General features: G+C 36.4%; 5 protein-coding genes and 1 long non-coding RNA gene across 6 annotated transcripts; 5 read left to right on the top strand and 1 right to left on the bottom strand.

Annotated features, from left to right (window-relative positions):
• Nucleotides 1-15,742: 15,742 nt before the first annotated feature.
• Nucleotides 15,743-18,082, top strand: LOC146137826 (uncharacterized). Its single transcript, XM_083394320.1, has 5 exons — nt 15,743-15,828; nt 16,155-16,203; nt 16,419-16,526; nt 16,838-16,941; nt 17,790-18,082. Exons 1-5 carry the CDS (start codon nt 15,760-15,762, stop codon nt 17,976-17,978), a joined length of 519 nt encoding a protein of 172 aa, XP_083250446.1. The 5' UTR covers nt 15,743-15,759; the 3' UTR covers nt 17,979-18,082.
• Nucleotides 18,083-19,766: 1,684 nt separating this feature from the next.
• On the top strand, nt 19,767-24,327 carry LOC146137825 (uncharacterized). The gene is made up of 5 exons (XM_083394299.1): nt 19,767-19,897; nt 20,647-20,695; nt 20,965-21,081; nt 21,476-21,588; nt 23,888-24,327. The coding sequence occupies exons 1-5, from the start codon at nt 19,829-19,831 to the stop codon at nt 24,092-24,094; spliced, it is 555 nt and encodes a 184-aa protein (XP_083250425.1). The 5' UTR covers nt 19,767-19,828; the 3' UTR covers nt 24,095-24,327.
• An 8,415-nt stretch (nt 24,328-32,742) lies between these two features.
• LOC146137824 (uncharacterized) lies at nt 32,743-42,444 on the top strand. Its single transcript, XM_083394447.1, has 7 exons — nt 32,743-32,884; nt 34,181-34,229; nt 35,368-35,487; nt 35,877-35,992; nt 36,553-36,787; nt 41,143-41,282; nt 41,818-42,444. The coding sequence occupies exons 1-7, from the start codon at nt 32,807-32,809 to the stop codon at nt 42,052-42,054; spliced, it is 975 nt and encodes a 324-aa protein (XP_083250573.1). The 5' UTR covers nt 32,743-32,806; the 3' UTR covers nt 42,055-42,444.
• Nucleotides 42,445-48,192: 5,748 nt separating this feature from the next.
• Nucleotides 48,193-53,321, bottom strand: LOC146137823 (uncharacterized). Its single transcript, XM_083394019.1, has 7 exons — nt 53,144-53,321; nt 52,049-52,210; nt 51,883-51,975; nt 50,942-51,100; nt 49,406-49,584; nt 48,856-49,072; nt 48,193-48,526 (listed from the first exon to the last, which is right to left on the bottom strand). Exons 1-7 carry the CDS (start codon nt 53,255-53,257, stop codon nt 48,431-48,433), a joined length of 1,020 nt encoding a protein of 339 aa, XP_083250145.1. The 5' UTR covers nt 53,258-53,321; the 3' UTR covers nt 48,193-48,430.
• Nucleotides 53,322-56,407: 3,086 nt separating this feature from the next.
• LOC146137822 (uncharacterized) lies at nt 56,408-58,079 on the top strand. The gene is made up of 3 exons (XM_083394264.1): nt 56,408-56,732; nt 57,134-57,318; nt 57,763-58,079. Exons 2-3 carry the CDS (start codon nt 57,160-57,162, stop codon nt 57,895-57,897), a joined length of 294 nt encoding a protein of 97 aa, XP_083250390.1. The 5' UTR covers nt 56,408-56,732; nt 57,134-57,159; the 3' UTR covers nt 57,898-58,079.
• Nucleotides 58,080-65,297: 7,218 nt separating this feature from the next.
• On the top strand, nt 65,298-67,588 carry LOC146137821 (uncharacterized). Its single transcript, XR_014501452.1, has 4 exons — nt 65,298-65,422; nt 66,341-66,377; nt 66,528-66,602; nt 67,260-67,588. It is a non-coding gene; the product is annotated as an uncharacterized LOC146137821 (long non-coding RNA).
• The last annotated feature ends 4,285 nt before the right edge of the window (nt 67,589-71,873 follow it).

Here is a 71,873-nt window from a genome sequence, read left to right as displayed (position 1 = left end):
TGGCGTATCGTAAATCAAACAGGCACGTTTTGCAAAAATGTGATTTAGAAACCAATTTTAGAATGGTTTAGTTTAATACATCTTAACAAACGCCATAAAAGTTACTACAAGCGACATGAGACGGGAAATGATAATGTGTCGTAATTCGGTAATATAAAGGTTTTCAAACAGTGTTTCGCGATCACTGGAGTGCCGTATAAACTTTTCAAGGGCGTATATATACATAATCACTGACACGTGCATTCGAAATCAGTATTATTAAACAAAGTATTATGATGTATTGATACAAACAAATTAATAAACGAAAAAATATGGCAACATTTCTTTTGCTGGGTTCGTCTCAAGTCCAAGAAAACTTTTTTGGGCATCGCAAAAAAAATATGACAACCACTGGACTATTTGGACCATTTTCATAGTGTAGGCCTACTATTTTACTAAACAAATTGCAAGCCAAGTCATATACAAAAAAAACTTGCGTTCAAGTCAAGTCTTTGTCAAAAAATAGCAGGTCAAGTCATTTGCGTCGAAACAAAATAATGTAAAATTATTTAATTTTGTCTATCTGTATCGATATTTTAGCAAACAGCAAAATCATGACAACTATAGCGAGCAAACTGTTTTAAAGGAAATGTTGGGGAATGGGGTAAATGCAAGTAATTATTTAAAAAAATATCTAATAATATCATTGACTGAAGAAAGAGCCACACAGGTCTTCCTAATTTGGCCTTAAATTTTGCGACATAAATTAAGATTTTTATAAAAACGTCGTTAGGCAGTTGCAAACAAGCAGTACAACGCTTCTATTCTCAGGAAACATTCACTAAGATTTAAATAAACTGCTTGCAAAATGATGTCAATTCGAAAGGCGTTGTCTGCCTTGTTGGTTTTCTTTTTTCAACAAGTTGCCGTAAGTAAAATTTACAAATTACTAAATACAATTTTATAACATAATAATCCAAGTTGCTTTTTAAAACGCCAGAACGCATTTTTAAGCACTTTTATTGGTTAACTTATGCCAGTGTTTCTAATCATTTTATATCTAGCGGCACCCCTCAGAAGTAATAAATAGATTGTAGCACCCTACAAGATTTTTTCGTAGGTAATTCACTAAAATGTTACAATAAACGAAACTGGAACAATACACGTCAACTATACACAACGTAGGAAGCTGTAATTGGGTTTTTTTCACTCTAACCTTACACAAAAAGTGTTAAGGGTTAAACAAAATTCAGACTTATAAACATTTTTTTATCTCTCGGCAACCTTGAGCATTAGAAATGGTACCCCAGGGTGCCGCGGAACCCCGCTGAAGAACCACTGATTTATGCTTTGTTCAAATTTACCTTTTAGGCATACGAAGAATGTGACGACAAACTCATACCTTGCTATGGTGAGTGATAGATTAACGAGAGAAACCAGGTTACTTTTTAAATATGCTTTGAATAGGCATCTTTTTAACATAGCTTATAGCAAGGATTGTCATAACGCTCTATTTTGTTTGTGCAGTGTGAACTGTTTTTACATTTCTTAACATCAAATTATATAACGGTTTGATCCTTATATCTAAATGTTTAAAAATCGATGAATGGTAATGCTAACCTCACTTTCAAATAAAGTCTAAATGTAAATTTTAAGGTGAATCAGATCTAATCGAGAATTTTGTTTGGTACAGACAGCGGATCTTCGATCGGATATTGCTGTCAATATGGATGTTGCTGGTATACGGCTTGGTGGGGTGTTTGGTGTAAGTAAAATATTCTTTAAGCGTGATTTAATTTGGTTATAGACTACAACAGGGTAGGCGAGCCACTGATCTGCGGGTCACGAAGTGTCACGAAGTGACCCACCACAGATTTTTCATTACCCACTTGTCTCTCTAAAAATACCGAAATGCTATAAACAATTTTCAGGAAAGGATAAATGTGAAAAAAAAAACAATTCTTCGTCAGAAAGCACTATACTGTGTAAATTAGGGCTGCCCAACCTGTGGGCCATGCAAAAGTGTTTTAGGGTTGACGAGTAGGCCTACATTAACCGGACTTTAACAAATGCGTGCAGAAAGGCAGACAACTTAAAGCATTTTGTTTATCGTTGTGAAACGTAAAGGGTGGCGATCCAAGGGGGGTATTTGGTTCTATACTAAATAACAAAAACAAAAGGCCTGCCGCCTAAAAAAGGGCTGCATTTAGTTAAAAAAACATTTTTAGGCCCTTTTTTTTTTAGAATTCTATAGTGACGTCAGGATGTGTCATCAGATATAAGGCGTTATAAAATCAATAAAAAAGAAGCGTGCTACGTTTATTTGAAAAAAAAACCTTTAAACTCGCGAAGTTTATCGGTACACTACAAAAACAAATATTAAGTTTGTCGCGTAAAACTGATTTATTCAAATTAATTGTCAACTATATTTTTAAGCTATAATTTCGTCTTATAAGGCGCTACATCTGGACCGTAAAGAGGTTATGCAAGATTCGCGTTTTGAAACATTCGGTCGTTAAGATTTTATAGTGCACAACCCGTAAAGAGCTATTTCGAGCAAGGTATGTGGTCTCCACAGCGCTGTTAGCATACTTTAAAATATAAAAAGCTCTTTAAGTCTGCATTGTCGTAGATTAATGAGTCGTAACTTTCTTTTAAGAGGACCATAATCCCCGGGGCGAAGTAATCAGACATTTTGCGCAAATATTAACAAAAACGCATATACAATAAGATGTGTGTAAAGACGTATAAAACATTGCATTTGAAAAGTTTAAAAACAACAGCTAAAAATCAGTAACCTGGCGCTAATAGCCAATAATTTAAACCAGGGGCAAAACTAGACTAATTTTTTTAGCAGAACGCGTGAATATTTTCAGAGATAATGTCGCAAGGTTACGTCATAACGAACAAAACAAGTTATAACTTAGGAAACCTAAGGTCATCGCCCGATGTAATGCACGAATATGCAATTAAAAACCTACTTAAACTACATTTAATAAGCTGGCGGGTAAGTCAATTAAAAAAAGACATGAACCGGTAAAGATAAAACATTTTTCTACCAAAATAATTAAACAAGTTTTTTTTCGAAACACCATTCCGGGCGGTTCCGGCTTAGTTTCCTACTGGTTTAAACACAGCAGATTTGCAAAATTACCAACAATGCGCTGTATCTAATTATATGGCTGTTAATTGTTTATTTTTCTATAAGGCAGGTGTTTTTTCGGCCCGTAGCGACCAAACGTTTTTATATTCTCCAGATTTTTGGTTCGGGGTCATCGTTTTTCTTATGTTCTTCATATCCTGTATTACTCTCTGCTGCAAGAAGGCAAACTTCGAAGCCCAGCCTGCTCCTACGTCACGTGCACGCTGTGCGCATCCAACCGTGACCACGGTTTCGGCTCCAGATTACCGGGTGGGTAAAGCGCACCAACTATATACATACAGCTGTTTGGTCTGCTCGTAGCACTTACGAAGTTCATGATTATTAGAAAATAAATTACGGACAGGGTATAGGTCAGTGGTTCTCAAAGTATGGGTCGCGACCCAAACATGGGTCGCGCAGGGTCAAAAAATGGGTTGCTCTATGGTGATTCAATCCTGCGCAAACGAACTTTTTTCATTTCATTTTTCAAGTATTTTCTATTCAATCATAACTGAATTATTGCACGATAAGCTTTTCACGTGGCTTCAAATCTGTAACCTGGTTTATTGCGTCATAAGTGGTTTTATGAACGTTTTGATGGCAGCCAGCTACTGTTAGCCATAGCCAACTACAGTAGCTGCTAAGAAAGCTTTTAGTCACCAGAACAAACCACGCTGATATTATAAAGGAAAAAATTCAGTTTCACCAATCACACTAAAATAAATTAATCATTTGTTTGTAATCAATCATTGTTTCATAGAACTGTGTAGGCAGTTAGGCTACTATATCTAGTTGTCGTGTCTTTTTTTATTTCATGCATCAGAAAAAATACATTTTTTGATATTTGAGGCTTGGGTCGTGAGATGCTCGTAAAACTCAGATTTGGGTCGCGCTCAAAAAAGTTTGAGAACCACTGGTATATGCTATAGGCAAACAAATTTCTAACAGCAATACGTCTAGGTTTTTATTTATTTGTGCAACAAAAAATAGGTATTTTTTTGCGTTCTAATCGTATGCGTTACATTAGTTTTATACGTGATTCCCTATGATGTTGTTGCCCATTCCACGTATTGCACCGCAAGTTTAAAATAAGAAGCTTTAGGTAATTATGGCTTGATAACAAAATTTGCGCGATGAATAAGTGGCGGACTCCAGCCATAAGACTGAATTAAAAACCACACCAACGTCAGAATAAAACACAGTTCGGAATAAGACCAAAATAGGACTAATACCTACTAGTCGTAGTACCGTTTAATTCGGAATAAGTCCTAAATCAGTCGGAATAAGACCTGAAAGGTCAGAATCAGGCCTAAATAACACTTTAACTAACCCCAAACCCCACCCTTTACATCAATAACTCCCTTAATAATTTCAACACTAACCCATTTTCTAACCCCACCCATTACCCACCAATAACAAACAGGACCAAAAATCAGGTGCCAAAACAGCGGCGCCCTGATGGCGCCGGTCAGACTAGGGCGTCCAAACGTAGTCACCAAAACGGCCGATGCCAGACCGATGGCCCCCGATCGTCTCACACCCTCTACCCACAGGTTCTGGCTTTATTTTGGCCAGTCAGGCCTTCTTTCGATGAATTCAGGCCTTATTACGATGAATTTAGGCCTTATTTCGAGTAGGTCTTATTCAGACGATTTTGATCTTATGCTATACTCTACTCACTACTGGATACTAGCCTACTACATAATTGGTTGTATTATGTCGTTGGTCTTAATACTATGGTTTTATAGATTTTTTTTGCTTTAGGTATTGTTACTTTTTAGGTCTTATTGTGTGTTCCCTTAGTGGCCTATCGCTTACAAAAGGCGCCATACCTGTACCTGAATAGCGAAATCATTTTTTTCAACATTTAAACAATTGTAAATGATTCATTTGGGTGTATTTTGAGTATAAGGTTAAATAGTATCCATATAGTCCCAGGTTTCCCATCGGTGGTGTTCACTCAGGTGCAAAATGGGATCTGTGAAGGGTTGCAGAGGGAAGCAAGTGCACTGGAAATTGACATTTCTTTCTATACGTAGGGCAGCAGCTCTTTCATGTAACTTTAGGTACTTTGATTATAATTTGACTTACAGCTTGCATTGTTAGCATTCGACGAATAGCTTGTATTGTTTCGTAACTGTCACCCTCAATTTTGACAAAAATTATGACCAAAGGAGCTCTAACCTTTAAGTTTTATGTTATTGATGCAAATCTATTGCGCACAACCTGGCAAATGTCAATTTAAAGGCAAGTCGTACCCTTTTTAGTCACGTTTAGTTGGCGAGTTTGCAGTTCGATTTAATCGGTGTCCTCCTTTGGTAGTGTAATTAAAATATGCTAAATATTGCCCACGCACATTAAATTATTTCGATTTGGTTGTTTAGATGCCCGCTGCCCAGGTTGAGACTGTTTACGTATGCGAGTTACCCACTTATGCAGACATTGAGAAGCAGGGAATACCGGAGCAGTTCGTGGAATTCTCGGAAAAAGGAGCTTCTAATTCAGCGTTTCAGTAAAATAGCCTTGTCGCTTTTTTTTGGACCGTTCGTACAAGTTTTACAATTTTTGTAAGTTTTACAAAACTACCTTAATCCTATAAGCTATTAAATCTACATGTTTTTTGTGCCTTTTACTATACATATTAATATCTCTTCTCTGTTTGTCCCACTGGTGTAATTTTATTCATGTTGTGTGTAGGGTTGTAGGCCTATTCAATTTTACCAGAAATACAACAAAATTAATGATGATTCCACAGTAAAATCATTCTTTACACTAGCTTTCAGCGCGATTTTTGCATGTTCAATTACACTTTTTCATAATTTTTCACTGTGTCGTTCACTAATTAGGTATTTTCACTTTTGTGTCGAATTTGTTTTTGTGCTTCTTGTCGCTCTTTACTCGAATGACCATTGATTCTTTACTGACGTACCAATTGGCCTGTATTTCTTTTTTTGGTACATATGAGGTAGATAACAGTTGCTGTCTAGACATTATATGCAGTTGGACATCCCTCTCCGAACATGTTAAAATTAGGTATATTTTTGTTTTTCTTTACACCGATAGGTTGCTCAAAACTGTGCCTTAATTTTACCGACACAGCAGAGCATCGATAATAATAAATACGTTTGTTTGCTTGCCTATCTTTGTATTGGTTAAATGCTTTACAGATAGGTAAACTAATGGCTATTGAGCTTAAGGTTATTGTGGTATTATAAAGAACATTGAGGAGTAATTAATTATTAGTTATATGCCAGTTATTGCAATCACCTATATGTATACTAATTGCAGTCCCGAATTTTTCACACCTGACAGCGTCTCATGTCACACCGGTTTCAGAGCACCGGTTAGAGCAGTGTTTCTTAAACTGAAAAATGGTTTGCCCCAGGATGAATTAAATTTTTGCAAGGGTGAACCAACGATAGGGGTGAATGAAGTATATCAATTTGTTGTTTGTATACATTACCTATATGCACAATCTAAAAGTATACAATTAATCCCATCAACGGTTACTATAGTATTCTGATTGTGACAAGCTAAATAACTGTTTCTAATGCTTAAACTGCTTATCAAAATAGATTTTTTAGTTTAATTGAGCGAAAAACTAATAACACGGAAAGCACTGCGATCTGTCGACTATTTTCATTTGGCGTGGAAAATAAAGATAATAGTTTAATCTGTATGTGAAAAACTATGCCTGATTTCGGAATATAGGCCTATGCAACTTTAATTATCTCTTCTTTAGTAATATGTTGCTTGTTGTTAAGCAAAGCCTATGATTTCGATTATTTATTATTAGTTATACTTAATTTCTGTTCAACCTAGTTTTTATTATACTAGCTAAAGATATAGAGGGGATGTTTTTGCAACATATTCATTTCACCGCAACAAAAATATAAGTTAGGCAATAAGAGTGGATCGAGGCCATGACCTCGTCCTTAAAAGTATATTTTTTTACTATTTTTGTTTTTCATTATCTCGCTTCGCAAATATTGTATTCCTTTTTTTAGTAGGCTATATTGTAGAAGTTTGGAGAAATCTTTTGATGTTATAACAACATTGCAAGTCTACGACTATATTCAAATTATATTGAAAAAACTACAGAACTATAAACTTGGGCACTTTTCGAAAGTAGTTTTAATAATTTGTTTCAATTTTATAACGTTTTTTTTTTCAATTTGAACAAAATGATCCCAACCTTTTTATGAATCGAGCAAACGCTTGAATGAATTTTGACCAAGTTTCAATTGCACATTAGCGCACGTGGATCGAAATCAAGTATTTGAAGCAGACCTGGGCAACATACGGCCCGCCAAGCATTTTAATCCGGCCCGCGGCTTATTTTCCTTAAAATACATAGGCTAAGCGAAAATATGGACGGGTTTCTACATGTTTGTTTGTGTCGTAAACACTCTTTCCAAGGTCGGATATAGTCATGACTCATGACCCCGCCAAATTCGATTTTTAGCCTGTTTGAAATACTAAAACGGAAATTGTTTTCGCGCTTTGCACGAATCTCTTCTGTCTTTCTCGTATATTTTCGGCAACTTTACAGACAAACTGCGTCCTCTGCACTGTGAATGTTGAACAACCTTAGCATAAATAATATATGTTTTTAGCACATCAAAAGTATTCCGTCTTTGAAGTATGAGCGAAATACCGACCGTTTTCTAAACTCTGAAATATACCGATTCACATTTTGTTAACCTAATTTAGTTAATACCATGTTGTGTTTTAGTTAATGCCATATCCGATTTATATTGTACCGCAAGTAACACATCAGTAACTTAAAGCTTTAAAAAGCCAAAAAAAACATTGTAAGTTTTTTTGTATTAAATTTTTTCGTATTATAATCTTAACTTTTGGGTCAACGCGCCCAACAACTTGATAAACGCCAATATATTAAGCAATGTACTATTTTTGTCTGTTCTTAATGCTTCACGTCCCCCTCTAAATCTGAATTAAACTTTGCACTTCAAAACACACATAGTCAAGAATGTTTCGCGCTTCGCGAGACATCTTGTGGCCTTCTTTAGATTCAGTTCAGATTGCACAATTTCACATTACTTCAAACGTAATAACAAATCGTTACCTTAGTCGTTTTATACCATCAGAGTTTCTGACGTCATATTGCGTGTATTTCAGATACTATTTTTGACCCGGCCCGCCACAACATTTTAAGTTTCTTATGCGGCTCGCGGCTAAAAATAATTGCCCACCCCTGATTTAAAGGGTTAATTTTATCATGACGTCACGTTATGATGTACATTTGTTGCGTATCTCTGAAAATGCTCTTGTCCCCTACCCAGACAAAAAGTGTTAAACATCTTTATACTCTAAGTCTATTACGTTTATATTTTTTTTTATGGGGAAAACAGAATGCAGAGTTCTAGCTGTAATAGGGGTGAACAAAACGGGAAAAAAGTTGTGGAAACACTGCTGTAGAGTATTGTTATTTATTGGTCCTTGACTGAAACTAGGTTGGAAACTACTGGGTTAAACGCATAAAACCGACCTTACCAAGGAGTTATGCACAACGCCCAATAATTATACTTAGCTAATTAGATATACAATATTGTAGTTGAATTATACCCAAAAAATAACCAAACATGATGCGCTACGTTTAAAACAACTATTCAAAAATAATCTGTCGAATTTTAGCCTCCTCGACTACCGCTTGTACTCTTTTGTTGTTTGTTAACATGTGTACGGCCGGCAATCAAAACGTTTGGCCACTCTGATCTACACTGTATATGTCAATCACATTAGCATCTTACTCGTCTATGATATGTAGCAAGCGCTTTTTGCGTCAATAACACTTAATCAAACGAGCGCTTCCGAATGACAACGTACAGTGGTTCCACTAGCATTTATCCAACAGACAGCCACGCCAAACGTTGTGACTGATCGTTTGCCATTCGAGTGGCGCGCACGTGACTGTCCCGCGTCACACGATTGCTATTTTTATTAGGGAATCGCATTTCGCGTGGCGAATAAGAATCAAAACACACAGGTGAAGTTTTTCGACAGCTCGGCTAATGCGGTTCGACGAACTTAGCGTTCAGCGCATTTGTGGTTTGCGTCGGAATGCCTTGCAGCGAAAGAAGGTGCCCATGTGCTCTCCGGCCGTACACAGCGCGCTTATAAAATCGCACGTCTGCTCGGTTTAGCGCGACGCATTTCGACTATTGATTTAAAAAATGTTACCTAACTTGTGCTAATTTTGCTTAATCTGCTATTAAAAACAAGTCTCTAGGTTGTCAAAATCAAATTGGATCAAGCACTTTCATGGCGGCTATATGTTGACATTTTAAGTTAAAAACGTCGATTAAATAAAGGTTTTGTATTTCAAATGCATCCATTTGTCTGGTTATATAAAAATCGTGTTTTTACGGGAAATACAGCGCTGGCTGCCTATTTAGTTTAAAGAATTAATTGCCTTAGGAAGTATAGTTTGGGGAAGTGTGCGACACGCTTCGTCGCTGCATGTCGATGCCTATAAACAGTAACACTCGACGTTTATTATCAGCTTGTTTCACAGTTAGCTAATGCTATTTTTCGCACGTAGTTTTTAGGTCAATAACGACTGAAATGCTCTGCGTGCTTGCGTTCTGTATTTATGTAATAAGCACTTAACAACAACAAGTGAGAAAGTTTTACGGCAACCTTATATATGTTGTTAGTTTTTTAACAGATATATCTTCCTTGATTTGTAAAGTGAAAGGGTACTTTTATAGTTCAGTATTTCATTGCCAATCTAAGTGGATTAACTAAACACTGCTGTAAGCGACAGAAAAAGCAAAGAAAGAAGTCGAAACTAATGCAAAGCAGGACCTTATGTTTGCCGTTCGTCGCAGCAATTTTATCTTCCGCAAAGGTAAATCCTTTTTTAACAACAAGAGCTGCGTAAAATTACATTGATGATCGAAAAGCTGTTTTTGTATGTGAATTAAAAAAAAACGAATGTGGCAGGTTTCGTGTAACGCCCATTATAAGGACTGTAAATATTTTTCCTAGAAATATTGCGTGTGTAATTATGAAACAGGCAACGCCAACTATAATCTACAAGTATACTCTACATATTAACTGATTGCCGATAGTACTGATTTGAATGTTACACAAATTATCGTGCTGTGATTTTTTTACTTTGTTCGACGTTGATGGGTTGTTCATTAATTCAAGTCACCAAACGGGTCCGCCAGGTGAATAAAATGGATAACTACTTGAAGTGCGTTGCGCATTGCTGTTTTGTAGAAAATCATTTGGACGATCTGAACACGACAATAATATAAATACACGGAAGAAAAAGTCCTGGGAAAGTCCCTATGAGAACGGGTTTTTAAAAACACTCGGCCACTGGGTGTAGAAATAATTTGCTTAATCATTATTAATATTAATTCCATATCACAGGCCTACGAAGTCTGCTCGTTTGACCCGGGTCATGTGTTCACATGCTACGGTAAGTTTTCATTCCTTTAATAACACTTTATTATTATTTGCTTTTGGTTAGTTTTTGATCCAAACCAAACCAAGGAGACGAACTAAACCCGAACCGGAGTTTTATGAATCTGTTTCGGGCTGATTTTAACACTATTTCTCTTTAAGTTACCAAAACATATTTTAAGGGGTTCGTAAAGTTTAAGCAAGTTTAAACTTGCAATCACACGTTAAACTTGATTATAATTATATCAGCGATCATTATCAAAATGAATATAATACTGCTGATGCTCTTAGTCAAAATACCAGCAGAAGAAATCGCCGTTTAAGGTTAAAAATGTTTTTTTTAAATCAACAAGCCAAAGTTTGCCTTTGGCAACAAAGCAAACACGTTTCGTTGGATTGCAGACCTAGCCTGAAATGTGGAAATAGATTTGATTTCGTATCAGCAGCGATACCATCCTAATAACGTACTTGTACAATACTACCATTTGGCTTTTGACTACAAACTGATATCACCGGCCATCGCTAATATGGACATAAAGTCTACAACGGTTTATACATTGAACCCGTAAACCTGAGAAATATAGGGCCTACTACACGGTGTCTAAATTCACCCTCCGTGTGATAATTTACGTAATGCCTGTGTTTGTGCAGACAATGCAACGGACGAGGGATATTGCTGCTACATACCGGGCACTTACATTCAGAAATGTTGCTACAGAGGGACTCCGACACACGGCGACGGTGGCATTTCGGGCTACTGGTGTAAGTTCGCCGTACAAAAAACGGTTACGTATGCAAACCAGCGCGAAAACTAGATTACCGATTAGGCGGAAACGTTAATACGGTCGGTATACCAGAAACCGTTAAGCGGCTGATACGTGGAAATGCACTGCAGTTGACCTATGGACAGTATTTCTGATGCCCAGTGTGGACGAAAAGCACAATATATTTATAACATATATTGCTGGCCTTATTGCTGGAGCCCTCTTAAAGTTCCTGTAAATGTTAAAAAACTGCTTCGAATAATCAAATAATAAAGTGCCACTTAACTCACATTTAATATGACAAACTGCAATTTTAATTGTCATCATTCCACGAAGTTTGAAGTTAGTATTGTTACAATAACACACGTGCAGTAAAAAATGGTCCTGTAGCAAATAGTGCAAAACAAGCAAAGTCAAATTCTGCAGCATTCTTTTATGCGATAAACATATATTATGCATTCAGGTAATTAGAAGCATTTAATGAAAGCTTTGATTAAAATTTTGCACAATTTTGAAAATAGGCTTTGAAGTTCGAAAACATTTCGCTGATTATAAAACGCCGTGTTTCCCGTTGCATCTCCCAATCTCCGTTTCGATCAGAGAGTATACAAAAAGTGGGCAGAACGTAACGCGTCTCTTGAAAACCAAACTAATTCAGTAGCCTACAACCTTTCGCTGAGCGTAACCAAAGTCAGATAAACAAAGCGCACTGGTTATCGGTGTAATGCGATCGGATAGGATGCCAGAAGTTAACGTGGATGTACTGTACATGCGTGTTTGTTTAAGGCAGTGGTTCTCAACCAGGGTGCCGCGGCACTCTGGGGTGCCATTTTTTAACTCTTAAGGGTGCCGAGAGATATTTGAATTTCTTTAGGATTACAATTTTTGCTCTATTGGCAAGCTTTTTGATACAATTTTCTGTCGACGATAACAGTGCAAAAAATTAAAAATGTTTTTTCAACCTTGTTCCACAGTTACGGTGCTGTTTTAATCTTGTTTATTGTAACGTCACAGTTAACCAATCAGCAAAAATAGGAGCAAGAGCGCCACGCTCTATTTTTAATTTATGCAGGTTGCCGCAAGCCCAAAATGGTTGCGAAACACTGGTTTAAAGGGTACCTTTGACTGTACAGGGATCACAAAGGCTTCGGAGGCTAAATGTTTTGCAAGCGCAAGTTGTTGCTACTTAAACCATATCTTCTTGCGTTTTCTCGAATATTTATATTCCCTAGTACAATTAAAAAAAAAACCTAAGGCTTATAAAGAATGATTCGAATAAAACTATAGACCAAACCTAAAATTAATCTTTAAACTCATTTAATCCTGTACCTTTTATATAAAAAAGAGCCTATAACGATTCAGTCTTTTTCAGATTACGTGCTGATTACCGTGATGTTCGTTATTTTTCTGGCCGCCCTGGCCCGTTGCGTATCCTGGAACCGGGACCGCGCCCGAACAACAGAGGAGAGAGCCCGACTGGCCCAGGCACCCGAAGCGGTCTTTGTTCCGCCCTCATACCCACATACCCCTCCATCGGTAAGAGTATTTGACTCTCCTTTATGCGCGTAATTAGAGGTAACTTTGGAAACGCAAATTGAAACAACTGCTCAAGCAATCTGATGCTGAGATTGCCACATTTATATCAAAGGTATATTTTGTGGTGTAACTATGTGGAGGAAATTATTTATCCGCATGCCAACTGAGAAACCAATCATCAATAAAAAAGAATGTAGCATTTTTTGTTCCACTTTAAAATCGACTATGTATTTCAAAACCGGTTTCTGATTACCAACTTTTTCACGGTTCCAACAGTGTTTACATTTATTCAATGAATTAACGAGAACTGCACAAAACGTGAAGTCACCCTTAGCTGCGGTCAGGACCTTTGCAAGTTGGTTAACTGAACTACTAAATTTAATGGTTTACATAAAAGTGTTTTGCTCCATACCGAATAAAAAAATGTAACGGCAATCTTAAATAACAAAATAATGGCTCTTAGCCTTACCAGGTTATACTAACTTTTGGAGGCTCGGATACATCAGGACTAACGATCGCAGACCGGAAATACAATATTGTGTCAAATATTTTACCTTGACTATTGTTAAACAAAGGAAATAAAAAATATCTAATTTACAAAATCTATAATTAGCTTTGCGAAATTTTTGGTCAGTTTGAAATTTGATTAAAATTTTGTTAAAAATAGCACCCAGCAACATTTTTAACTGTATTTTATCCTAATTCAAGCAATATACCCCTCACTGGCAAAATTACCGCGGTCGTAGTTTACTGACCACTAAAATAAATATATGCGGCAAAGAGACCTAAGCGAACTTGGCGCGCCTGATTTTGGGCAATATCTTCGAAAGTTGTGAGGATGCAGGGTTCAAACTTCCTTGTACTGCCTACACCTTTCTAGCAAACACGCTTTTAGAGTACAAATAAAAAAAAAGAATAAAAAATTATGAATATTAATAGATTAAAAATTATGAATACCGGTATTAATATTCAGAGATATTAACCCTTAACTGTTAAGCCAACAAGTTCAAACTTCAACCATATAAACTGTAGGAGGCACCGTCTTCAAAATGAGCCATATATCATGTTCAAATTCATTCGGAGTGGGGTGTTTTACGAGTGGGGTGTTTACTACTCGAAAATTCAAGCTACTAGTGGAAACTGTATAAATGGCCGAGTAAACGCACCGCAATCATGATATTACTTCGCAGTCCCCGCCTCTGCAGCCGCCGCGGACGTCGCTACCACCGCTGGACTCGCCCAGGACGCCGCCTCGGTCGCCACGGTTGGCGGGAAGAACTTACAGCGACGACCCACCCAGTTACAGTCAGGTGGCAACCGACACACGATCGGACGAGTACCGCCAGCTGCTTAACAACTACCTGTACGAACGGCCGCCCGACTACCAGGCCAGCGAAGAGGCGGCGGAAAGCCTAGAGGCCGCATCGCAGCACTAATTTGCAAAGGCTGCTGCTATATCTTGTTTTGCTTTGTTGATGGCGCTGGGACTCATCGCAGGTCGAGCCCTATGTTTTTTTTCTAGTAGGGTTTAACACGTGGGGCGCGTCTATATACGGACGTGGGGCGTGGCGCGGGTGCACTGAGATTGATTAGGTTGGGCAATTGTCGTTTTTTAAGATTTATATAACGTATTACGATAAAACAGCCATTACTTGCGTGACACACCCGAAAGAAGTAAATGGTTTGTTAGGTAATATTTCATCCATCCAGAGAATCTGTCCTTTTGGTCGTCTTGTAGGCCATATCGTTATATTGTTTATTAGGTATACATTGTCGCTAAATAAAATATGTTTATTTTTAAATGAAGACTGATATATATAATTTCTTTGTCGTTTGGTTGTTTAAAGATGTGACCCAATAATAATTATTGCCTTGTAACTCGTATTTGATATAAGTTTCGTGACGTATCAAAAAACAGGCAGTTCATTATTTAAATATATGAAAAATGAAAAATTAACGTTTTATTTAACAAACATAAAAGAAGTTGACTCTAGCATAAGTTGACTCTGTAAAATAGAGAGTGAACCTCTTTCTTTACAGATTCGGGTTTGGTTAAGGTTCTTTCAAAATATTTGTTTCCGTTGTGGCATTCTTGTAAAAAAATGACTAATTTAACGAACTCATTAGACACTACAGAATTGTTCAAAACTCATGTTGGTTATTTGCTAAAATTAAAATAAAGGCTGTTCAGATCGTTTACTGAAATGAGTAGTATGAAGCTGTACCTACCAAACCCCTGGCAAGTAATCAGAATTTGACCAGTAAAATGCCTGTTGCAAATGGTAAAGTTCGCCTGGCTTTTTAGTTGAAGTAGGCTATCACATTGTGTCAATATATGTCATTTGAAAACAAATGATATAGAAAGGGGTTAACAATTGTTCTATGTCGCTTTAATGGTATCCAAAGGTCCCCTGATTGACCTCAGCCTTTTATAGGCCTAACGAACCATTAATTAAACATCAACATTTGCAGCCTATATGGGCGCATTGTTTGTGCTTGCAGTATCAAGCCACATTTCCATTAATAATTGCCTACAAAACTCTCTTGCCTAAATTCCCAGCAGTCAAGCGGTATAGATTAATTAATATCTGTGAGGCAACCGGCTTTAAAAAGTATTAGGCAAAGATATGATAATATTTAGGGCAGATTAGATAGTTTGGGTATCACGAATGCTTTCCAAACCAACAAGTTAACTGATCACTTGACCAGTAGTTGTAAGATTTGTGAGCATTCGGTTCATCACGTGACGCAATGACGTATGTCACAAGACACAAACACAAACTGCGACCTGCATTGTAAGCTCAAATATGGATGATTGTTCCGGTGAAAACTTACCAAAACTTAGTTCTGCGCAATTTTCTAAAGCCTTTATATTTGAGAACCTGCCCAACGGAGAAAATGGAAGGTTTTTGTAAAAACGGATTACTTGTAACGATAACTATGTCGTTCTTGTTAGTTCTGACAGAGGTTAGTATTATTGTATTTGAAAACTGAAGGCCAGGGGTGGCCAATCTCTCTTATATAAAAGTTTTATTAATATTATTCACCAAGGTAATAACAATCCAGTTTGGCTTAGTATAAAAGTAGGGTTGTACTTTTTATAAACTATCGTTAGTAAAAACTATTTTAAAACATTTTTGGCAACCTCCCTGTCGTCCATTTCAAAAACAAAATAAGGCACACGAAAAACAAATAATTATACTTTTCTAGCGCTAAATAAACTGTTTGCAAGGTCGGTTGTTTTATTGCGTTGGTTACATAACATAAAAAATAACGACCGTGCTCCTATTTAGGCATTTGAAAACTGCAACGTCGGATATTGGAATTTTTTCATTTGTTTTGGTATGTATATTATATTCACAACATAGCAACAATTACAAATCTTTTAGGAGAGATTTATATAAAAAACAAACAGAATAGAAGATTTATTTGATAGATTTGTTTTAGAAATAGGTGCTTTTATGAACTACACTTTTGACTAAAGTGAATAAAATTTTTGATGGCTGCTGTTTTTGTTTTTTTATAAAAAAACAACGCATTTGTTTAATATATTACAGACGACGTTGGAATGCAAGGATACTGTTGCGACTTGCAAAGCGACAACACATATAAAAAGTGTTGCTACAGAGATGTACCGTACCAGCCACCAGACAACAATGATTGGGGTAAGTTGTTTTCGAAAGATTGGTCCTATATTAATCGTAGGATGACAATCATGACATAACAGGCTTGAAAAAGTCTTTGTACAGTTTACAACGGGTTATTCATATATGACATATATAAGTAAAATATATCACACTAGGCTAAAATCCACGGTAAGATGCTAACAACAGGATAATATCTGGACCACACAGTAGATTTTCAACCTGTTAAAAATAGCGATAAACGGACTGAATTCTTATAAAATTTATAGTCGACTATTTCTCTAATATATTTTTTTTATTTCTTAGGTCTAATTCTATACTGTTATTTTTAGTTAGCGCACTGGTGGCCTTGATTATTCTCGTGGTGCTGGCAATTATCTGGTGGTGCATACGCTGCTATAGAACAAGAGCTGAAGACAGAAACATAGAAGCAGTGGTAAGATACTAATAGAGCATAGGTAATAGACATAAATACGTGCCGAAAAAAAAGTCATGATTCATTTCGAGTAGTATAACTGCATAAGTATAGGCCTATTGTGCGAACGACAAAAGTATTTTTTTCTTTATTGTTTGCTACTTGTAAAAAGTTTTAACGAGCCGAATATTAGTGAATGAGTACACTACAGAAAGTGAAACCTTACATTTTCAGCGAAATGTTACATTTAAAGTTAAAAACGTATTTTATGTGTTCCTATGGTTTGTTGGTTGTTGGTTATTTTCCAGTGACGTGATTGGTTGAGTCAACGACTAATTCAAGCTAGAGTAAGTCACTGTTTTCAAATGATTTTGACTTCACAATTGTTTCGGTAAAATGACGTGACTTAACTCAACTTTTGGACAAGTAACTTGACTTGGACTTAAGTCATGGAATCAAAGGGATTGAGTTGGACATTTTTTTAGAAAATTAGATTTTATTGTTTGTTCCGCTTGAAGCAATTAGCTTGTTATATGTGTTTTGTTGTTGTTTTGTTTGGGCAGAGGGGGGTGGTGAGTTTTTACTTATATAATCGGACAAGTTTAACAATTTAACAATATGGAAACATTTTATTTTTTATCAATGAATCGTTTTGCAAATGACTTAACCTAGTCATTTCAACATGCATGTTTATGCTTACAACACTGTCATTTTCAGAACGGGTTTCAGTTAAACAAGTGGTTTTTATTCGTGTACCGGTATATTCTTTCACAGAATGAAAGTCGTAATACAGTAAAAGTAGCCATAAACCAAATCATAAGATAATAAGGTCAATCTGCTTTTTTAGCTTTTCGGTTTTGTTATCCTAGGTGCAGCGTTCCACAACGCGACAGGCACAATTGCGCCCGAGGCAGGGCCAAGTTCGGTCCAACAACCTAGAGACAGCTCCTCCGTCTTACGACCAAGTGACAGGAGAGGGGACGTCTGAAGAGTACAAGGAGCTGCTCGGCGACTATTTGTACGCAATGCCCCCGAATTACCAAGCAATTGGTGAATAGCACATGGGTTTTCGTGCATCTCAAAACAATATTTTCGAATTCGATTACTTTCTATTACTTCCGTAACGTCTAGAAACCCTGTTGAACATTGCAATTTCACGAATTGTAAAGAGTATAGACCGATACTGATTGGGGTTTTCTCGTTTGAAAGATTTACGTTTGGAATTATGTCGAAATTCCTTATTGCTTTCAACAACAAAATCTCAGACCTTAAGTCAATAGTAGAGCAAACGCTGTGTTATGTAATCACGAGAATAACCAGGAATGGCCAGTTAATTGCTTCCATAAGAATTGTTGTGCGCCGTAAAACTTCACGTTATTTTAACCAAGTTTTAGTTTTGCCACAGTTTTGATTTTGCAGGTTTTCAATTTTGCATAAGCTTTGCGTTACCACTAGGAAAATAAACATAAATTTCTGGCCACATTATACGATAAAACAGGCATTGCTTGGTGCTACATGGTATGGGACCCTATTTGAAAAAAGTAAAAAAAAAATGTCCGGCAATATTTCATCCATCCAGGTAATCTGTCCATTTGGTGATAGTTTTATAGTGAATGGCGGTGGTCACGCAATTAAACTATTTTACTTCTTAACTGAAGTTTTACAAGCTTATATTTAGTTATTGGTGCAAACGAAATCTTACCTGGTATACTTTACATTTCATTTCGGGAACCTTAATTGTTGGAATGGAGTATATTTGCTATTTAAGTTCCAATTTTTCTCGTACGTCATATCGTTAAATTGTTTATTAGGCATATTATCGTTAAATAAAATATGTTTATTTTCAAATGAAGACTGGTTGTTTAGATTTTTCAACTTAATGTGAACGAAAAAGATGGCAGAGCGTCTCTCGGTTAGGGAAATTTGTTTATTTGCGTATAAATTTTTAAGAACCAGTGAAAGTTTGTTTTTGATTGAATGAAGTTTAACTATTCACAACCAGTTGCGTATACGAACTTTCACAGCAAAAACTTTTTTACTGTAAAACTCTTAACCGCCATAAGCTATTTATTTGCCAAATTCTTAATTTGAATACAAAAAACAATTTCTATACACGAAATTTAGTAAAAATGAAATTTTTTTCATTAATTTAGTGTAAATTAGTTGTCATGCCGCAAAAATATTTCACTATTTATTTGGATTACTTTGTAAAAGTAAATGGTTACTAAAGCCAAAAGTATGCTCGTATTCTGTAAACGGAACTTGAATCGTCAAGACGTATGTTGTGAATGGTAACATTCGCCAGACTTTCCGGCTTTAGTTGAATTACTGAATTATGTCAATATATGTCATTTTGATAACGAATTAGGTACGAATTCGTGAACAGTCATCTACTGTTCTCAAATGGTATCACAAAAATCCCCCGGTTTCCTTGAGCCTTACATGGCACACTATTATAATTCAACGCATTTTGCCGCCATGAGGCACATTGTTTGCGCTTGCAGAACCAATGCCACAAGTCCATTAATAATTAGCCTATACCTACAAAACTCTCTTGCCCAAATTCACAGCAGTCAAGCGGGATAGTTTAATAAACATCTGTGAACAACTGACTTACAAACGACGTAGGTAAAGAAACGACAATACTTAGGCCAAACTAGATATGTGTGGTGTCATGATTGCTTTCCAAACCAACAATTTGACTAATCACTTGACCAATATATGCGAATTCGCGAGCATTGCGGTTGTTCACGTGATACAAATGACGTGAGTCACAAGACACAAGCACGAACTACTACTTGGTGTTGTAGGCTTATATATGCCTGATTTTAACGAGAGATGTTAGCTAAAAGTTATATTGCCTAGGTTTGTAAAGCCTTTATTTTTAAGAAGCTGGTCAAAAGAGGAAATGGAAGGTTCTTGTCGAAGAGGATTTCTTGTTACGATAACTATGTCGTTCTTGATAGCTTTGGCTGAGGTTAGTACTATTGCATTAGAAAACTGTTAGGGGATTGTCAACCATTTTCGAGTTGGGGATTTGTCAAACCATTTTCGAGTTAATTTTTACAAACAGTATTATTAACAACAAAGTCAGTTAGGCTTAATTTAATTGGAGATAAATTATCTTTAAATTATTGTTAAAATAATTTCATAAATATTAGTTGAAATATATCGTTAAAAACATTCTTTCGAACAGCCCCAGTCGTCCACTTCGGAAACAAAATTAGTGATTTTCCTAAATAAGATTGTAAATAGTTTGTATAGGCGATTAACTTTAAACAGTACTGATTGTAAGTTAACTAACGACTTTTTACATATAGATCAGCGCTAGGCAAACTTTTTGTCGCGCCTCAAAATACACTTCAAAAGCTATTGAATGCCTACTACGTAAAACCATTATGAAAACAGGACCTGATTTAGGATTTTTGTTTGGGTGGTATATAGAAAAACTATGTAATGACGTAACGTTAATTGTTGAAAACTTTAATTAAAAGGATGCAGGCACACAAAGCAGATTTCAATAAATAGCGCCATTTGTAGTCTAATTTAACACATAATAAGTTATACGGTTTATTAGTCCACAACTAGATAGGGCTAACAAAAATGCTGAAACGTCAACATTTGGGGCCGCGGCCCACAGTTTGCTGAACACTGACATAGATTAATCATTTTATTGCGTTGGTTACATAACTTTAAATATCGTACTCAACAAAATGTTTTGTGTAGGCGTATGAAAGCTGCAACATCGGCTATTTGAATTTTTTCATTTGTTTCGGTATGTATAGGCCTATTATATATTTTATAAACACAAAACTACATTGACTACATCAGCAAAGTGCTAACCATTTTTAAAACTTCATATGAAAACAATCAGAAATAGAATGTTTAAGTAATACTTTTTTTCTACAAGTTGGTGCTTTTTATAAATTTCTAAACTTTTTATAAAAAAAATTTTTGTCCTTTAAAAAATAAAACAAAAATTAACAGCTATTTTTGCCTAAAAACTAGCGAATCAGTGTATTTGCTTACTTATAAATATTACAGACGACGGTGAAATGCAAGGATACTGTTGTGACTTACAAAGCAACCATACATATGCAAAGTGTTGCTACAAGTATGAACCGACGCCACCGTACCATCCCTCGGACGACAATGCTTGGCGTACGTTGTTTTTGAATATTTTGTTACAAAACTCCAAAGAGTACCAAAAATAGCACACGGATAGGGAAAATACCTTATGGTCAAGCTGCCAATCAAACATAAATAAACTTGGTGGCAATGTTAAAAGTTAGACATTAAAATCTAAAAACAGACAAATGGCAAAACTAGCTTGAAAAAATCCACAGCACATCTCAGTTAACAATTGCTACTTAATTTTAAATGTTTAAGCAAAATCGAAAGACACTTGGTGTGTTAAAACTTCAGACTGTACGATTTTATTCTGATAAAACAATGGGTTGGAAAGTAATGCTTGTAAAGAGCAATCAGCAACATAGTCGACCATTTTCTCTTTTGCTTTCATTTTTTTTGTATAATCTCAAAGATTTACTTTTAGTTATCGTCCTTGTGCCATTGATTGCTCTCGTGGTGCTGGCAATTATCTTGTGGTGCATACGATGTTACAGAACAAGACGTCAAGATGCTGAAGACAGAAACATAGAAGCAGTGGTACGATACTAACCTGAGAATAACTGTGACCAATATAGACCCAAATACATTTTGAGGAATACTTAAACTCGGTAATTTTCACTGAGGTTTATGACCAAAAATTATGGCTTTCTTAGCAGCGTATGCCACAACACAGTTAGCAGTGTTTCCTAAAACAACGTTTTTCGCACTGCGCCACAGAAAAATGTTAAATTCCTCATAAAATTTGGCATTATTATTTTTTTTCGCAAGCAAACGTCATCTGCAAAAATAAATTTTCGCATTCACCAATGTTTTATTCCAGACTATACGCGTATACCTAATATTGCATTTAAAAACACGAAGGTGATGTGGTAAGAGCGCCACGCGTGAAAAGGCGTTCTTTGGTTTAAAGTTTGAGTTCGAAGGGTGTCATCTGTAATCACAACAAAAGGTTGTAATACAAAACTTTTGATAAAAACTCTTAAAGTTGTACGTTCATATTTAAAAGAAGCAATTCGTGCGAAGCGCGCTAAAAATAAATTCTGTTGGCAAAACTTTCATTGATAAAAGTTCCGTTAGCCACAGCGCCTTTAGCCTGAAATATCCCTTAATAAAGGTAAGAAAGCTAGTGGATATTTTTACATTTGTAAAAATACTTGAAAATCAAGTGAAGGTTCCTCCTGCGCAGTTTGTTAAAGAGGAGGCTGTAGGGACGGTTCAAATTGGCGGGCGGTAGATTTCCGACCCCATGCTTTAACCCGTCTTTATTTTTCGGAATGCATGCGTAATTCTTATTTGTACTGACATGTTTGGGCCAGGGCTGCGGAGTCGGAGTCGAACTCGGGACCCGGGACTCGGGACTCGGGACTCGACGGAGTCGGTTTGTTTTGCCGGAGTCGAACTCGGACTCGGGTAAGACCACGTAAAACTACCCGAGTCCCGAGTCCGACGTGCGCATGCGCAGTATCAACTTTTAAAACTGTTAGGGCGGCAAAATGTAAGTTGTAAAAGTGTAATAGCAAATGGTGAAATATTTTTTAACCATGTAATGCGGGTGGATCAATTATGACATCAATATGAGTGGATTGCAAAAAATCCACCTTAATTTAGTTACGTAAATATGTAAAATACAGGCTGTGGAGTAGGGCTACCATATTTTCAGCACCTTAAAAGAGGACATTTTCTTGCCTGCAAGTAAAACGAAAGTAGGATTGTTACGTTTGAGAAAAACGTGACATATCCAAGTATTGCAATCAGCTTCGAAATTAACACGTCCTTTTTTGAAACACGGATACTTCTGGCGTAGCTCATCAGTAAACAGAGTTTTCTTTTCAGCATTATAATGTATAGCTTATATTTTGCTTTATTGTTGTCTAAATTTAAAGAAAGCGTCTTCTGAGAACCACCTGATGCCATAGACAAGTGGTTCTTAATCTTTTTCAGCCGTGTCCCCCTTGGTAATTTTCCCATGCCTTGCACCCCCCTCTCTACGAAAAGCACTTCGGCATTTTTAATTAAATATCACTGAGACAACTTGAAAAAAAAAGCGCGATCGCGAAAAAAATTTGGTTCAATTGGCGATAAACTGTAAATTCAGGAGGCTTTTAGCATTGGACACACAATAAATTGCTCGTGCACGAGATGATTTTGACCAACGTGTCGTGAGGGCATTCACTCCACAGTTCTAAGGCTGCGATGTCAGCGCAAATAAAAATGTAAGCGCAAAAATTAAAGTTTGAGTCCCCTGTTGCTAGCCTGTTTATCTATAAGTTAGCAAAAATTTATCGTTTATCTATAAGTTAGCAAAATTTTAAATAGGGCCGTTATACCTTCAATGATATGGAAACATGCTATGGCACTCAAAGAGATTTTGTGCTAAAAAAAGTTAACATCTAAGTAGAAGAGATTCGCGCAGGGCGCGAAAATGTTTTGCCGTTTTAATGTTAAAGTTGGCAAAAACAGAGTTTGTACAGCGCTGTAGGAGTGGTGTACAACACAGCGAAACCATTGGAATCATTGCAAAAATTAAATATTAACTTAGAGCTAGAGCAAAAAAAAAGTATGAGCAACTAACTCAAAATGCGAAAAAAACGGACATTTGGACATTTTTGAGCGTCCTCGAAGGATCATTTAGTTTTCTTGAGAAAAGAGGACAAATCCTCCTAAAAGAGGACATATGGTAGGCCTACTGTAGAGTCAGAGCTGGACTCGGGATCTTTACATTTGGCCGGAGTCGGACTCGGGACTCGGGCTCGGGTTTATTTTTTTGGCCAGAGTCGGACTCGGGTTTTTTAACCGACTCCGCAGCCCTGCTTTTAAGTACTATTATATACAACAGGTTGAGCGTTCCACAGCGCGCCAAAGACATGGCCAAGTTCGGCCGAACAACGGCGAGCCAACTCCTCCGTCCTATGACCAAGTAACAAAAGGGGGAACGTCTGACGAAAACAAGGAGCTGCTCAGCGGCCTTTTGTACGCCATGCCACAAAACTACCAAGCAACTGGTGGAGCGACGAACGCACCAACGATTTATGTGCCCTTGTGAGGAGATGTTTAACACGTTACATTTTTTCCACTGAAAAATAAATTATAATTTTGAAATAAAAAATATGTTTGTTCGCATAATATTTCACTGTGTTTAGTGCAATTTGTACAGTACCAAATCCCAACTTTTCAGATCTTATATCGTACATATTTTTGCCATGACGTCATTCATGGTACCAGGTGACTTTGTGGTAAAAAAATAATATTTGTGAGGTTTACTATAGACTGGTGTTTTAGAAGAAGGGTGCTTTTAGCGCTTGTATTTATTTTGCTCATCGTTAACGTAACGACGGCTAAATGCAATGTGTGATATTTTAATTTCGTTATCAAAACATTTACCTCTTACGTTTTAGCATACCTTCCAATTTTTTAGTTATACTCATTAACAGCAACTATATTGTGCTATATTCTGTAGTGTACTTTTGGTAACACCACGAAACAGCGAAAATTCTAACATTTTGGTGCTTACCGGAATGATATTTTTATACAGTACAGTTTTGTAGCTTTCAGATAAGTAGCGTATGTAATTATTTATTGGGTTAGATCAGCGGTTCTTAACCTATGGGTAATTTCAGGATAGCAGGTAGGTAATCAGCTGAACCAGAACATTTAGAATTGTACGTAACAAACTATATGTCACAGCTGTAAGTGGTAAGGTGCTTTATTACTTCACAAGCGCAGGGACTTTGATCTGGATAGAAATGGGTAATAAGGGAAAAAAGGTTAAGAACCCCTGGGTAAGATTGTTGCTACAAAACATATTTCCATAACACAAAAGCCAAATTGTATAAGCTACCTTCCTTTCTTTATTTCACACATTGTATCGTCGGTCAGGTGTGACCTTCTAAAGTCAAGAGTGACCTTTTAAGTCAGGGGTGACCTTTTAAGTCAGGGGTGACCTTTTAGCTGTTGACGGCCACATTGACAGTCTTATTTTTCTTACGGCCGCCAGTTGATTTTTTTATTGATGCTTCAGAAAGTGGTCGTCATAAAATAATTAAATTTAAAAAGATGGGTTGTTATCTATTGTGGGAATATATGGAACTGAAATGAGGTCTAATCGCGCGAAGCGTTTTTAGGTTTCAATTCGGAAAAACGTTTTTAATTCAATCGAAAATGGGCTTATAGGCACATAAAAGGGTCGCATATTGTTAAAAACACAAGCATTTATGTTTCAATTAATCTAATTAAAACAAAACACTGAATTTTATTAGTAAGGGGCATGGCCAGGTGCCCCCTCTGGGTCCACCCGCTTACAATGCTCTTAGCTAATCTGATGACCAGCAATGGTAGAATGATGTCTGGCTGGCCTATATAACATAAAAAACGTCTAATTTTAAAGTTCCATTCAGCATTACGTAAAACGCAGGTTTATTGTATCAACTTATGGCTGCTGCTACCGTAGTGTCTGTGGTTTATGATTTAATCTTTTTTGGTTTTTGGTATTAACGAAATACAGAAAATTTTGTGTCTGGCCATTTAATCCTCAATGTATTCTCTCTCCATTTGCTCAATAGCAGTTTTAAATACACTCAAACAATCTTTAACGTTTAACCAATGCTTTACCGCTTAACCTGTCCTATAACTACCGCTTAACTTAACCTGTCCCATTGTTTTGCCATAATTCCACTTAAAAACTCGCATAACACATGCCTGCTCAGCCGTTAACTATGCATCACCAATTCCTATTTTATCTTTATGTGACATCACTATTCAGATTGTTACACATCTCCTAAACTTATTTCTTAACTGCATTCCCTAAAGTCTTAAAAAAATCCAATTTGCATTTAGCATATCAACCATTTAGCATGCCAGCACGGGCACGGCCAAAACATGCTTGGTGAAATATGTCCGGTCGCGTAATTGTTCGTCGACGGCCGCAGGTTGAACACCGTTGGTCTACTAGGACTAGTTCTAGGTCTAGGTCTATGCCACTTTACGAAGTTTAAAAGTAAAGCAAAAATGAGTTCTTTTTTAGGCCGTTTGGCGTATGGCATGTGAACGTGAGATAATTCCATTTAAACAAAATTCCAGATTTATATAAACAATTTTAAAATTCTTAAATAGCAGGCGTGGCCAATTAGTCAGAGATCAAGAACCAAACTTTCTAATTAGTCAACCGCAAATTGCAACACCTTACAAATGACTAAAAATGAATATCACCCTGTTTCTTCCTTACTTACACACATATACCTTGGCTCAGATAGGTTTTTTGATGTTGCACACTAACAACATTGCGTAGGCTGCATTTTAGGCGATTTTTTTTAAACTGCGGTATTTCATAAATAAAAACCATGAGGCTGTAAAAACTTTGACTTAGCTATAAAAGGTAGTTCAACAAGTGCTTAATCGGATATCAGTCGAAACGAGTGGGAATTTTTTCCATGTACTATACACTGCGAGGGTTTATCAATTGACAAAATTATTCACCGTCTCTGAACACTTACTTTTTCTACACATGAAGCCTTCCACAGACTAACCGAAACAGGCAGACAGGCTAGAAAAACCACTAGCCGGAAGTCGGGAGCTCGAACCTTACCGTGACCTATAGTTTTTTTTCAAGCTTGTATCAATGATCGACTGATTCGTCCAAAGCTTCCAGTGTAATATGATACGTAAGCCGTTTTAAATATGTCAACTTTTCGTCAGTTATCGGTGGTTTAACTGGCTTTAGCTAATATTTATAGTGCACCGTTTTGTTCAGTTGTACCCGGCTCTAACGTTCATATTCCATTATTATTTGTATTGCTGGATAGGCGGTGAACTGTTTTAATTTGCTAATTTGCTTTACTCGTTGGTTTTGCTGCTATTGACTCCGATACTGGTCTGCAAAATCAGAAGATATGATGGTACACTGAAAGCCATTGCAGATTCACCGAATTTGTCGATCATTGATGCAAGCAGGGCAGACTAGAAAAATAACTAGCCTGCAGTGAGGTTCGAACTCACGACCTCCGGTCAAGCCGGGACCGTCGCTCTACCAACGCCAAATGCTTGATCATTTTGTTAGTACAAGCAACTTCATATTGAAGGGGACCCACAGTACCATATCATTCATACAATGAAACATATGTACACACATATGAGTGTTAACAACTGAGATCTAGCCCTTCTGAAGCTGCAATTTGACCAACGATACAGAAGATATGATAAAATAATTATCGAATGCCTTAATTACCAGCGTTATTGTATAATAATATATTTAACATCTAACTCAGGTCATCAACATGAAACTTCTATCGGTATTTTTAATTATTCCCCCCTTTCTAAAATCCTTGGGGGCGAGATTTCATAGCTTAAAACGCCGTTTTTGTTTGTCACCAACTAAACCAATGTTCTCTGGAAAAAAATTCAACTAAGAGTGCAGAAAACGAATTTTAAGTGACATATAACCCATCAACATCTAGACCTAAGTTGATCATCAACACCTATCGGAAAATAATAATTAGTCCACAGTCATAAAATTCCAGGCAAGCGCACAATTCCACCCTTTTTACAATGTGCATCCTTTGGAATTTTAGTAATATTTTGGCCCATCAAGATTCCTTTCATTTTGCTTAGCTTAGTAGTGAAAAACTTTTGACGGGAAAAGCTAAACATTACAAGATTTCCACATTTCTTTGCTTTGCACAACCATCCAAAAATGTAGGCGGAAAACGCATGCTGTTCCCTTGTCGCGGCCCAAAGTACTATTTTCAGTGCTATTGAAGGCCCACTACGTATAACCACTACGAAACAGGGGATTCAGGATATTTAATTTTACAGTGAAAATTTAATTTTACGGTGAAATATTACACCTCGATGGCCAAAACAGTGCATATCATAATCATAATATAAAACATACTATAAAACAAATAATATGAAATTTTTTTCAATGACATACAGTTCAAGTTCGCAAAAAATATAGTTCTACAAGCTCTCAGGACCACATTTGGCACATATGCCTTTCCAAGTAGAGCTAATTTAAAAAATCTATGCCACACAAACTTTTAAAAAAAGTAAAATAAATGTACGACTATCACGCGGCCCATAACTACATTTATAACACTAAGCTACTCGAAAGGAACTCGCGGCCACTAAAAATGGCTCTGCGCCCGACAGTTTGCTGTAAGGCTTTGAATTATTTTTACCATGTTTCAGTTTGGTGAAAGTTTTTTCATTGTTTCAATTCCTTGCGTTGAAAGAAAGTATAATAATGTCTGGCCACATTATACTTTGCTTCGCTTCACACATGGTATAATAAAAAAAGTAAAAGGTTTGTCCGGGAATTTGCATCCAATGAGAATCTGTAAGTTTGGTGTTCATTTGTTACATTGTTAGTCAATGGCGATGAAAAATTTTAAAGAACCAGTTGAAGTTTGTTTGGATTGAATAAAGTTCAATTATTCACCACCAGTTGCATATGCCAACTTTAACACCAAAACCGCTCTTATCGTAAAACTCTTAACCGCTTTAGGCTTTTTAACTGCAATATTCTTAATTAAAATGAAAAAAAAACAATTTCTTGGTGTCAAGGCCAATATGAGATATAGAAATTCGGTAAAAAGAGATATAAGAAATTCGGTAAAAAGTAAATTCTTGGCATGAATTCAGTTTAAAAAAAATATATATACGCAAAAATATTTGACTAATTATTCGGATTACATTAAACATTATATATGTAAAAGTAAATGACAGGCTTTTTAAGCCGGTGACTAAAACTAGAAGTATGTTGCACATATCAAACTCGCAGTCTATATACGGAACTTGAATCAGCAAAACGTATGTTGTGAATTGTGACATTCGCCTGACTTTCCTGAGAATTATGTCAATATATGTCATTTTGATAATAATGGGTGGACAATTATTTACTTAGGACAGGAGTTCCCAAACTTGTTGCGATCTCGCATCACTTGGACGCTCTGTACTGCCACGCGTACAACTTCTTTTAAGACAGTGGTTCTTAACCTTTTTTCTCCCGTGTCCCCCTTTGGTAATGAGAACTCCAACTATAAAAGGATGCGTGGCGCATTAGACGAATAAAGCAGATTAGAATAAGTTCCGGTAACGCTATTTGTGGTCTAATTTAACACAAAAGGAATTAAACGGTTTATCAGTCCAAAACAACGGCTCACAAAAAATGCTGAAAAGCCCCCAGTTGGGGCCGCTGTCCACAGTTTTCCGACCACTGACATATAGATCAATCGTTTTATTGAGTTGGTTACAGTTACACAACTTTAAATACCGTACTATACGATCAAATATTTTTTTGTATATAGGCATTTGAAAACTGCAACTTCGACTATTGAGATTTTTTTACTTGTTTGGGAAGGTATATTATATTCTGCAAACGGAAAACTACATTGACTACATCAGAAATAAAGCATTTAGGTAATCATTTTGTCATAAAGACAAAAATATTATTTTTATAAAATAACTTTTATGTATAACATAAAATGAATAAAAAAATGACAGCTGTTTTTTCATAAAAACAAGCCAAACAGTATTGCTTATTGATAAATATTACAGACATCGGTGAAATGAAAGGATACTGTTGTGACTTCCAAAACAATACATATGCAAAGTGCTGCTACGATGAACCGACAGCACCCCAGGGCATCCATGATGGGCGTACGTTGTTTTCGAATATTTTTTTTTCTTGTAAAGACTATAAAAGCACTAACAGCTCAAACAATAGCACACGGATAGCGAATAGACTTTATGGATCAAGCTGTCAATCATAAATGAATCAATTTGGTTGCAATTTCGAAAGTAACGACCTAAAACCTAAAAAAAACAAAATAATGACAAAATATCTCGCTAAAACTCACTATTACATCTTAGTCAACAATTGTTGCGTCACTTTAATATTAAACAAAATCAAAACCCTCATGGTGTAGTTAAATTTCAGACTTCACGTTCTCATTCTGATAAAAAAGTGGTATGTAAATGGAAAGTAATGCTTATGGAGGGCAATCAGTGTTAGTCGACTAAATTTATTTTTCTTTTTTCTTTTCTTTTTCTATCGTATAATCTTTAATCATTTCTTTTAGTTTTCGCCCTGGGGGCATTCATTGTTCTCGTGGTACTGGCAATAATCTGGTGGTGCACAAGCTGTAACAGAACAAGAAGACCAGTCGAATACAGAAACATAGAAGCAGTGGTACGATGCTAACCTGAGCATAACTGTAAATATAGACCCAAATACATTTCAGGGGTACTTAAACTCGGTAATTTTCACTGAGGTTTATGTCCGAAAAAATAGCTTTTTCATGGAGCAGCGTATGCTACAAGAGAGTGAGCAGTGTTTCTTTAAACAGCATTTTTCGCACTGGAGTGCCATGGAAGGTGGCCAGGGGGTTGCTGTAGTTGCACTAGCGTGTATAGCATTTTTAGAAATAATTCAATCATGTTTAATTTTGTAAACTAGGTCCGCTGAAAGGTTGAGCGGCAACAAATATTAGTCGTTTAAATTAAATCACTTTGCGATAGGGTATTTTTAGGTATAGCACCAATTTGCATAGCCTTCTGAAATAGAGTCCTTTTGTGACTATAGTTGACGAATATTTCAGGTCTATAGTATATGTGCATACCAAAATGTGGAATTTCTAAAATATTAATGTGTTTTGCTTTCATTTCAATAACCAGGTGTTTTTAGTAGGATTTTATAGTTTCAGTTTACTGAACAGTTGATTTTATGATATGTAATTTATGACATTTGTTTGAATTCAGGATATGTTGTGTGTTTACATCAGCGTTTCTTAATCAGGTAAATGCTGGGATGAACCAACCAAAAGGGGTGAATAACGGTGAACCGTCAGAAATGTTTTTTTCTGCTTATTGTAATAGAGAAGTTGGTTTGCACTGAGTGCATAAGTACACAAATTTCGTGACTGTGTTTTGTGCTTTTGTAGCTTTATATTTTTGGACTCAAGAAATTGTAGATTTTCAGTGGTAAAACTTAGCTTGAGTTTATCTTAACAAAAATCGAAACAACCTAAGTCATTTTGTGCTGTTATATATAAACGAGATATTTTTATCATATCATGAGACAAGGGTGAATGAAATCTGGAGATAGATGCTAGGGGTGAACAAAACTAAAAAAGTTTATGAAGCACTGGTTAACATGATTCGAATTTACTAAGTGTATAAGCATTTTTTTTAATCAGTTTTTTCTAGTTCAGCTCAGCGCTCATCAAGCACTTGCAACAATAAGATTTAAGTAATAAAATTGTAAGTGAATCGTGAAAATGTTGTTATACCATAAAACCATCGCGTTCGCTTCGCACGCCTGATGCGACACCACATTTTTACTTTTGGAGGTCTAGGTGCACAGTGGTTAAGAAAGGTTAGGAAACACTGAAGTAGAAGGGTAATTAGCCCTAAATCTATTCTTCAGCTTTTTGGTTTTGTACCACAGGTAGAGCGTCCCACAGCGCGGCAAGCGCAATTGCGCCAAGGACATGGCCAAATTCGGCCGAACAACGGCGAGCCAGCTCCTCCGTCCTATGACGAAGTGACAAAAGGGGGAACTTCTGAAGAAAACAAGGAGCTGCTGAGCGGACTTTTGTACGCCATGCCCCCAAATTGCCAAGCAACTGGTGGGGCGACGAACGCACCAACGATATATGTGCCCCTGTAAGGAGATGTTTAACACGTTACATTTTTGCTATTAAAACATACAGGCCTAATATAATTGTGATATTAAAAATATGTCTTTCACTGTGTTTAGTGCCTTAAATAGCAATTTGCACTGCACCGCATCCCAATTTGTCTATTATTATAGTTCTTTGTTATTTATATTGCTGGATATACAACTGTTTTAATTTGCCAATTTTCTCAAGTCGCTGGTTTCGCAGGTCTGATTCAAATACTAGTCTGTTTAGTCAAATCAAACGATGTGATAATTATTATTGAATGCTTTACCAGCGTGATCGAATAAACGTAAAATAAAAGTAGGCTGTTGTGATTTATGCAGTTCAAAAGCAGGCTTATAACGCCAAGGTTCGCCGTTTGTCATTCCTAATATTTAGATTTTATAAAAGATATTAAAAATGCTATTGGCTGGCCTATAGCTAAAACCTGTTTGTTGAAATGGACGAAATATTAACCATAAAACATAATAAACGTTTTTGTAGAACTTTATTTTAGACTTGTTTTCGGTTTCACGCGAAAGGCGGTGGATAATTCGCAGAACACCCTGCTGTAAAGCTGTAGGACCTATGGTGATTTTTTACGACTTTCGTTTGGGGTCATACAAAAGAATAGCATTTGCTTGACACTCAACTAAATGCGCAACCCGCATTGTTTGCGTTTGCAGCACACTGCATTTCGATTAATGATTGCTTAACTCAGTCGTCGTTGGACTTTCCTTTTACAAAGCTACTAGATGACTGGTTGCTGCGAAACTTAGGTTACATTTTTTTAGAGATTCATTTTTTCCTAACTCAATAGTTTATGAGATGAACTCGAAATCCGTAATAAGTATGAGTATCTAAAGGCTATTATTACAACTTACGCTAGAAACGCGCAACTAGTAAACATTTTAAGCAATCATGTGACATTGTTACACTACCAAACGTCACCAGACCGCGTAACTGCACATGCTAATGTCCCACAGACCGAACTACGCTTTTGTAAGAACTTTACCCACTCAATCTTTGCTGTTAGGTTTTAGCTGATTAGGTTTGTGTAGCTTAATGTGATTTGACATATATTTTGTGTAATTGAGGAAATGCTGGACGGCTGTCGGAAAAATGGTTTAAATTTGAACGCCTGGCTTACTCTGACATCATTACTGACTTTCACCGAGGTAAGAATTGCTGCGTTTGGAAACTAAACTGGTCTGTCAGTAGTAACATATAGGCCTATATGTTTTTAAGGAATGGCATACGTTAAAAGTTTAATTTTACCCAGCTAATAGATATACAATAACAAAGGGCTTCGTTGCAAATTTCGGTATTCAGTGTTTATAAGCTTTACTTTGGCCTACTTTGAAACTTTAGCCCACCTAAACATTGTAGTTTCAAAGCAAAAGGCGTAAAAATCGGTTTAGTTTATCACAACCGCAAGTTTGTAAAATCACAAACTGCAAAGTTTTGTAAAATTGTCTGCTTCGATAGCATGTTGTACTTTACAAACCAAGAACACATGACGCCAGAATTGCAACCCATTGGTTGGGACGTCATACTACGTATAGTTGGCACTGGCGTGCCGGAAGCATAGTTGAAACTGGCATCGAAAGCGCAATAATAACACTTCCTGGTTTTATTTTTGATTTATTGTACCTAATATAATTGGTTGACATTAGCCTAATATTTTCTTAAATATTTTTTAAAAGATCCCATAATGTTTTTTATGGGTATAATTGGTCGCCGAATTGTTTAAAGTGAGTTTTTTTTAGCTAATCTCTCTTTCGTCGTTTACTACTTGTGTTTCAATTCCAGGCAAATGAATTAGCTTCTGAAAGAGTTTACCAAACTCCTGAGGTAATTTAAAGGATGTGGATAAATGATAAAAAACAAAATGGTTACAAATGTAGGCTACGACGGTCCAGCTAACTTATAGGCGTTTAGTTTTTATAATTTCGGTACAACATGCACAGAAATGGTATATTAAATTAAAAAAAAACAAGAAGTACTCGTATAGTGTTCAGTCTGTTTGCTTTTTGACTGATAGGTGTAAAAACATTGTTGAAGCCATTTCTCCGATTTTGGTGCCATTCAATAAAGGTCATGGCCGGGACTTACAAAGTTTAGCCTTCTTCACTGGTTTAGGCCAATGCCAGAAACAAACAAGCTTCGTGGAACGTAAAAGTTTGACAACAAATTACTCAACCTGCTGCAGTCTTATATTATAAAAGACGACACTGACCAACGAAACCGACACATATTTATAATAAAACCAAGCCCGTGAAGAGATGTTAACTCAATAACGACCTTGACGATACATATATTAAACTGAAAAGTTCTTCGTGACCTAAAAAGTTGGGAAAATTTTTAGACTACACTAGAAATTATGATGGCTAAGTAGTCAATAGTTTCACTACAAATAAAGTCCTTTTAATTAACAACGGACAGAAAAATTAATTAATTACTTTTGTTTTCAGGCATCTGTAACCTGCAACGCCTTTTATTCAAATGTTTTTGTTTGTAATGGTAAGTAAGCCTGGTACACTGTAAAAACAAAACAATATGCTACAATTAAACTTTCGAGACTTGTTTAAGTTTTATGATTTGTACATTGCCTATTCAAAGTCCACTAGAAACCAAAATGATATTATTTACCCATTATTCAGAATGTGGTTCAACCTTTACAGACCGTCCTATTGTTCTACGTATTCGGCAAGAATTTTTTAGTGTTTTACAATTTTTTTTCTTTTGTATAACTTTTAAATCAAACGCAAAAATTAAAACAAATAAAAAATAGGTTTAAACAGAAAACTCAAATCTCAATATTTGTTGCTTTAAACTTTCAAATTACATACAACAAACAATTCGAACAATATAGGCCAGCGTCTTAACAACCAGGGCTGCGAAGTCTGAGTCGGACTCGGGACTCGAGTAAGACCTTGTAAAACTACCCGAGTCCCGAGTCCGACATGCGCATGCGCAGTACCAAATTTTAAAACTGATATGGCCACCAAATGGAAATTGTAAAGGTGGACTATTTCCCAATCAAGTATGTTAGTGAATGAATTACACGACACCCCTATAAGTGGATTGCTGAATATCCACGTTATTTTAGTTACGTAAATTGGTGAAATACATGCTGTAGAGTCCAGGCCGGACTCGGGACTCGACAAAATCGCACATTTGACCGGAGTCCGACTCGGACTGGGGAGTCAGATTTGGGTTATTTTTAACCGACTCCCCAGTCAGCCCTGTTAACAACTATAGTGGTGTGCTATAATTTGGGATCGGAGCCGTTACCCGACTTGCTGATACTACAGTGGTATCAGCCGAACCGATACCAAATAAATAAAGGAATTTCAGTTACACTTTGCGATGTTATTTTCTGGCTTCCAGGATAAATTTATAAAAAAAATGAATAGTTTGACAACTAAACTTCTAAACGCTTTCAGTAAATATTGGCCTTATAATCTAAAAAATTGGCATTTCGCTTTAGTTTTATCGGACTTGGTTGGTTGAATAGTAATGACGTATTTAAAACTTTTTGGTAAAACTTTGGTCATCGGATACGTCTATAATCGGACATGCCTACAAAGAATAGATCTATTTACACCTGGTACCACATACCGTGATTGACATTACAAAAGCGAAACTGTATTGCCAGACGACGGAGACCGTGAAGCGTACTGCTGCGACATGAAATTCGACGGGTCGTATCACAAGTGCTGTTTCAGAGACGATCCGATATCACCCGAAGACCCATCGGACGAGACGGGCGATTGGGGTAAGTAAAATTGTGTTTTGGAACCAGCGATTACTTCAGCTATTTTTGCATACTCTTCCGAATGGGCAGCTTGACTCGCTGTCCTTAAAAATATATCAAAACTCCCAATTGAGATTAAATCGCAAGTGTTTTAAGTTGAGTTACGCTACATGTGACTAAAATGATTTGCAAAAGTATATGTGAATGGCTATTACGTGAACAACCGAGGTCTGCTGAACCTATTTTCATGCATTTAAAAAAATTGTTTTGTAAAGCCACATATTGTAGAAGCAAAGATGGACAGCTGATATCCATTAAGGGAACCCCCGACCACATATAAACAGGTCATATTTTACATGGCCATTTAGCATTTGTCTTCTGTCAGCAGAATAACTAATGCTTCCTTGCAGGTTACACATGGATTGCTGTGTTTTGCTTTGTGCTGCTCGTGATCATCTCGTGCTGCCTACAGTGGTGTAGAAGATTGAGACGACAAGAGGAAATCACCAGAAGTGTGGAAGCGGCGGTATGGTTAAAATAAGTTATCTAACGACAAACTTAACACACCCAAATGACAAACTTAACACACCCAATTATGGTGCGCCAAGTTCAACAAAACATATTGCTGTTAAAGACAAAAACAAATCTTTTGATGCGAAAGCAAAAAACAGTACACTTAATAACACTGTTGTTCGACCAATTTTAAATAAACAATATCCACATTGTCAAAACGGTTTATAAAGCAAAAAATGAAATCACTAAAAAACTACGGGACGTTCACTGCTTCAGATATAATCGTGTGGTCCAGGGGTGAATTAGAACAATTTTCTTACCAGAACGATGAAAAATAGACATTGATGACCTCATAAACAGACGTATGCAAACTTAAAAATCTTAGGATTAGCGTTTCTATCGTGCACAAATATCGTATTAAGAGAGGCTATCATTAATTTGGGTAAGGGATTTGGGGGAAAAGGGCGCATTTTTACCAAAACGGCGAACCAGCAAAAATTATTTTACTGAAACCCCGTTCCGGACCATTCCGGCTTTCTTTTAACACTGGTGTTATCTCGTTCGACCAACCAGATACAACGCTCCTCGGCCCAACAAACGCAAGCCCAGAGGGCCCAGATACAGCGAAGGGCTCAGCTACAAAGACAGACACAAGCTCGGCAGTACGCGGAAGTACAACGGCCAAACGTCGAAGTGCGACCGCCCGTCGAAAGCAACAGCGAAGAACCACCTCCTTCGTACGACGAGGTTACGGGAGGTGGACGGTCGGACGAATACAAGGAACTGCTCAGCGACTATTTGTACGCCGGTCCGAGGAATTACCATTCGACGGGAGAATCGCCAAACGCGCCGCCGTCTTAGATAGTTTGGCTTACCCCTCGCTGTTGTTTCCATACATATTTTTATTGCCTATGCTTTCGTTTCGAATTCCCCAAATGCCATTTCAAACCTTAAATCGCCGCTGACAAAATCAAAAAGTAGGTTTCGTGTTTTGGGAACGCTGTAACTGTTTTCGATACAATCGTATACTGGGCAAAGCATAGAAATTAATTTACTGGACAAATCATAGAAATCAATTTACTAGATTTCGCATATAATTCAACTTACTGGCCAACACATTAAGACCAACTAAGCGGTAGAACAACGACGTGACGAAAATAAGTTAAAATCTAACCACAACTTTTGACCTTGGACATTTTTTGTAATGCTGTTGCAGAGCCTGTGGCTTTGTGTCCCTACAGGGGAAGAGGATATAGGGCTTAGGCCAGTTGCTGGCAAACTTTTTTCTTGATTTACCGTGACAGACCACTTCCATTTTTTAATGCGCGCTTTCTTGAAACAAAATCACTCGAAAATTAAAAACCGTCTCTATACTATACGTAAGACTACATGTAAAAACCGATGTAACAATTGCCAACGTAAAGCGAACGTTACTAATAGGGGAACACCTGCTTCTTTTAAGACTACATACTTTTCACTACGACTTGCTATTGCTTTACAGACGCAAATTTGACGGCGGACCCCGTTTTGGAACCGCTTGGCCTGGGACATTCTGATTAATATGTTTAGCCCTGGTAGGCCTATGTCCAGCAATATCTTAGCTCCCAAACGTTCAAACTGATTTTAACTGAGCTACTAAACCCCACTTGCAATCCTGTCGTTATGCCTCAATAAATGAAATAAATTTAGATCGAACCATTTAAACGGCATTTGTGTACGTTAATTACTGTCAATAAAAGTTTTCTATTTTGCTAACTGTCTTTTTTCGCATATCATGTCTCGTATTTCTTATCCGAAATCATTTCCAACGAGGAATTAACCTTAATTATAAAATGGAAGTACATTTTACACAACTTGAGCATAAGTGCTATATGCATAGCAGTGTCTTATTAAAACTCAAAAAGAAGTAAAATCTATTAAGTTGTTGGCATTATAGTTCTTGAAATAAAATATGCTTTTTATATAATATGAAATGCCATAGCCTACACCTAAAAATGTGGGTCAATAATTTAGAAACTAATTATTGAATGATAACTTGTATTTAATGTAAGTTTCATGGCGTATTTAAAAACAAGCAGTTCATTTTTAATTACCTTGAGAATAAAAACTCAACGTTTTATGTAATATGGCTATTCATTTTTTAAAATAAAATTTCGAACTTGGCACAACTCCGTAAAATAAGAGTCGTGACGTCATTGGGAGTGAACCGTTGTTTTGAAAAGTTCGGGTTCGGTTAAGGTTTAAGTCCTTTTAAAATATTCTGTTTAGTTCCGGTTCGGCTCTTTAAGATCTTAAAAAAAACGTTTCAGGTTCGATTACGGTTCGGGAAAAATTGACCCATACCCGGTTGATAATGTTTCCGTTCAGGTTCGGTTCTCCCTGCAAAACACTGAAAACGCATGTATTTTTATGTTTGATTTTAGAATTTTATAAACTCTTTGCAAAAAACAGACCTTGCGAACACCAAAGGCGGGCTCAAAAATTGACGATTGTCAATTTGCAGCACTTTTGCCGGTTTTTGGTCGGAAGCCACACAAGATTGCAAATACGTAACACTAGACTGATTAGCGAACTACCCACGTTTTTCAGGCGCGCCAAATAATCACAAAGCGTTGCGTCATACTACCATATGAGCCTCAATCCAGTTGCCGGTTCAACTGCAAGCCAACGTTTTATTACAGGAAACATTGTCTGGTTGTCAGCAAGCGTAGTGAGATGGTAGGAACAAACTGTATTTGGTGCCGGTCATTCTTATTCGCAACGGCTTTAGTTGTCGACATCCAGGTAAAGTGTTAATTGTCACAAAATTTGATTTGTGATTAACTTAAATAGAGTACGAGCAACGCTACAAACTTAATGGTGAAGGTGAAAAGGAGCTGTCAAATCATTGTTATAAATCTAACCCTGTTTGTTTTTTAAAATCTTTAATGTGGAATCGACATAGAGACAACGATTGCTATTTAGTTGTAGTGTGTATGTCACTTCGGAAGTGGGATCTTCACATTTTTGTAACTTTGTGTGTTCCAAGTACAGCTTGATAAAGTCTTCTAAAAGTTACAATATAACGTGGGGTTGTCCGGGCTGCACTAATAGGATTCATGTCCCTTTTGGTTAAATTCGTCTCTGAAATATGTGAAAATATAGCCGGTTTACATACAACAGTACTCCAGATGAAAATCGCACTGTTAAAAACTTTTAATAAAAACGAGCTAATGTTAATTATGCACATAAGGTTCATGATTGTATTTGATAAAAAAAATTAACAGGACTGTTATGATACATAGGCATGAACTGAATGCCCTGCTTTTCGTAGGATTCCTAAAACCATATAGTCTGTTAGAGTTTAACTGCAGTTGTGTTTAGGTTAAGTTAAACGACAGCGTTACAAAACAGAAAGACATACGAACTTACCCACATACAAAAATAGCCGACCAAGTTCCACATACAAAAATAGACGACCAATTTCCGTTTTCGGCCGACAACTATTATGTTGAAGTTGGTCCACAAAATCGTCATATAAAACATGGCAAAATAAACTCTGTACAATTTGGGATGTTATATTGGAACTTCGGTCTTTTATAATATTTTTAAACCATGTATTTTAAAGCTTTTCAGTCTGCGACCAATTGAAATTAAATTTTTTTTGCTACGATCCTTCATGTTTCAAAGTAACAACAAAAATCACCATACATAATTTTTGCGATATGAATGGGCCTACTAACGAGCCTTAAACTGATTGCGCGAACCTCTGCAGGGTCTCAGTCTTTAGTTTCAAAAGCTACGGTTTAAACCAGTGGTTCCCAAACTTTTTTGCTCGCAGCACACTAAAATGTCTTAAATATTTTGCTGCACACTTTTCACTGAACAGCAATAAAGTGGTTTTAAAATCGCCCTTAACACACGACAACCTAAATGTTAATATTTCGATATTATTAGTCCGTAATGGGTTGTACGTATTCAAGTCTAAAATGCTTCTGGGTATGCCTATTGCTAATACAAATACTACATTTTTTTCCGAAATTACAAAAAGTCTCGCGGCACACAGTTTGGGAATCACTGGTTTAAACTGTAATCCATATGGTGTGGTACGATGGGCCACGTGAAGTAATGTAACCTTGGTGTAAAGTGGTACGAGCGACAAAACATTATTTAAACTGTTTTATACTAACATTTTTTGGTGTTTCAATTAAATCGCGAAAGTATGTCTAATATACTCAACAGCGACAAACAATGATTTTAAAGAAATCTGTTTTTCAGGCGTTTGAAGTGTGCAATATCGACACCGCGGATGTTTTAGCCTGTAATGGTAAGACATTCTTTCATATTGACTTCGACAGACAAGGTTTCAAAATCAATGCCGAAATACAAGGCGAAAAGTTTTCATATCAGTAGACTGACTTAAAAGTATTTTTTGAAAATACATGTAAAGCTCAGGTTTGATCAATTTTCCCGTAGCTAAAAGATTAATACCACAGATTGCATAGTTTATTACCAAAGTCAGTTTGCCAATAAGAATTGAAATTGTTTTGGCAAACTGATTTCGGTACTAACGCTGCGATTTATTAAACGGAGCCGTTATCGTTAGCCAGTATGACATCCTATATGACTGATCCGAGTTAGGTTTTGTGAACATTTGTATACTTCTTTCAACATAAAATAGAAATATTTCTATATAGACAATTCAACGTTTAATGGATTCTGCTGCGACCAGCAACCGAACGGTCATTTTTCAAGATGTTGCTATTATTCATTCTTTCCGACCGATGTTCCAACATCCACCAATAACTTCTGGTGTAGGTTTTTATAAATGTTCTGAAATTATGTATGTGATCATTAAAAGTCTTAAAGGCAGTTCGATAATAACCTTATGGCTTAGCCTAATAAATACGTTGCTTTCGTAAAATGCGAACAACTTATTGCAGACCTAAAGAGTATTTGAAGCAATTTTGTGAAAGTTTTGTATAGTGTCAGGTTGTCTTTAAACGTGGCTCAAAACATGCGCTTTCTTAAGAAAATCTGGCAAGCCAGGATTATTTTTGTGTTAATCGGGTATCGAGTTTTAAATGGCCACGAAAAGCACACAGTCGGCTAACGCTATTAAAACTCGAAAGTTTGTCGGTGGCTTTGACTAACTGACTCAGCAATTTTTTCAACGACTTTCAGATTACGCCCTGGCTGCCGCAGCAATATGTAGCGTGTGCATCAGTGCTGGTATTCGCTGTCTAATCCATAGTCGAGGCAGCTCGAGGCAAAGAACTCACGATGATGAAGAACAAGAACCGATGGTCGACCCAACGCCAACGGTAAACGTCATTTTAAAATTTTCACTACGGCCTTTTATAACCTTATTTCAGTTAATATCAGGTCTTGAAGCGACGTCGTATAGAAGAGTTGGTGTATTGAACCGTTGAAAGCTACGACGCCTAAATATGTATTTATTAAACGTGAACTGATTTTATATCATTGGCGGACACGTAAGATTATAACTTAAATATGATGACTTCCTTTAATAGCATAGAGTTACTGTTTGGCGCCGTGAAACAACTATTTAATGCTCTTTAAAGAGTTTGCTCTGAAAACGCAGTTTAAAAAACACTTTTTATTACTTTGAATAACAATCCAATGAGTGTCGCCATAAGAAGCTCTAAATAAATGGGGATTCTAAAAAAACTGATCTCAATTTCTGTGCGTATTAGCAACCAAAACGCTCTTAAAGTTCAAAATCCGTATAACCTTTGGCTTTCTGGTAAAAATATGAGAACAACAAAAGTCAAATCGAAGCTTTTCGGTAAATTAAAGTGCATTGTGACGAACGCGTACATTCTGCAAACCGCGCAGCACAACGACGAACCCCCTTCATACTGTGAAGCGGCGGGCGGAGAGCGGCATTATACACAGCACACTGAAGATACGATGCCTGCCGATGTAACCAATAGAGACGGAGAACCACCACCTTATCACTGGGTAGCTGGGGAAGGCAGCTCAGCCACACACCAGGAACCACCCGTTGGAAGTACACCGCAAAACCAACAACAAATCCTTAGCGACTCGGGGACTGAAAATGTTCACCCGTAACCCTTTACGACGAAACGCCTATTTTCGCAACTGTTTGTTACATTTCTGTCAGAATTCATCTAGAATGCCAGCCACAAAATCCCTGATCACAGATAAAATGTTCCTATTTTGGAGCGGGTTAGAAATATACTGTATGTAAAAATTCAGCACCTGAGTTGGAAAATTTTTATATTCGATGATAGACAGACTCTCGGACATATTCTTTAAAAAACGTATTGTTTTAACCACAAAGAGGCACAACATACACGTGGGCAACATACAATAATGCATATCAACCCTCTTCTTTCTTTCTGGTACACATTTTGCTCTTAATATTGAGTACGCTACATAAATGAAAAACGTTAATTACTATTTGGGTGAATCACTATAGCATTTTTTATCGTTCAACGCTTTCAACTTCTACAGATATTGTTAGCCTACTTTGGACCGGAATCTGCTTAACTTGCTGAGGTTAGCAAACTGGCGTTTACTCAGTCTAGTTGTATAGATACAATTTACATCTCAATAATCACAAATAGAATATAAATTCAAACCGGCAAAAGACCTACAACAACAGGGTAAACATTCACGAGTAGTGACCTTAAGCTATAGCAATACATCTATAGTTCTACATAATCCTAACTTTATATATATGTAGGCCTACACGGAAACGCACTATGTGCCACTTCTACCAAACCAATCCTAACGTCTATTTGAATGTGTATAGTTAATAAACGTTTATCGTTTCGCGGCGTTCAAAGTTTAATGTGCTCAATGCTGAATTGCTAACCACAAGAAAATAGGGGTTTCACCATTATGGAACCTGATTTTAAGCGGTATTAATAAGGGTTATGACTTGTCAGGGCCAGAACAAAATTTAATCATAATCAGTTAAGCATTTTAATGCCGGCGGGCGTATTTTTTTTGTTCAAGATATAAAGGATTGCAAATTCTTAAGAAGTGTACATTTTCGTTTTTTAACAAAGTACGACATGTTAATCTTAGAAAAGTTACGAGAGGAACATTAAAAAAGAGTAAGTGACGCCTGAAATTGTTTTTATGTTATATGTAATTTAAACATACTAAAATCCTGTGTGAATATCTATCCGTAATAAAACATAAACAATAAACCCTACTTGTTAGCATGCAAAAAAATACAATGGTAGGCGTTATTCTTTTTGTTTGTTTTGGGCAAAATGACTTGACTTGACTAAACACTAGAGAGTCTTTTGGACCTACGACTTGGGTTGAAATCCAATATTTTTGTTAAACAATTTTTTATAAAATTGGGTTATTTATCTTAATGTTTTGCACATAAAAAATTACTTTTCATATGATGCGTTGATGTTAATTGATTAATTGCTCATACTCGAATAAGTTTGCTAGTTTTAATAGTTTCACGTTATACTTTTATGACAAGGACCTGACTTAAAGTTGACTTAGGCAATTGATGACTTAGACTGGGCTTTGAGTTTGTTTTTTCCGTAAAGACTTGACTGGAAGTTAAGTTATTTTACGAATGACTTGACGCGAAAGTCATTTTGTAATGACTTGTTTACAACACTGGTATTTAGTATTTACTACAAAACAAATAAATACTACGAAAAACTATATGCGCTTCCAGTCCCATATATTAAATCAGTTACAATTGCACGCCTCCGACACGCAAAGTAATAGCAAAAGCTTGTTTTGCAAACGTTATGCTGTTGATTTCAATTTTGGAGAGGTGTTGCAATATACCGACCACGAAACCGTAACCGCTACCAAAGCTTTGCAACAGCCGTTTATAATCACAAATGCGTTGCGTCACCTGCTGTGCCTTATGATCTTCAGCCGATTGGCTGGTTCTACAGCGACGATCAATGCAGGAAACAGATATTAGCTTAAGCCTGGTGAGCTGCCAGCAAGCTTGAGATGGAAGGATACATTAATAGATATGCCAGATGGTTATTTTTATTTTCCACGACGTGGATTTTCAAAGTCCAGGTAAAGCCACTAAGTTTTGTAAGCTTTCGTAAAATGCTCAAATTTAACTAAAAACTTGCTGATTATTATGGATTAGAATAGCATATGCGCAATACTAATTGGTCAGTTTTTGTATAACAAGCGAAACTTCGTCATTGACGAAATGTTTATTTGCCAAGGAAATTAAAAATATGTTCAAACTTCTACATTGTTGTAAGTTAGTTTATAGTTGTCTTGCTTTTAGGCATACGAAGCATAATATTTTAAAATATTCTGTGGAGTAGGGATTCTCTCAAACTGCATGCCTCGGCATATTAGTGTACCTTGAGCAATCTGAATAAAAATACGCTTCAACCTACGCAATATTGATAGTGTGCACCAATATGTATAAATAAATCAAGATGAGCAAAGGTATCTTTATAAATAAAAAAGAAACGAGAATATATTAATTTCTGCCCGAATGAAAGGTGTGGCTCTTTGCGGGTAATTAAATAAGAAACATGGCTCTAGGTCTCGACTGGTTAAAACCACCCGCCTTAATAGGTCAAAATTTTGTCAAAAAAGTAATCGCCTGTTAATTGCCTCTTCTCATGTTGGCCGATGGTATTTACCTAGTGTGCTACAAGCTAAAAGGAAAGATAGGCTGCTGTTTTCTATAGATTGCTAGTTCATTATATCGTTAAATTTATGAAGTTTAAGGACTTTAGTTTGTAGTATTTTTGAATCAATCCACGTTATAGTGCGAAATAATTTGAAATAGTGTTTATTTATTTTTTCGATCTTGCAATTATCTTAACTCATGCCGATTTGCTAATAGTCAACACTTTTAAGTTTACTTTTTAGGCATTGGAAAAGTGCAACTTCGATGCAGTAAATGTTTTTGTCTGTTATGGTGAGTTAAAACTTCTACGTTCTTTATGTCTGTTTACTTTTCCAAAAAAAAAAACGGTCAGGTTAGATAAAATTACTGTAATGGCAAAAAAACGAACATCTCTGATTATTTTGGAATAGTGTTTCTAAAACAGTTACGGCCTGATCAAGTATAGGCCATAACGAATCATAAGCGACAGTATAGGCCAGATAGCGTCGGCAAAAGTTATAAAAACTAAAACTTGTTATACTTTGGAGTTCAAATTTTTTTTTCGAATAACAAAATCTGCCTAAATCTGAACGATGAGAAACAAACGGTTGTGGTTGAACATCATGATAAAGAATGTTTGGACGTTATAAGATAAATATATTTCGCATCATCAGTATTATGCTTTTAGTAGCGAAATATATTTATCTTATAATATCCCAATAAACTGATTTGCGGTTTACTAAGTTCCGTATTAGTATTCTATAAGTCGGCAAAAAAGTAGTATGTATGATGTGCAATTAAAGTGCATGTTGCCGTGTTTAAAGAGTACAGCATTAGCCGCCATTATGCGACAAAACATGCAAGCTTTGCCAGTACTAATCCGGCCCGCCAAGTAGGCTACTTCATTTTCCCATATCTAGCACGCCGACCGGAGAAGTTGCCCGCCCCTGGTATAAACACATCATCAATTACATTTTTTTATGATTGTCGGACGAGCTTCCTCAATCACAAAGCCGAGGTCAAGTAAGGCCTTTCTAGATTAATTTTGGAAATTTCTTATCTAAGTATAATGATTTTAACGTTAAGCCTACAACACAAAACTTCCGCAGTCGCACTGCTGTCTCTGCAATCCATATCTGACGTTTGCTATAGAGACCACCATTAAAAAACTAAGACCACCATTAAAACTATTGTTGAGAAAGTCAAGTCGCTTTCAAGAAACTATTAGTTTAAGAACTCTTTGTTTAGACAATTTAACCTTTGAGGGCTTTTGCTGCAACCAACAAGAGGACGGGTATTTTACAAGGTGCTGCTATTATCCTTTTCCGCCTGATGTTCCAACATCTAACAACAACTGGTGTAGGTTTTACAACTTGTGAATGAAAGTTTTCTGTAAATTAACTTGCACGTTATATAAATTTTTGCTCCAAAAACATAATTGGATTGTGCATTATGGCTATATTGTTATCTTTGATAACCTTAATTAAAATAAATAAGGCTCAGAATAAAACGTGTTCGCCAATTTATTAAGTTTATTTTTTGTTTTGAATGACACTCGAACTTGACTTGGTCTTTTTGGAAAATGTCTCGACTTCGACTGGAGTTATTTTACGAATGACTTGACACTGAATTAAGTTAGCTAGTTTAAAATGACTTGTTATCAACACTGCTGCCACCTATTTGCAACTATGTTTTTTTTAGATTGCGCCGTGGCTTTCGCAGTGGTTTGTCTGCTTGTTTACGCAATAGTTCGTCGGCGTATTAAGCTAAGGAGGATAGCAGAAACACAAGGTCAGCCAACATCCGAGGCAGAGGCAAGGCTGGTAAGAGTTGTTCCACATTTTTGCTGAACTTCAGCCTATCTTCCCACTGAAGGGCTTCACAGCATGGGCCCAAGATGTAACAATAAACCGATTTATATTCGGACAAGAAAATATGGTAGAACTTTTGAATTCAGTTTATTGGGAAAGCAGCTGTATATTTCATTTGTAGGGTAACCACATAGACCTCAAATGCACGTAGACCTCAATGAATAACAATTTTAAGCAATACTTTGTGTGATTGTCGCAAAAGTTCAAAAATACCGCTTTTTTATCTGGCGAATCGAATTTACCGAATTATGTTTATGTAGATAATAATTCGAACGCCATTAGTTGGTGAGCAAGTGTCAGTCACTTTATTTATTTCAAAGTAATTTTAACAGGCGTCTGTCGCTTATTCCTTCAGATTTTTTATAGCCTACCTTAAATTCCATGCTTAGATTGGATACAAACATAAGTAACCCAGGCGCTTAATTACAAGTCTACAACACATAACCTCCACGCCGTATTAAGAAGTACCTGTGCTTACCCAAACTATTTCTTGGCAACAGTGGCGATTTTTGGAGGTATAAAATGTGACGACCGGGTACATTTAGGAAACCGCGCAGTGCGACGACTTGCCCCCTTCATACTGTGAAGTGACGGGCGGAGAGCGGCATAATACGCAGCACACTGAAGCTACGAAGCCTGCCGATGCAACTAGCAGAGACGGGAAACCCCCGCCTTACGACTGGATCGCTGGGGAAGGCAGATTCTCAGCACAAGGGGAACTGCTTGGTGAAACTACGTCAAATCAACACTCAATGCCTGCCAGTTCGGAAACGCGAAACGTTTACCGATAGCTATATAACAAATATAGCGCTTTTTGTAGAATAAAATGACATTAGGATGTCGACTTTCCAAAGACAAAGGGCCTACTTTCGAACGATATGGAACCAACCACTTGACCCCTTTTTTGCCACAATCATTTGTTGTTTAACTATTACAATCCTTTGTTGTTTATTTATTATGCTGTAGGAGCGTTGCCATTCGCTCTATAAAAAGGCGGCCCCTAGGTAGAGTGTAAAACGATTGATAAACAAATAAACAAAATGCAGAGGGCCTATTTTTATTAATATTATGCCTGGTAAAGTGAGAGTAGATACACTTGGTGACTGGGGCCTTTGAACATTAAACATGAAACGTTTCGCAATTGTAAGAAGGTGTTAGTTATTAGCAACTGGTGAATTACAGTATAACAAAGTTTATGTTTCTAAGACATTTATTTTCCGTATATTGCGTTTTTTGTCTAAACTATTTTAGTTGAGTTGTTGCTCTTAATGGCGTGTATAGCAATGCTATTAATTTAACGTTTAACGTTCTATTTTTATGTCAATGACTCAGGCACGTCATTACTTGCAATAGGACTGGACTTGTTATTTTTTGCAAAAAAATTACCTGAACTAAAGTTTTTTCAAATGACTTAACTGGGACTCGAGTCATTAAAAATAACTTGTATACAACATTGTAGAAGGCACGTTTGTTCATCTGACGCTATAGACAGTTCGTTTTCGTTTCACAAAAACTATGTCTTTACTAAAAACTATGTTTATAGTCGAGTTTTATATATATATATATATTTTTTTTTTTACTATATACGTATCGTATATATAGTATTGTAGAACAATTAATCGTCAACAGGATTACATGCAATTTTTCCGCGTTGTAAATGTCTGGAAAATTTTGACTTGGTAATACAACAAACATTTGCGAATCAAAGAGCGAGAGCTTGCTTGAGATGAGAGATGTAAGTATATTGTTTTATAAATATCAAACTCATACAGGTTGTACGAAATCAATTGCAATTACACAAAAGCTTGGGAATCTTTGAAGTACACAGTTTTCAATAATTGGTAGGGAGCTAGTGAAACGGTTTAACCTTCACTATCGGCAAATCGGAATTTTCTTCATCAGATCAAAACCTATTGCACTGATTATAGGAGAGATGCGATTTGTGACGTCAAACAGGGCGACATCGCGACGTTGGCGTTTTTTAGCGCACACGTGACTCCTTGGCCCACATGTCCGGGTTTCCCCCCAAACATTCCTTCAGGGTTTCGGTAGCGGCAGTCAGTTCGCGCAAAACGTCCTGAAATTGTATGAGTATTGAGTATTTGAAACCAAATAAAAAAAAATACGTTTCGATTTGCATGTTTTAAACGTTACAAAACATGGTTACACTCTCTGTGTGTCTGAATGTCTGCTTTTAAGAAAAAGTAAAATCGGAATCCTCTAGTTTTCTGGTGGCTGGATTTGACAAGACTTGATAAAATACCACTCAAAGTGCTGTGAAGTTTTTTAATCTAATTTTAAACTAAACATAAAGTGTAAACTACATACCAAGGCTAAACGCCAATATCATTACATTAGGACTAAATTAAAAAAAAAAAATTAAAAAAGTACACCAAATTTACTTACGTTGCCCAGTTCCACCATTTGGCAGTTCTCCTGCACCTGTTCCGGTCCGCTGGCGCCGACGATCACCGACGCCACGCGAGGTTGTGCGACCAGCCACGAAATAGCGGCGCCGCTCATGCGTGGAATCTTCGCGCGTTCGCAAACGGCGCGAACGGCGGAAATTGTTCGGAAGGTTTCGGCTTCGGCGCCTTCCTGGCCGTGACGCGACAGGGGCGTGCTAAAACCCGAAAAAGATCAGGAAACGACTTGTTTTAAATTTGATGTGTATTTTGAATGAAAGACACCAAGCAAAAGCGTAATACATTTATTGCCTAAATGCTAGGACGAATAGTTTTGCAAAATTGGGCACAATGATATAGTAACAAACAAGTCTATTAGATTGGTAATAGGAATAGGTGGCATCACAAATCTATTCATGAAGTACACTTTTCGTATGCACTCATAGGCTTGTTTTATGACAGTTGGAAAAACTAAATATCCTACATATTTTTTTTTGCATGGGGTTCTATAACTAAGTGTCACTTACAACAGAAAAAGGCATATCACTCACCTGTCTCCCCTAAAATGCCTGGTCCTGCGTCGTCCCTCTGGAACACTTTGTGCATCCGCATATTTCCCTGTCAGCAAACCCTGCTGCAGGGGAGAATAGGCCAAGACATCAATGTTATGGTTGTCGCAAGATTTCAAAATCTCGTATTCAATGGATCTCCACAGCAAGTTGTATGGCAACTAACAACCAAAATATGTTAAGAAATGTCTCCTAATTTATATCAATACATAAAATCCGAAGGTACAATTTCTAATTTTCGTCGGATATTAATTGTGATCTAGATTGCAATGAACTGTGCATTTTATACTCACCTGACTCTCCCAAATCTGACTTACCATACAGAAGAAACGCAATTAATTCATGCAAAGCACAATTTTTTAGACATATTTACAAACTGGCAAAAAAAATAGTTTGCAAACTGCAAATATAAAGAAAACGTTTTGGAGAAACAGAACACATTATAAATATGCACCTTAAAAAAAACTGGTTTTCTTGACTTGCTTCACTCTGAGCCTGTGTAGCTCAGTTGGTAGAGCGACGGTCCCGGTATGACCCGAGGTCTTGAGTTCGAACCTCACTGCAGGCTAGTTGTTTTTCAAGCCTGCACTGCTTGCATCATTGATGGACAGATTAGGTGAGTCTGTAATAGATTTTGATGTACTAATGATATGTAAGCCGTAAAATCATTGGTCAAAAAGCAGCTTCAAAAGGGCTAGATCACAGTTGTTAACACTCATATATGTGTTCATCTTTTATTGACAAAAAAACTATTACTAAAATTAGTCGCAATTTATAAATCTAGTTGGAAAATTGAAAACAAAAGCTGATATAATGTACACAAAAAAATGCTGCAGTTATGCTCCTCAACCCTTCTTAAAAGTTGTTGTTAACTTAAAATATGCTTGAGTGAACACTGCATTTATATGACTAATTGTATCTTTTTTTTTTACTTTTTGATTACGAAATACCCCAGTAGTCCAACATTTTAAGAGGAACAAGGCCCTGCTTAATGAGTTTAGACCAGCGGTTCTTAACCGAGGGGCGCAATTTTTAGGGGGGCGCAAGCTCAAAGTTAATATTTAAATTTTTTACAATGATTCTAATGGTTTTGTCACTCCTACAGCGCTGTACAAACTCTGTTTTTGCCAACATTAAAATTGCCAAAAATTTTCGTACTCCGCGCGAATCTTGTGTTTTAAACTTTTGTTGACTCTATACGTTTTAGCCATTGCATTGTGTGCCGTCACATCTTTTGAAACACGATAACACAATGTTTAATATTAGCACTCGACATCACAGCCTTACAACTGTGAGGTAAATGCTCCCACAACACGTTTGTCTATATCAGCTCGGTAAAAATCAATGTGACGAGTACGAGCAATTTGTTGTGTGCCCAATGCGAAAATTCTCGTGAATTTACAGGTTAGCGCCAATTCAACCAAAATTGTTTTATTAAAAAGGTCCACTGTGAAGAACCATTGTGTTAAGACTATGTGCATAAAAAGTCAACAAGTTAGTAAAACGTAAAATAGACACCTGATTAGTTGTTGCAGTGCCTCCGGCCTTATTTAAATCATCCATTGAGAGAGGACCAAAGTTTGACACCCCATAGTGGCGAATCCGGCCAAGTGCTTGCTGCCTTTTCAATTCTTTAACTGCTTCATCTATATCTTTTATCACAATAGATTGGTGCACCTACAGCGAAAACAATAAAAAATAGAATTGGGAAAAACAAAAATTAAAATAAAAAGGTTGGTGGCTAGTAGCCTATTTTTGATTTAAACATTGGTCAATGTTCCAATTTAGGCATTTTTATTTAAAAAAAATTATATTGTTGCTATAAGTCAGGGATGTCCAACCTTTTAGCAGAATGGGCCGCATTGCCACTTTAAAACTTTCAATAGGCGGCAAAACCTATTAAATTAAATGGTGACTTCATAAGTTACGTCAAATCTTGACGTCAAAAAACAACTTAACTTATAAACACCCGCTCTTTGAGAGTGCACTTGTGCGTAAAAATGCAAGTAAATATCGCCATGCCGTATTCTGTCATGATGCGACACCTTTGGGTTTCAATTATAGTCTTAAAATATATAAGACTAGGCCCACATCAAACACTGCGAGTTCTACATGTTTTGATGATAGTGAAAACAATTGTTTTAAATAAAGGCTACTGAAAGTGAGAATAAGTGGTGGGCCGCACGGAAATATCAGGCGGGCCAAAATGCGGCCCCAGGCCCGCGGGTTGGACATCCCTGCTATAAGCGATTTATTAACAGACTAAAAACATTATAAACAGTGTTACACCTTAATATTGCATATTTAAAAAATAATTATCACATAATTTAAATTTATAAATATACCAAAACGTTACAGATTGTATATTTTTGCCCTATTAAAACCACTTTTAACTTCAGAAGTAAAACATTTGCATACACGCTACTAAAATTGTTATGTGTACAATAATATTTACCCACCTGATATAAATCAACATAGTCCGTTTTAAGGGCTTGCAAACTCTCTGTTAAAGACCTTTCAATGTCTTCAGCAGAGTAAAGGCCATCTTTCACCTTTGATGTTTAAAATTGTAAAACAATATAAGTTAATATTGAAACAAGGTGAAACTATTAGATTTTGACACACCTTTGGGCTTCCTCCGAATTTAGTTGCGATAATAGCATCACGTCGGCGCCCTTCAAGTGCTTTGCCAAGAACGGCTTCGGATACATGGTTACTGTATGCTTCGGCAGTGTCGAAAAAATTCACCCCCATTTCTAAACTTTTGTGAACAATAGCCTGTGAAACCTGTATAAAACCCACCCAAAATAGATTAATTTTCTAAAAATTGTTATCATCGCAACAATTTTTATACCTTACTGTTTAAAATCTTTTTTTAGGGCACAATCAAAAAACAGTTAAATTGATGTGCAAAAAGAGCATATGGTTATCTTGTTACATATATGGTCAGTTTTAGGTAAATGTAAAATAATTTTAGTATGGATTACATAGTGTATGACAAAGCCTTTGTTTAGGAAATTTAGAAATGTGAAACACAGATTAAGAACAACCCTAGGTGTATTGCCAAACAAATGTGTGCTAGCGTGCTGCAGTTGAATACTATTCGGCCGCAGTTATAACCTCTCTCAGTTGCAGTTAATACCCTCACATTTTGCAAAAAATGATTGTAAATATGTTTAACCACAAAAATGACCCCTTTTTGCGGTATAGTACTTAATTGTCAGGCTTGTCAGATGTGCGAATTTTCGAATTTAACTTATTACAGTGTCATAAATTTTAATAGAACTTTATTAACAGCTGCAACATTTTGTAAAACATCTCCCCTGCACAATATCCATAAAGTTTACCATCTGATAAATATATGTATACTTCTTATACTTGGTGTGTTATGATTATTGCTTTGTTCTAACATTTGAAACACGCCACTTTTTGTTATAAAGCCAACAAAAATTGGTGCTCTTTCACTTATGTACGTGAAAATTAATAAAATAAAACTTTCTTCAAATGCCGCATACCACAACGCATATTGTTTGGGTTAAGGTTAGCGTTTCGTTGAAGGTGGGTCAAGTTATTATTAATAACAAACATAATATTACTTGACCCACCCTCACCTAAACGCTAACCCGCACCCTAACTCCAACAATATGCGTTGTGCTATTGTTTTGTTTTGTTTTTTGCAACTTTTCACGTACATAAGTGAAAGAGCGCCCAAAAATTTACCTTTTCGTCCTGCGATTGCCAAGTCACATCAGCCTTTCCGGCATTGAACTGCCAGCAACCCAAACATATCTGTGAAACCTCCAATTCGCTGTTGGAAAGCTTAACTCTTTGCATTTTGTTCAACTAGAAAACAAGGTTTCATCAACAGCAAAGTCAATAGAAATGATTTTGATAGACAGCCTTTGATCAATAGGAAAATGTTATTGTGGCATAAACCCAATCAACCATGAACACGTTTTCCTAGGGTACTTTCCCTACCTTAGTTTTTAAAGTCCATTATGTTTAGGAAGTGCCTAAACCTATACAATAAACTAATACCGGTACTCAATATGCACTGATTGCGGTTAAATATTGTTAGGATTTATTTCCAAACAGTTTTGGCCGAAGCGAACGCACAACCGTAAAAAAATGTTTTTAAGAACTGAACCAAACATAACGTGTCCAGACAAAGTGTTGCATTTTACCAGTGTTGCAAACAATTCATTTTATAATTACTTAAGTCCCAGTTAAGTCTTTCGTAAAATAACTTAGGGCCAAGTCAAGTATTTTTGAATAAATAACAAGTCAAGTCCAATTCCAAGTCATCAGTTGTGCAAGTCAAGTCATAATTGGAGCAAGTCAACTTCAAGATACGCCCTTGTCGTAAAAATAAAACGATAAACTATTGGAATTTTTAAACTCATACGATTATGAGAAATAACAACGCTAAACTAAGAAATAAGAAAAACTTTACATATAGCAGGCAAATTGCTTTACGTGCAAAATTTAGGATAAATAGCTCAATTTTATAAGAAAAAGACTTTGTGAAAGCACTTCACTTCAACCCAAATCATTTGCACAAAAAGAGTTAAGTCAAGTCAAGTCATTTTTCCCAAATGATTTTAAGTCGAGTCATTTAAAAACAGTGACTTAAGTGCACTTAAGTCAAGTCATTGACTTAGGTAATTACAACACTGCATTTTACCGATGCAATTCAAAAATATTTATACACGCGTTTTAAAAGTTAAGTGCGCGGAAGGGAAAGATAGCTTCTTACTTCGTTAATAAGTCAAAGTATGGGAACTATTTTTTCTTTATTTACAAACAGCGTTGGACCGTTGAGCAGAGCTGCGAAGTCGCTGCCCGATTATTTGTTTCGTACAGGTTAAGCCAAGACTGCGCAAAAATGTCAGGGTGGCTGTTGTCGGGCTTGGGACTCGGATCTGACGTGCGGTACTATAAGTTCAGAAGATAAAGCTGACCATTTCAAATCGTAGTAAATTCATATTTCCACCTACGTTAAACATTTTCCACCCACTTTATCACGTTAAAACCATCCCTATAAGCGGATCGCCTTATTTAGGTTACAAGAATGTGCTATAGATTTAGAATGGGACGCGGGTGTCGACAAGTCTGTTAGTTTAGCTTGATTTTTACTCGGGAGTCGGACTCGACTTTATATTTTTCGCCCGATATCGAATTCGGGTTATTTTGAACCGACTTCGCGGCCTAACCATCCAGTCCGTGATTCTAACACTGGAAAGCGATAAGAGTTCAAAAATAACAACACTAGGCCTATGGCCTGGAAAATGCCAGATAGGTGCTGTCTATGGTAATTGAAAAAAACTTTTTTATTAAACAGATTAACGTTTTTTTTTGTGTCAAGGACTATTAACTTTGGGTGTGCTTGACTGTAGCTGGCCTATAAGTTAAATATTACGAGAACGAATGGTCAACATACACGATTTTCTAATATTGAGGCAGAATGCAAAACAAATGTGATTCAAAAAAACAGTCTTATAGGAGCTTGGTTAGCCCCTGTATCAAGCATGTTTTAGCGCACTTCAGTAAACACTACTTGGTAGGGACTATATCCATAACAGATAACCTTAAACGATGTAATATGCAGGAAACGGCTGACTTAAAACGTACGATTCGAAGCAGAAAATATTGCCTGCTACACGCAGCCAACGTAGGTCACTGTGCCATAGGTCGGCTGTCCTGGATGCATCACGTTTATTGTAGTAACGCATCTCAAAAGGTATAGTGACAACCGATTGTTTCATCGGGAAATACAAAAGATTTCTGAGGTTGAAAGGCATTCGGCATATTAGAAAACTACATTGACAAAGAAGAAAAAATATTGATCAACTGAAAGTCGCCAATAGTTACCGGACAATGTTGTAAGCGCCCAGGCCTGTGGCGGCAGTTGAATAAACGAGCTTTGCGCAGTACAAACAACATTCTCGGAGAGACACAAAAGCCGCCCAAGCAGTACCAATAAAAGGAGTGACGTTGCGCCTCACGTGACTCGCTTCTATTGTGATGCTTGGATTATAGGATGAACTTGCAGAAACGACGCCTTGGTAAGTCGGCCGTACAGCATATCCCGTTCGGATTTCGCCTGTCTACAATGGCTTAGCTGCTGTTTTCATTCTGTTTTTTTTGTGTTAAAACAGCAAAAGCAACGTTGACGCGTCTACGAGGTAGCCTTCATTTGACTGTTAGCAAAAAATTGGAAAACTGTATCACGGTCCGTATGTTAATAAACTTGCTATGAAAATCTTAATTTTGTTCTAATTTTCGAATTAGTTTACCAGGTCCAATATTTAATTAGTTAACGAATTAGAAACTTTTAGCAAGGAGATTCGTTGCCAGTTTTATGTGTTGCGTTTGAAAAAATAATAAAGTTTAAGGAATTCTCTGAACGTTGTCGTGTTTTATTAGGGTTTAACAGGAAAATTAATCAAAAATTGTAATACTCAAGAATGCAGTGGCACCTTTTTCTGACAGTTTTGGCCTGGAAACTCACCTCATGTCTGGTAAGTGCCAAAAGCTTTCACGTTTAAAAAAAAGAGCATTTCTTAACTTTAATCAGTGAAAGAAACCTTTTGTAATGTCTCAGCAAGGAAGATTTCGCATAGTTTTGGTTAAACAGATCCCATTGTTGAGTTTAAATATTAGTTAAAATTTTATGTGAATAAAGTTTCCAACATAATAGTCTTCATGCTCTTAGTCACTTATGTATACAGCACTATTAATACCATAAACAGTGAAAAACACCTTAGCGTCTGCGATGGTTTGATTTAGCCTGTGTATAGGATTTGGCGTAAATAGCGAATTTCAAACCATTTTTGCGTTTTCAGGCATATCGAAACGATGAAGAGCGTTGTAAAGACAAATGCGAAGGTAAGAAAAGCTGGGCAGTGTGTTTAACCGCCAAAAAATTGTAAGGTTGCAAGCTACATTAAGTAACTAAAATTGTAAACAAAACATTGAAAGTTTCTATTCTTTGCTTTTAACTTGCATACTTTTGCAGTAATTACATTTTGGGTGGATTTTGATTTTTGAAGATCCACCGGTCCGCAAAATTTGTTTAGAAATTGTACACGTAAGTAAGCTAAAAAGATTGAGAAGCACACTGACTTATACAATCACCCTAACTCAATTAGAGTGCCAGCAAGCCGTTAGTGACGCTTTTCGCTAATTAAGGATTTTGCGTTTTTAATATAAAACTTACATTATCTTTATTCGACAGACAGCTACAGTCGCGTGGGCTATTGCTGCGATGGAAGATGCTGCTACAGATGGTTGTGGTACGCCACCTGGTGTAAGTTGTGTTTTACACCGGCGCGACATTTTAGTTATGACATGTTTGCAGTCTTAGTAGTGCCCCTTGAATAATAGAACATGTCAAAGGTGAAAAAGGGGGTTCGGTAATTGTTTTTACAACGTCAATGTAATTTTAAATTGTATATATTTTTTGAAATGAAGTTTTAAAATTAGAAAATACTTTGGAAAAGCCTGTACGTTATGAAACACGTTTCTCCCATAAATAAAACAAAAGCAAACGAAACATCCTTTGTAGCAGAAACAAACATAAAAAGGCGAGAGTATACGGCCACTATGAATGGTAGAATATGCTTATCCGTCAAAAAAACAGAAAAAATCGCATACTGAACAACCCGAATACTAGAATTTTCTAAAACAGTTCGACCTCTTGTAATCCAGACTTCTGGTTTTGCTTGGGAGTGTTCATGTTGATGACAGTCGGCTGCGTTTCTTATTACTGCAAGAAAGCAAAGCTTAAGAAACGACGCACCGTTGGGTCCCAACGGAGTACAATCGATGGCGCTTACACCTCCACCACGATGACACGCACCTCGCCACAATACTATAACACAGCGCCGCAAACGGTAATCGTCATCGATTGACTTTGCATAGTTTTGTTTCTTTTACGAGACATATATTTTTTATTATCAAAAAACATGAAAATTAGTTCGTTTTTCGGGTAACTTTACAGTAATTTTTCATCGAATTCAAACGATTCAAAATTTTAACTAGAACTTCAACGATTTAAACGTGTTTTTAAAACACAAAAGAAAAGTAAGTTTCATTTAAACTAATTTTTAACATCATTTATATTTAGTTAAAATACAGGCAGCTGATGTGTTAACCGTATATCTTTTTAAACTCTTAAAAACTTTTATCATGTGTCTTTCATACGCAGAACGATAGCAAGTAAAAGTGATAATCTCTCTCATATAAATATAACTACTATTTTTATTTTTTTTAAATATTGAGTTAAAATCGTCGAAAACAACACACAAAACTGGTAACCGGAATTTATTTATCTTTAGAGTCGCAACAGCGATTATCCGCCGTCCTATCACGATGTTCAGAAGACAAGCGAGGTACAGTACAAGAACCAATATCTACCTTACCCGAGCACTGTAAACGACGCACCGCCTCCCTACGCCATTTCATACAACTGATGATCGCTTACTTTTCTATTTTTTTTTCTTCTATGGCCAAAGGCGCTGTATAAAAACAAACATTGCCAGCACGCTCGATGCACTTCACCGAAATAGCAAGAGAAGCATAGCAACGGGATAAATATAGCACTTTGCAAGTATTGATAAGCATTTTTGTCACGTTTATATGTATATCGCGATTGTTTCTCCTGAACTGGTCATCCGAGCATTTTCGATATTTATCTTTCACTGTTCAGCAAGTTGCAATAATTTTTAGGTTACCGTATGTATATTTTAAGTTCATAATTTAGACAAAAAGCGTTTTCTATTAAACTATTTTATTCGGAGTTTATTGTACACAACTTCTTCCAATTTTACCGGCCAAACTCCAAACACACTATACTGTACTTTTTAACGCATTGCTATATTACCCTTTAATAATTATACATTAACGCTAAAAATACAAATTTGTTTCTAAAGCTCGATTTAAAGTGCCTGTCTAATTTCTTAGAGCAAGCATGAGTGAATAACGTTGTTTTACTATATTAAAAATCACTGTGTCTTCTGTTCTCCGAATTTTGTTTTGGAAACTTATTAGTATTGCTAAAAGTGTTTATTGCCGTTTGCTTAGTTTTTGCGCATTTTATCCACGCTTGTTTCTCTGCTTTATCCTTTAAAGCAATGGTTCCCAAACTTTTTTGGCTCGCGGCACACTAAACAAATCTTAACTATTTCGTGGCACACTTTTATTAATAGAGTATTTAAACAATCGCCCTTAACATACGACAAACCAAACGTAATGTCTCAAAATTATTAATTCGTGATTAACTTTACGTATTTAAGTCTAAAATTCTTGCGTGTGTGCCTATTGGTAATACAAATAATCTCTTTTCCCTAATTACAAAAAGTTTCGCGGCACACTTGATAATCTCTCGTCTAGTGTGCCTCGGCACACAGTTTGGGAATCACTGCTTTAAAGCCACACTTTTTGTTTTTTACGATTTTCTATCAACGTTAAAATTAACCAATCGGAATTAGTGTGCTTTTTGAGCTACACGGTGTTTATATTTATGTTTTAAAACGATTTTCATTTTTACACACAAATAAATTATGTTTAATTTAAATATAATATGTTAAATATTGTATAAAATTCATGTGTCTTTTTTTATTTACTATTAGCACGCGTTGAAATACCTTAAGGCAGTGGTCGGCAAACTGTGGGCCGCAGAGCAATTTTAGTGGGACGCGAGGTACTTTTTATATAGCTTAGTCACTTAGTGTTATTATGTAGTTGTGGGCCGCGTGATAGCCGTACATTCATTGCACATTAGTTTAAAAGTTAGTGTAGCATATAATTTTTATTTACGGCTACTGTTTTTGTTATGGTATGTTTGACATTATGGCATGACAGTGTTTTGGGCATCGAAGCGCCGTGCAATAGTTCACCTTAAAATCAGATATCCTGAATCTGCCAATGTTTTGCAGTGGTTTTACCTCGTGGGCCTTCAATAGCTCTGAAAAGAGTACCTTGGGGGCGACAAAAAAAGTTTGCCGACCACTGCCTTAAGGCTTAACTTAACAGTAGTAGCATATAATGCGGCAATATAAACTCGCATATCCGGATTAAATTTATATATTTTATGTTTTATTGTTGATTTTATGATTCATCATGGTTTGACACAAGAAATAGCACATTTGTCGATCTCGATATATTGGCCTTATCAAGCGGCTTTTGACAAACAGGTTATGGAAAACTTTGACTCCGCAGCTGTAGGGTTGCATAAAAAACACAACAGAAGGTTTTCTAAAGCTCAAGAAATATAAAATGCGTTTATGTTCCACACAATATAATGGCCATATTGCAAACATTATGGATTCCTGCAAACATCAAAGAGTTCTCAGGCCTGGCGCAAATTATTTATTTGTCACATGAAACAGACGTAAAAAATACAGCGAAGTGGGGTAATAAAATGCTTTTTAAAGCAAAAATTTTAATTGACATAGGTCTGATTTACTTTAAATGTATTATACTAAATGTTTGATCATATATGGATTTTAACAAGACAAAAACAATACGAGCAGAGATTTTGAGCTTAAAACAGTCTACAAAACTGCAAAATAGTAAACTTTATGTGCACAGCTTGAAAAGTAGAAAAATTGAATAAAAGGTACACCAAGGAACCTGTAAAAAATTGTGCCCCTACTTTATGCAGCTTATACTTCAATCCCTTTAATTCGTACTTTGACATGATAAGGCATGGTTGTGCGAAATATTGTAAAAAATTACAAAACAATTTGTCTTTTAATAGTGCGACGTGTTTTGCATGAAAAAAAAATGTATGAAAAATTAGAAGCTGTGCAAGTCGTAATATAATGAACGGTATTTTGCATGAGTAATTTTGAGACAAAGCATTGTGCATCTTAAAAGCAGATTTAACACAAAGCACAAAGCAATGGAACCAACAAGTTAAATATTATAGTACAACTCGCGCCCCTTGAACCCCATCGGGGCCATGGGTCTAGCATCGGCCATTTTTGTGACTATGCTTTGGAGTCTGACCGGCGACGTCAGGGCGCCCCCGTTTTGGCACCGGATTTTTGGTCTTGTTTGGGGTGATTGGTGGGTAATGGGCGGCGTTAGAAAATGGATTAGTGTTGAAATTATTAGGGGAGTTAGTGATGTACTTAGGGGTGGGGTTTGGGGTTAGTTAAAATGTTGTTTAGGCCAGATTCTGACCTTTTAGGTATTATTCCGACGGATTTAGGAATACCATGAGGCATGAGGCATGAGGTATTATTCCTATTTTGGCCTTGTTTTGAATTATGTTTTATTCTGATGTTGGTGTTTTTCTTATCTCGGTTATATGGCTGGAGTCCTTAAGAACGAGTGGATTATATCCTAGCCTACTAATCAACATTGATAGGGATATGTCGTCAATCACTGACTATACTTGCTATACTGCACTCTTGCGGGAATTTCCATTCTGCATTTTGACATTGATGATAGCCAGCGTATCAAGTTAAGCTTGTGTGAATACGGAATGTTGGTTTCGGATTCCTAACACACAGCACTTAAGCAGTCTCACAAAAACACTTATTTTTGGGTATGATGTAGAAAAATATTTAAATATTCGTTTGGAAAGCAAAGAATAATTATGTAGAAAAGGTGAGTCACAGGTGTGCCAAATTTAAATTTTGTCTGGATTTAACAAGAGCCTGTAATATTTCATATATTAATAAAGTAATGTTTTTATCAATTTAAAAAGGTTATACGATAATTCCAGATGCCCCAAGATAAGTACTTTGTCCTGATCACCTTTCCGAATATATTGTGGTCGCGAAAAGGTGTGCAAGGGTTTTTAAATATACAATAAAAGCAGATTCAGAAGGGCTAGATATCAGTTGTTAACACATATATGTTTCATTGAAGAAGTGTTATTGTAAAATTACTATATTATTGTTGTGTTAAAAGTGCACCGCGAAATAGTCAAAAAAATTTTAGGGTGCCGCGAGCCAAATAAGTTTGGGAACCGCTGGGTTAGGCGAATCGAGTCGTGGAATAATACAGCTTTGTAGTCTTCGACTTTGAAGTGGTTGTTTGCACGCAAAGCATTAACCTCTAGTTTAGGGAGCGTGTAACACTAGTAACGAGTTGGTTATGGTTTAAAAAGCAGCAACTACGCATTACTCTTTTGGGTTAAGCTGTCTGGCAAGTTACTGTTTTACATGGAGGTGACCATAAATAGTCCAAATCAGACAAATATGTAAGTTTTACAATCTGAGTGTAGTTTGCGTGCCTGAAAAAACACCCACGTTACTTCGAGAATAAAAATCTTGCTTAGGCTATAGGAATGAAGCATTGAAACCTGAAGATTTGCCCTCACGACTTTGCGCGCTTTCTTCAATTATTTGGTGACATACCATTAAGCTTTATCTGCATGTATGGCGTACTAGTGTTTTTACAGTTTGAAAGCAGAAGTTACATTTTCGATCGAGCAACGCGTGTGGAATAGTGTAATAGAACTCTAACTTACATCTCCAGTGCGCCATTATACAAACTGAAACTCGCAGTTACTGTAGTTGCAGATACCAGTCACAAAGCAATGTAAAACTTATTTGTTACAAAGCAGACAATAATTCCTGCCAAGGGCCAAAATATAGCGTCAGAAGAAAACTTGGCTATGGTGGAAAGATTTAATAGCTTGCTATACATAATAGCATTCGAAAAAGAGTGATTTGTTGATGTCCAGCAGCATGGCCGTTTTAGCTTTTACGGTGCATATTTTTACGATGCTTATTCTCGCTCGTCACATTAACGTTAAGGAAAATCGTCACAGTGCCAGACTTGCTCGCGTACACCTAGAATTTCTACCGCGTAGCCGTAGCGGCGTAGCGCGTACCTCTGTCTATCGAAGTAATGGACAAAAAAGTGTGTCATAGGTCACCGACTACATTGTTAGGCGTTTCGCGCACGAATAGTCGTTCTTATGTAGCTGCCAAAGATATTTACTTAGCTGGAGTAAATTTTACTTTCTCCTGTTGATCACGTGCGCTATTTGATTTATGTAAAGAATATAGGCCTAACATAGTTTAATTTGGCGACCTTCTCAATTACAATGCCGCTTGTGGGCGTTTTTCGTGTCATACAAAAAAAAATAAACCTGCAAGTTAAAAAAATAAAACAGTTTTAATTTGCAATAGGCTACAACACTGTAGATACGCCTTTAGATCAAGTCTTATAGATCTTTTTTCATATGGTTGGGTGTAACTTCTGTTTTTAGAAGTTATTACAAGCGCTGCCGGTTAGCCCTGTGTTACAAGTTACAACTATACAGTTTTGTTTATATGTTTGTGCTTGCGAATAATGAAGCTTAAATAATACAGAGAAAGTGGTCAATGCCTTTACATAATAGGGCGGCGATTCTAAACGGAAGTCTCTATGTAGTTTCAGTCTGAAGCTGACTCCGTCTTACAGATAAGTAAACAGTCGTTAGTCTGGCAAAAAGTGTTGTATTGGCCGGGACTCGCCCGGGAAACCCAACACTCTCAGCACACATGAGACAAATTGAAAAAAGGTTTTCCAAAAGCGTCAAATAACGTCACTACTGTTACCCAGCTTTACTTTCCAGGTGGTCATTGTAACTTGTCATATAAGGACGACGGAAGATTCAGGTGTAAGCTAAACTTATAATTAATCAGTGATAAGGGTTAAGGTTTATAGCGCGTTCAAGCAGTGTCAGGTTGATGAGCTACCAGGGTAGTGCCATAACAGACCAAAGCCTCGGCCGTCGAATATTTATCTATTAAGTATAATTATACCTGGAGATTGTATAGTGAATGCAAAAATGTTTTTCCTCGTTCAAAAGCATAGTGGAAAGGCAAAGGTGTTATTTTTTTGTGCTGTTTTTCCTAACCAAATAGCCTTTCGACCGTATAAGATCGGCGTAAGGACGTTTGTGAATAGTTTTCGTACCACAGTGCAGTTGAAACATTTATTTCTAATCAAAAACATCTAAACATGTTTCGTCTGCGTAACCATTTTAGCGCTAAACTTAAGTAGTAGCGTGTATAGTGTATACCCTTATAATCTAACTATATACTTTTATAAAAGTATAAACATTGATGAACGCACAGGAAATGGTTTTAAACTGATTACAAACCAACAGACCATTTTGTGGTAAGCAACGTGCAGATGGTCCTTACTTGACTTACGCTGGATGACGGATGTACTGCCGTTCTTATTATAACTACGCAAATAACAGGCATTGACTTGACGTGCGTGCGTACTATTAAACGTGAAGACGTCTTGTGACCAATGCAATTGGTCTCGTGACCGGTGAACCGGGATCACGTGGTCGGTAAAACGTTTTCGAAGGCGAATTCTTTAGTTAGTTTCTGCCAGACCACTTTAGCACAAAGCTGCGATTTTCGGTACACTTAACCTGGCAGCCGATAATTCTGTACTAGACCTACGTGTGACTATAACTCGCATAGCAACCGTGGCAAACTTAGAACATGCATAAACAAACAATTCGCGCGTTGAATTAGGTATCTTTGACAAAGCAACGACTAATACTTTGTGATAAGATACATCAACACGTTTTAAACCATTAGGAATAAAGCTCCTGCATAAATCAAGCACAGTGATTTTGAATAATGTTTTGTCTAATGGTTTGTCTAATGTACACAGTTAATAATAAATTTAAAAAAATCTTCAAGGGATGGTGAGCAAAGCTGGTAAACGTTCTTTAAATAGCCAGTAATGTGATAAATGAGGCTTATCGCGATTACAAAGACACAGGAAATTAAGTGCAGCTCACGCCGCCGATATTCCATCCGCCGTATTATGCCAGCCATCTGCAGCGACAATGCGTGGCTATTGTTGGTAGCGTGCTGCGTAACTGTGTGTTGAAAAAAGCTCAGTCACTACCAGCAAGTCGCAACTGAAAAACAGTCATACTATGTGGCTTGTTTTACTACGAGTCGTTTAGAATTTTAGCATGAAGCATCCGATCGAAAAAGGAACACGCAAACCACCTTGTTATCGAAAGAACGGCACATGCAGAACAGTATCCCTTTTAACAATATCAAGGTGTGTAGATAGCGCTGATTTGAGCTATCGCATAGTGGGGGCAAGTTATAGTTGGTGGTACCAAATTGCCAAGACCGAGTTACTTAAGTCTAACTAATATTTTGAGTTCTGTAGGGCGTGGCGGAGGCTTCGCATGGCTTGAAGACAATATGTCAGCCCACGGTTTGCATTGCGAAAAAATTCAGTCGCGGCACTCAAACCTGTATTCTGCCTTTATTGTTACCAGATACATGCTACTTTGGCACGTTTCGGTCTCACCAATGGCTAGGCTTTTGACTAGATTATAATATGTATAGGACAGGGGCACGTAAATACAGAGACACATATTAACAAGGCTATGCAAAGAAACTCAAGGTTCGAGGATAGCTTTTAATCGCTAGACTTTAATTAGGTAGCAAATTTATTGCTTTTATTCTCAGTAACTACAGTACTACACCAATTATCTCTTACTGGAAAGTGGGAGTCGATAAACCTGCGTTTAAGTTTGATCGAAAAAGAACTGACGACTTAAACTATTCAAACAACATTAATGTTGTACATTGTTTATCTTTATTTACAAACTAACTATACGCGATTTTTTTTTACTTCCAAAAGTAAATGTGGCACGTTGCAATGTTTGATGCTTTTGAAATGAAATTTTGAATAAGAAAAATCCCGTCCGTGCCGTTTCAAAAATGGTTTACTGTGAAGGTTTGTCAAAACACAGTGTCTCAGTCTGGTAATTTTTGTTGTGATTTATTCCATCAATCTTGAACTCAGGTTGTTGTTACCTTTATTTTTCCTCTTATTTCTTTACTCCGATTTAATTGAATAAGGTTTTCTGGTTTATAGGACAGTGCTGTGATTTTTTAAAACTAAAATTATTTATTTGTGGACGTACTACGCTGTTAAGATAAAATGGCAATCCACCCCATGTTATTTTCTTGGTTGTTGAACATCTTGCAATCAACTGAGGTAAGAAAGTTAGGATGTAGAAATAACTTTAAGAAAGCATGACTTTCTATGTTTATTTTAATGTTGGCGTAGTGATAAAGTATTTCTACAGGTAGCGTGATAAAGAGAAATAAAGAGTAAAAACAACTCTTATACAATTACAATGGTTGATTAGCCGCAAAGATATTCCAAATAATGGTCTAGTACAGCGGTTCTCAACCAGTGGGCCATGGCTCACTGATGGGCCATAAGAACATTTGAGGTGGGCCACAGACCAATTTTAAAAAAACTAGATTTAGTTTCATTTGTGTCACTATATTTAATTTTACAGAAATAATGGCTTGGGGGGGAAATAAAAAGGAATTGTGTAGCCGCAAGTATCTCACTAATGCATGGTTAAATATTCTGTTTTGAAATACGTTCTGTTGTGTTTTGTTCGAAACCTGTTTGGGCCAGAGATTTTTTTTTGCAACGTAAATGGGCCACGAAAGATAAAAGGTTGAGAACCACTGGTCTGGTTGTATAAAACTAATAACTGTTAAAATTCACCACTGTAATTTACTTGCATTTCAAACCAGGTTGGAAGAAAGAGTGTCTTTATAAGCTGTATTTTCAAGTGAATAATTTTACTTTCGGAAACATGCAAGGCCCTGATTTGTTCGATAACGACAAATTCCCGCACATAATAAATCAGGAAATTCATACTTACGCAGTCACTCGATTGAATGACGTGGCCGCAAACGTATAAAATATATTCGTTTAAACTGCATAATGATAAAATATAATAAATAAAATATTGTTAAGTGATCATAATTTGCCATAGAAGAAGCGCATTTTATGGTATGTGGTTAATAACATTTGAAAGAGTTGTAGTGAGAAGTTGCCATATAGAATAGATGTATATTACAAATTTTAACGTCATTAAAATATGTTTTGCAGGCAAGCGAATCTTGCGGAGCTGGATATTACTGCGAGGGTGAGTACATTATGTAACTGTTCGTTTATTGTCCACTAACGATTTTGTTCCGACAGCCAAATGAGCGTAGAGCTCCTGACCAGAAATGTCAAACATGGAATGCGAAGCACGACGTATCTCTGTTTTGACCAATTTCGCATTTTTTTTCAGGTTGGAATTATTGCTGCGGCGATCCCCTCGAAAATCGTTTCCCTGTCTGCTGCGCTCCTTGGTTTGCACGCGGCTGTAAGTGTTTTTTCGTTTTTTGAAAACTGGGATTTTTTCCCTGTTCTTTAAAAACAACATCTGAAACAAATTTTTCGTATTGGGTCATTCCAAGTATTGTAGTAGTGCCCTCTTGTGCATGGACTTTTTTATAAAGTAGCTTCATTCCTTCCATTCAGTTTTGACACATTTCCTTTGCTTGAAATACTAACTTTGACCGCTAGAACTTCAAATATATGAGAACAAAAGGTTCAATACAGAATAAAATATTGCCATGAAAAGACACCTGAATATATTTGAATAACTCACAGTGTTGCAAACAAGTCATTTTGAAATGACTGAAGTTCCAGTCAATTATTTTTGAAAATAATAAAGATCAAAGTCTTTCCAAAATAAATAGCAAGTCAAGTCCAAGTTTTTGGTTTCCCAAGTCAAGACCCAGTCAAGTCCTAATTAGATCAAGTCAACTTTAAGTCATTGTCGTAAATATTAATTGAAACACTTTATTTTAACCCAAGTCATTTGTCCGAAAGACTTAAAGTCAATTCAAGTTATTTCACCCGAAAAAAGTCAATTTATTTGAAAATAGGACTTTAGGGTACTTAAGTCAAACCATTGATTTAATTCATTACAACACTGAAAATTGACGTATCACTTCTTCTAATTTTGCTTTTTCAGTTGTATGGATGACATTATGCCTGGCGATTCTTGCACTAAGCGGAATCCTGCGTTTATGTCGCTGCAAGAGGAAAGAAAAAGCCGCGAAGATGCGCGGTCCGATCGGGGTTTTGTGAAAATGGCTGAAAAAACTATTAAGGGAAATCCTTGTACTACAGGTTTGAGTGTAAAGAGTGTGGTTTGAGTGTCTACATGTTTTTTAGACGTGACGTCCTTGTAAACTCTTCACCCGGTAATAACAAAGTCTATCTTAACTTTGTGACGCATTGGCAAGTTCAAATAACGTTGTGGTTCACTGAGTTAATATCGCTTTTCTAAAACTTTGACTAGAGATGTTTGACACTAGACATTTTATTGGAAAACCGACACTCGACATGTTTTTCCGCGTTTATTTGAAAATTAATACTCGATATGTTGGCGAAAAGTAATAGCCTACCAAATGACGCCTTACTATATGCTCTAAAAAGCAAAATACAAAGTTAAAACGTCCAAAGGCAGTATTATCGTCTGTCGCGTTAGGAAAATGAGTTACCGCTAGTAAGTAACCTACTTTTTCGAAAAGTTAGAAAGCAGTAAGTCAAATCGCATCAGAGTACCGTTGCTATACTGGACATGGGGCATCGGCTCCGATCTTTTTGGACATCCTTAACTTTGCTCATGACACTTGGCGTAATGCATTAATTTAACTAAGGGGGTGCAAAATCACACTACCTGTTTATTTTCCTTGGTAAAAGCATGTTGAGTTGTGTTTGCAATCTTTAACACTTGGGAACGTTTAATCTTAGAGAAAGTCAATCAAGTATAATTTTAGATATTCTTAAATTCAGTTTTGATCAAGAGTTATATAAACGATTAAAACTCTTTCTGTTTTTATTTCTTCAGAAAAGGATATACCCCTCGTCTCAAAAGACAGACAAGGGTATTTTTCGTCTCAAAACGAAGACAATTGTTACATTCAAGGAAAGAAGCGTGTTGAAAGGACTGAGTCAATTCATTGCAATCGCTCAAGTATGAATGACAATCGAGACATGGAGTCAAGTCATTACATCTCATGCCTAAAAGATTTAAAGGAAAAAATGTTAAAATAAAATATTAACAAACTAGAAAGTATAATTATATTGAACTTTTCGTGGACTTTAACCCACGTGCGGTGCAGTGAACGTCAGTTTCACTTTGTTGTTAATTACCATTAAAAAAAGAAGACGAAAAACTTTCATTCGAGTAAAGCCTTCATGGCAAAGTATTTTTTCACCTTGAGTTTTGTTCGTGAGATGGATTTTATAGTTCTGAATGAAATTGTTCCTCTAATAACTTGGCTAATCTTGTCAAAATCTATCGAGCTACGAAACAAATGCGTGTACTACTTTGTATATACAGTATAGGTGTATTATCATGCCTTATATAAGATTGTATCTGCACATCTCTCGCGTTTTTCCAATTCGCCGCTTTAATTACTACTTTTTGGAGCTTGTTATTTTATTGTCATTCTTGATTTGTGCATATATGGAGAAGGGCACTTTCCTTTTATGTATCGCAATGCAAAATGGTAGGATTCAGGCAAACATATTTTATCAGCCATAACCCATAATACAAACAAGGCAATCTGTCGCGGAAAGGCGTACGGTTAACCGTCCCACGACTTTTTATTGAGTGTGCGAAAACTCAAAACACAGTAAAACAATTATTCCAAGAACCGATTTTGCCAACCAAAATATCCTACTTTTTTAATTTTGTGAAATCTGCACCTTTGACTGCTGGCAAGTTTTTCTCACTTGTTGGCAGGTCGCAGTAGTTTTGTCTTAGATTTAGGGTCCCAAAATTTTACCTCATAAATACTTGTCTGGTTTATTAAATTTTGGGACCCCATCACTGTATGAAAGTAAATGTAATCCATATTTAGTGCATCTTTTTGTAGTTTAGAAACACAAACAAAAATTCGCACACAATAAAAAAGCAACCCATAATAATCAGTGCTATGCCTGACATGGTTAGTTTAGGCAAACATGACCAACCCGTGCCAATACATGACGCAATGAGTTAAACATTGATAAATAATTTTCTCTCTTCTGTGTTGCCCTTTTCAATCGTTACTAATCAAAATCTGGATAACTTTAAACAGTTGCAATACAACTAGTTTAATTTGGTACATTTTTGTTTTTCTGTGTTAACGAAATGAGTATAAGGCAAAAATGTAATAAGATCCCTGTATTTTCTGTCTTGGTAATAAGATCCCTGTATTTTCTGTTCCTAGAAATATTTAACCGCGTTTGGGATTCGTTAACAGAGTGTTTAGTTTACCAGTTGTTCAAAATAAAATGCGTGATTTAATCATGTGAGCAAAAGTTACCCGGTCATTTGTGTCATCATTGCAAGTGGTATATCATTCTAAACAGCTATTACGTTTTGTTCTATGCTGGTGGCATTGTCGTTAAATAGGACCAGAAAGTTACACATATTAACAGCCAAAGAACTGTTTGAGATATATATTTTAGGTTGTATTATATCGAATTTTGCTTGCTTCTTAAATGTCACTACAGGAAACCATCAGAATGGTTTAAATTTGTGATTCTTAACCGAGGGGTCCATAAACCTCAAATGTTTTTTTAGGAGGGAATATTCGACAATTTAAAGTCTATTTTTGAAATAGTGTGATTTTCACAATTCTTTCAAACACAAAATTTTTAGATTATGTTTTAGACCTTATTTAACCACAATAAATTAAGGCAGAAAGAAATGCATATAGCTTATTTTTGTTGGGGCCTTGACCAAGTTAAAATCCGACCTTCTATAGGCCGCTGCTCAGATGTTATTATGTGATATTTTCCTTCGTATATAGAAAAATTTAGAACTCATAAGCCAAGCAAACCAAACTAACAATCGCCAAATGTTAAGGATTGTTCCTACTTTTGTTAGATACAGTTCATGCAAATCTTTAAAGACTAATGCTTGGCATATTCTTTGTAGGCTTTTTTTATTTTATTATTAGTAAAAAGTTTGTCAGACATGTCAAAGTCGGTACTGTATCTGGTCGTTGTTCAATTTCTTTTTCAACTTTCAAGCGTAAGTATTCAAATTTGCCAAAACACCAAAACCGTTTTTTAATTAATGTTAGGCCTAACACTGCAAATCAAAATATGGCTTAAAAAATGTAATGCCGTGAGAAGTACTAATGACATGACAGTAAGTCGGCCAGGAACGGCGTTACGGTAAAATATTTGTTTTTTGTTATGACTATAGAGCGATTATTTTTTGAACTACAAATGGGAAATCTTGACCCAAAAATTTGAAATTTTCACAAATTTTGACCTAAAAATATATTTTTTGACAAAATGTTGACCTATTAGAAGTACATAAACTGGTGCTACCAGACATAGTAATATAATGAAAAACAGCTCCGGCCTCTGGTAATTGTAATTATTTACCAACGTTTCGGCAACCTATCATGTTCAATAGATTCGTCCAAATCAGAGATAAACAACTATAACGCAAAAACGAAGTTCTAGCTGAGCCTAATGCGATAATAGTCCTGGTGGTAAATTTTAAAAGCTCGCGTATACCGTATATTGCTCTAATGAAGACATAAGGCAGTCAAAATTTGTAAACTATTTATGAGCATTTTATATCGATTATAACTTGAAATAATTTTGACAAATTTTGACCTAACGTGTAAATTTGAACCAAATTTTGACTTATTTTGACATGTCAAAAAATAATCGCACTAGTTATGACGTAACTTTGTTACGTAATCTATAAAAAAAATCAGTCGTTCGAAAAAAAATATTCTACTAGGCTATTAGCCTTGGTGAGATGGGCCGGCCTTTTTTTGCAAAACCATTGCAAAAACGCAAACTATAAGTTCGCATTGACTAAAATATAAGTAGAGTAGGACTGTCCATTCGTTTAACCTAAGTTTTTTGTTCCTTCTGCAGGCATATGAATTTTGTGGAAATGGCTATTATTGTCCAGGTAAGAAAGTAGGCATAAAATCCGACGAGTCAGTAATACGTTAACTTGCTTTATATTGCTCCCAATAATATTGCGTAAGTTTTATTTGACAAAAAAGGTATTGCTATCCGCAATGGTTGTTTGCCTATTTTTTTAAGAAGACGTCGGTCTCCTAACTGTTTATTTTGCCTATTTTCCATACATAATTGTACAAAAATCTTGCTTGGCCCTGTAACGTGTGTTTTAAATTGTTTTAGGAAAATCTGTTTAGTACATCTTTATCGCCTGCGAAAGCTTACTGTTTTCAAATATGAACACAACATCAAGATTAAATGTCCAATTTTTACCAACTTAAACTAGGTACACGACAAAATGCGACACGATGTCACAAAGCATTTTTGTGGCACTTTTAGAAATTAATTTTTGTTGTGTATCGATTTTCTATTTGATCATAAGCTAGCGCCTTATTAACCTAGACTCTTTTAAAACAACTTCGCATGTAATTTGTTTCACTTCACCTTTCAAAGTCGCCAACTTTAGACATGATATATGTACATTTGTTGTGTCAACCGACTCCCACAAATCCTCTTATTAAATACCATTATATCGATTGATGCACGAATATTGATCATGGACTGAAGGCGTCAAAAACATTAGTCAATTGATACC

Source organism: Ascidiella aspersa, chromosome 7, assembly GCF_963924565.1.
Source record: "Ascidiella aspersa chromosome 7, kaAscAspe10.2, whole genome shotgun sequence".
Taxonomy (NCBI): domain Eukaryota; kingdom Metazoa; phylum Chordata; class Ascidiacea; order Phlebobranchia; family Ascidiidae; genus Ascidiella; species Ascidiella aspersa.
Note: the sequence above shows the minus strand (reverse complement) of the source record. Positions and strands in the feature narration are given on the sequence as shown.

Coding starts and splice junctions, on each gene's coding strand:
- LOC146137826 (XM_083394320.1), top strand. CDS start 15,760: ATGGAAGGTTTTTGTAAAAACGGATTACTTGTAACGATAACTATGTCG. Junction 15,829..16,154: donor TCTTGTTAGTTCTGACAGAG/GTTAGTATTATT, acceptor GCTCCTATTTAG/GCATTTGAAAACTGCAACGT. Junction 16,942..17,789: donor ACAGAAACATAGAAGCAGTG/GTAAGATACTAA, acceptor TTGTTATCCTAG/GTGCAGCGTTCCACAACGCG.
- LOC146137825 (XM_083394299.1), top strand. CDS start 19,829: ATGGAAGGTTCTTGTCGAAGAGGATTTCTTGTTACGATAACTATGTCG. Junction 20,696..20,964: donor GAATTTTTTCATTTGTTTCG/GTATGTATAGGC, acceptor TAAATATTACAG/ACGACGGTGAAATGCAAGGA. Junction 21,589..23,887: donor ACAGAAACATAGAAGCAGTG/GTACGATACTAA, acceptor TATATACAACAG/GTTGAGCGTTCCACAGCGCG.
- LOC146137824 (XM_083394447.1), top strand. CDS start 32,807: ATGCTGGACGGCTGTCGGAAAAATGGTTTAAATTTGAACGCCTGGCTT. Junction 35,993..36,552: donor CCAGAAGTGTGGAAGCGGCG/GTATGGTTAAAA, acceptor TCGACCAACCAG/ATACAACGCTCCTCGGCCCA. Junction 36,788..41,142: donor CAGCGACTATTTGTACGCCG/GTCCGAGGAATT, acceptor AACGACTTTCAG/ATTACGCCCTGGCTGCCGCA.
- LOC146137823 (XM_083394019.1), bottom strand. CDS start 53,257: ATGCAAAGAGTTAAGCTTTCCAACAGCGAATTGGAGGTTTCACAGATA. Junction 52,211..53,143: donor GGCAATCGCAGGACGAAAAG/GTAAATTTTTGG, acceptor GGTTTTATACAG/GTTTCACAGGCTATTGTTCA. Junction 48,527..48,855: donor AAATGGTGGAACTGGGCAAC/GTAAGTAAATTT, acceptor ATACAATTTCAG/GACGTTTTGCGCGAACTGAC.
- LOC146137822 (XM_083394264.1), top strand. CDS start 57,160: ATGTTGATGACAGTCGGCTGCGTTTCTTATTACTGCAAGAAAGCAAAG. Junction 57,319..57,762: donor ATAACACAGCGCCGCAAACG/GTAATCGTCATC, acceptor ATTTATCTTTAG/AGTCGCAACAGCGATTATCC.